This window comes from Drosophila suzukii, assembly GCF_043229965.1.
Source record: "Drosophila suzukii chromosome 2 unlocalized genomic scaffold, CBGP_Dsuzu_IsoJpt1.0 scf_2c, whole genome shotgun sequence".
Classification (NCBI taxonomy): Eukaryota; Metazoa; Arthropoda; class Insecta; order Diptera; family Drosophilidae; genus Drosophila; species Drosophila suzukii.
Genome location: NW_027255896.1, coordinates 872,053 through 944,141, shown reverse-complemented (window position 1 = coordinate 944,141; position 72,089 = coordinate 872,053).

Below are 72,089 nucleotides of genomic sequence, written 5' to 3'. Positions count from 1 at the left end.
AGATCGACTCGGCTAAAGATCCTGATCAAGAATATATATACTTTATGGGGTCGGAAACGCTTCCTTCTGCCTGTTACATACTTTCCGACGAATCTAGTATACCCTTTTACTCTACGAGTAACGGGTATAAAAAGTACGACCGTTTTTATGTCATTGATTTTAGTTTTGCGAAGGTTTACTGAAATGGGCCTTCTTTACATCTTTAAAAGCCCATACTTTGGTCAAATGAACTCGAATATCGATATGGCGTACCTTATGGGCTTGTGGAATGATTTTGTTGTAATCTGTATTAAAATATATAAATTTAAAGGTAGTAAAAAGTAGGACCGTTTTTATGTCATTGATTTTAATTTTGCGAAGGTTTACTGAAATGGTCCTTGTTTCCATCTTTAAAAGCCCATAACTTGGTCAAATGAACTCGGATTTCGATATGGCATACCTCTATGGGCTTGTGAATGGTTATGTTGTTATGTGCATTTAGATATATAACTTTAAAGGTAGTAAAATATATGACCGTTTTTATGTCATTATACCCGTTACTCGTAGAGTAAAAGGGTATACTAGATTCGTCGGAAAGTATGTAACAGGCAGAAGGAAGCGTTGCCGACCCCATAAAGTATATATATTCTTGATCAGGATCACTAGCCGAGTCGATCTAGCCATGTCCGTCTGTCCGTCTGTCCGGACGAACGCTGAGATCTCGGAAACTATGGGAGCTAGGCTATTGAGATTTGGCGTGCAGATTTCTGAGCTTCCTACGCAGCGCAAGTTTGTTTCAGTAGACTGCCACGCCCACTCTAACGCCCACAAACCGCCCAAAACTGTGGCTCCTACAGTTTTGATGCTAGATAAAAAATTTTAACTGAAACGTAATGTTCTCATCAATACCTATCGATTGACCCAAAAAAAAGTTTGCCACGCCCACTTTAACGCCCACAAACCGCAAAACCCTGTGACGCCCACAATTTTTATGCTAGATAAAAATTTTTAACTGAAATGTATTGGTCTGGTCAATACCTATCGATTGATCCAAAAAATTTGCGACGCCCACTCTAACGCCCATAACGCTTAAATCTGTATACCGGCGGTAGGTGGCGCATTTTAATCTCGCTTTGCTGCTTGCATATCTCCATTTAGCTGAGTTACGGGTATCTGATATTCGAGGTACTCGACTATAGCGTTCTCCCTTGTTGATTTTAATTTTGCGAAGGCTTGCTGAAATGGGCCTTCTTTCCATCTTTATAAGCCCATAACTTGGTCAAATGAACTCGGATCTCGATATGGCATACTTTTATTGGCTTGTGGAATGATTATGCTTTTATCTGCCTTAAAATATATAACTTTTAAGGTAGTAAAAAATATGACCATTTTTATGTCATTGATTTTTTTTTTGCTAAAGCTTACAGAAATGGCCTTCCTTACATCTTTAAAAGCCCATAACTTGGTCAAATGAACTCGAATCTCGATATGGCGTACCTTTATGTGCTTGTGGAATGATTTTGTTGTAATCTGTATTAAAATATATAACTTTCTTTCCATCTGTAAAAGCCCACAACTTGGTCAAATGAACTCGGATTTCGATATGGTATACCTTTATGGGCTTGGGAATGGTTATGTTGTTATCTGCATTAACATATATAACTATAGAGGTAGTAAAAAATATGACCGTTTTTATGACATTGATTTTTAATTTGCAAAGGTTTACTGAAATGGGCCTTCTTTCCATCTATAAAAGCCCACAACTTGGTCAAATGAACTCGGATTTCGATATGGCATACCTTTACGGACTTGTGAAATGATTATGTTGTTACCTGTATAAAAATATATAACTTTAAAGGAAGTAACAAATATGACCGTTTTTATGTCATTGATTTTAATTTTGCGAAGGCTTGCTGAAATGGGCCTTTTTTTCAGCTTTATAAGTGCATAACTTGGTCAAATGAACTCGGATTTCGATATGGCATACCCCTATGGGCTTGTGGAATGATTTTGTTTTAATCTGTATTAAAATATATAACTTTAAGGGTAGTAAAAAATATGACCGTTTTTATGTCATTGATTTTTAATTTGCAAAGGTTTACTGAAATGGGCCTTTTTTCCATCTTTGAAAGCCCATAACTTGGTCAAATGAACTCGGATTTCGATATGGCATACCTCGATGGGCTTGTGAATGATTATGTTGTTATGTGCTTTAAGATATATAACTTTAAAGGTAGTAAAATATATGACCGTTTTTATGTCATTGATTTTAATTTTGCAAAGGCTTGCTGAAATGGGCCTTCTTTCCATCTTTATAAGCCCATAACTTGGTCAAATGAACTCGGATTTCGATATGGCATACCTTTATGGGCATGTGATTATGTTGTTATCTGCATTAAAATTTATAACTTTAAAGGTTAACGGTCATATGACCGTTTTTATGTCATTAATTTTAATTTTGCGAAGGTTTACAGAAATGGGCCTTCTTTACATCTTTAAAAGCCCATAACTTGGTCAAATGAACTCCGATTTCGATATGGCATACCTTTATGGGCTTGTGGAATGATTTTGTTTTAATCTGTATTAAAATATATAACTTTAAGGGTAGTAAAAAATAAGACCGTTTTTATGTCATGGATTTTAGTTTTGCGAAGGTTTACTGAAATGGGCCTTTTTTCCATCTTTAAAAGCCCATAACTTGGTCAAATGAACTCGGATTTCGATATGGTATACCTTTATGGGCTTGTGGAATGATTATGTTGTTATCTGCATTAAAATATATAACTTTAAAGGTAGTAAAAAATATGACCCTTTTTATGTCATTGGTTTTTGTTTTGCAAAGGTTTACAGAAGTGGCCTTCTGTACATCTTTAAAAGCCCATTACTTGGTCGAATGAATTTGGATTTCGATATGGCATACCTTTATTGGCTTGTGGAATGATTATGTTGTTATCTGCATTAAAAGATATAACTTTCAGGGTAGTAGGAAATATAACCGTTATGTCATTGATTTTTGTTTTGCGAAGGTTTACAGAAATGGCATTCCTTACATCTTTAAAAGCCCATAACTTGGTCAAATGAACTCGGATTTCGATATGGCATACCTTTACGGACTCGTGACATGATTATGTTGTTATCTGTACAAAAATATATAACTTTAAAGGTAGTAACAAGGAAGAACGCTATAGCCGAGTACCTCGACTGTCAGATACCCGTTACTCAGCTAAATAGAGATATGCAAGTAGCAAAGCGAGATTAAAATGCGCCACCTACCGGCGGTATACAGATTTAAGCGTTATGGGCGTTAGAGTGGGCGTGGTAAATTTTTTTTGCGTCAATCGATAGGTATTGATGAGAACAATAAATTTCAGTTAAAATTTTTTATCTAGCATCAAAACTGTAGGAGCCACAGTTTTGGGCGGTTTGTGGGCGTTAGAGTGGGCGTGACACTGTACTGAAACAAACTTGCGCTGCGCAGGAATCTCAGGAATCTGCGTGCCTAATCCCAGTATTGTAACTCTCATAGTTTCCGAGATCTCAGCGTTCATACGGACAGACGGATATGGCTAGATCGACTCGGCTAAAGATCCTGATCAAGAATATATATACTTTATGGGGTCGGAAACGCTTCCTTCTGCCTGTTACATACTTTCCGACGAATCTAGTATACCCTTTTACTCTACGAGTAACGGGTATAAAAAGTACGACCGTTTTTATGTCATTGATTTTAGTTTTGCGAAGGTTTACTGAAATGGGCCTTCTTTACATCTTTAAAAGCCCATACTTTGGTCAAATGAACTCGAATCTCGATATGGCGAACCTTTATGGGCTTGTGGAATGATTTTGTTGTAATCTGTATTAAAATATATAAATTTAAAGGTAGTAAAAAGTATGACCGTTTTTATGTCATTGATTTTAGTTTTGCGAAGGTTTACTGAAATGGGCCTTCTTTACATCTTTAAAAGCCCATAGCTTGGTCAAATGAACTCCGATTTCGATATGGCATACCTTTATGGGCTTGTGGAATGATTTTATTGTAGTCTGTATTAAAATATATAACTTTAAAGGCAGTAAAAAATATGACCGTTATTATGTCATTGATTTTAATTTTGCGATGGTTTACTGAAATGCGCCTTCTTTCCATCTATAAAAGCCCACAACTTGGTCAAATGAACTCGGATTTCGATATGGTATACCTTTATGGGCTTGTGAAATGATTATGTTGTTATCTGCATAAAAATATATAACTTTAAAGGTAGTAACAAATATGACCGTTTTTATGTCATTGATTATAATTTTGCGAAGGTTTACAGAAATGGGTCTTCTCTACATCTATAAAAGCCCACAACTTGGTCAAATGAACTCGGATTTCGATATGGCATACCTTTATGGGCTTGGGAATGATTATGTTGTTATCTGCATTAATATATATAACTATAGAGGTAGTAAAAAATATGACCGTTTTTATGACATTGATTTTTAATTTGCAAAGGTTTGCGAAGGTTTACTGAAATGGGCCTTTTTTCCATCTTTAAAAGCACATAACTTGGTCAAATGAACTCGGATTTCGATATGGTATACCTTTATGGGCTTGTGGAATGATTATGTTGTTATCTGCATTAAAATATATAACTTTAAATATATAACTTTTATGTCATTGGTTTTTGTTTTGCGAAGGTTTACAGAAGTGGCCTTCTGTACATCTTTAAAAGCCCATTACTTGGTCGAATGAATTTGGATTTCGATATGGCATACCTTTATGTGCTTGTGAATGATTATGTTGTTATCTGCATTAAAAGATATAACTTTCAGGGTAGTAGGAAATATGACCGTTATGTCATTGATTTTTGTTTTGCGAAGGTTTACAGAAATGGCCTTCCTTACATCTTTAAAAGCCCATAACTTGGTCAAATGAACTCGGATTTCGATATGGCATACCTTTACGGACTCGTGAAATGATTTTATTGTAGTCTGTATTAAAATTTATAACTTTAAAGGTAGTAAAAAATATGACCGTTATTATGTCATTGATTTTAATTTTGCGAAGGTTTACTGAAATGGGCCTTCTTTCCATCTTTAAAAGCCCACAACTTGGTCAAATGAACTCGGATTTCGATATGGTATACCTTTATGGGCTTGTGGAATGATTATGTTGTTATCTGCATTAATATATATAACTATAAAGATAGTAAAAAATATGACCGTTTTTATGCCATTGATTTTAATTTTGCGAAGGTTTACTGAAAAGGGCCTTCTTTCCATCTGTAAAAGCCCATAACTTGGTCAAATGAACTCGGATTTCGATATGGTATACCTTTATGTGCTTGTGGAATGATTTTGTTGTAATCTGCATTAAAATATATAACTTTAAAGGTAGTAACAAATATGACCGTTTTTATGTCATTGATTATAATTTTGCGAAGGTTTACAGAAATGGGCCTTCTTTCCATTTATAAAAGCCCACAACTTGGTCAAATGAACTCGGATTTCGATATGGTATACCTTTATGGGCTTGGGAATGGTTATGTTGTTATCTGCATTAAGATATATAACTTTAAAGGTAGTAAAATATATGACCGTTTTTATGTCATTGATTTTAATTTTGCGAAGGCTTGCTGAAATGGGCCTTTTTTCCATCATTAAAAGCCCATAACTTGGTCAAATGAACTCGGATTTCGATATGGCATACCCCTATGGGCTTGTGGAATGATTTTGTTTTAATCTGTATTAAAATATATAATTTTAAGGGTAGTAAAAAATATGTCCGTTTTTATGTCATTGATTTTAATTTTGCGAAGGTTTACTGAAATGGGCCTTTTTTCCATCTTTAAAAGCCCATAACTTGGTCAAATGAACTTGGATTTCGATATGGCATACCTCTATGGGCTTGTGAATTATTATGTTGTTATGTGCATTAAGATATATAACTTTAAAGGTAGTAAAATATATGACCGTTTTTATGTCATTGATTTTAATTTTGCGAAGGCTTGCTGAAATGGGCCTTCTTTCCATCTTTATAAGCCCATAACTTGGTCAAATGAACTCGGATTTCGATATGGCATACCTTTATGGGCTTGTGATTATGTTGTTATCTGCATTAAAATATATAACTTTAAAGGTTAACGGTCATATGACCGTTTTTATGTCATTGATTTTAATTTTGCGAAGGTTTACAGAAATGGGCCTTCTTTACATCTTTAAAAGCCCATAACTTGGTCAAATGAACTCCGATTTCGATATGGCATCCTTTATGGGCTTGTGGAATGATTTTGTTTTAATCTGTATTAAAATATATAACTTTAAGGGTAGTAAAAAATAAGACCGTTTTTATGTCATTGATTTTAGTTTTGCGAAGGTTTACTGAAATGGGCCTTTTTTCCATCATTAAAAGCCCATAACTTGGTCAAATGAACTCGGATTTCGATATGGTATACCTTTATGGGCTTGTGGAATGATTATGTTGTTATCTGCATTAAAATATATAACTTTAAAGGTAGTACAAAATATGCCCGTTTTTATGAAATGGGCCTTCTTTACATCTTTAAAAGCCAATAACTTGGTCAAATGAACTCGGATTTCGATATGGCATACCTCTATGGGCTTGTGGAATGATTACGTTGTTATCTGCATTCAAATATATAACTTTAAAGGTAGTACAAAATATGACCGTTTATATGTCATTGATTTTAATTTTGCGAAGGTTTACTGAAATGGGCCTTTTTTCCATCTTTAAAAGCCCATAACTTGGTCAAATGAACTCGGATTTCGATATGGCATACCTCTATGGGCTTGTGAATGATTATGTTGTTATGTGCATTAGGATATATAACTTTAAAGGTAGTAAAATATATGACCGTTTATGTCATTGATCTTAATTTTGCGAAGGCTTGCTGAAATGGGCCTTCTTTCCATTTTTATAAGCCCATAACTTGGTCAAATGAACTCGGATTTCGATATGGCATACCTTTATGGGCTTGTGATTATGTTGTTATCTGAATTAAAATATATAACTTTAAAGGTAGTAAAAAATATGACCGTTTTTATGTCATTGATTTTAATTTCGCGAAGGCTTACAGAAATGGGCCTTCTTTACATCTTTAAAAGCCCATAACTTGGTCAAATGAACTCCGATTTCGATAGGGCAGACCTTTATGGGTTTGTGGAATGATTTTGTTTTAAACTGTATTAAAATATATAACGTTAAGGGTAGTAAAAAATAAGACCGTTTTTATGTCATTGATTTTAGTTTTGCGAAGGTTTACTGAAATGGGCCTTTTTTCCATCTTTAAAAGCCCATAACTTGGTCAAATGAACTCCGATTTCGATATGGTATACCTTTATGGGCTTGTGGAATGATTATGTTTTTATGTGCATTAAAATATATAACTTTAAAGGTAGTAAAAAATATGTCCCTTTTTATGTCATTGATTTTTATTTTGCGAAGGTTTACAGAAATGGCCTTCTTTACATCTTTAAAAGCCCATAACTTGGTCAAATGACTTCGGATTTCGATATGGCATACCTTTATGGACTTGTCAATGATTATTTTGTTATCTACATTAAAATATATAACTTTAAGAGTAGTAAAAAATATGATCGTTTTTATATCATTGATTTTAGTTTTGCGAAGGTTTACTGAAATGGGCCTTTTTTCCATCTTTAAAAGCCCATAAATTGGTCAAATGAACTCGGATTTCGATATGGCATACCTTTATGGGCTTGTGAATGATTATGTTGTTATCTGCATTTATATATATAACTATAAAGGTAGTAAAAAATATGACCGTTTTTATGTCGTTGATTTTTTTTTTTGCGAAAGCTTACAGAAATGCCCTTCCTTACATCTTTAAAAGCCCATAGCTTGGTCAAATGAACTCGGATTTCGATATGGCATACCTTTTTGGGCTTCTGAATGATTATAATAACTTTTAGGGTAGTAAAAAATATGACCGATTTTATGTCATGGATTTTAATTTTGCGAAGGTTTACAGAAATGGGCCTTCTTTACATCTTTAAAAGTCCATAACTTGGTCAAAAGGACTCGGATTTCGATACGGCATACCTCTATGGGCTTGTGGGATGATTATGTTGTTATGTGCATTAAGATATATAACTTTAAAGGTAGTAAAATATATGACCGGTTTTATGTCATTGATTTTAATTTTGCGTAGGCTTGCTAAATGGGCCTTCTTTCCATCTTTATAAGTCCATAACTTGGTCAAATGAACTCGGGCTTGTGAAATGATTATGTTGTTATCTGCATTAAAATATATAACTTTAAGGGTAGTAAAAAATATTACCTTTTTTATGTCAGTGATTTTAATTTTGCGAAGGTTTACTGAAATGGGCCTTCTTTACATCTTTAAAAGCCCATAACTTGGTCAAATGAACTCGGATTTCGATATGGCATACCTCTATGGGCTTGTGGAATGATTACTTTGTTATCTGCATTCAAATATATAACTTTAAAGGTAGTACAAAATATGACCGTTTTTATGTCATTAATTTAATTTTGCGAAGGTATACTGAAATGGGCCTTCTTTCCATCTATAAAAGCCCATAACTTGGTCAAATGAACTCGGATGTCGATATGGCATACCTTTATGGGCTTGTGAAATGATTATGTTGTTATCTGCATAAAAATGTATAACTTTAAGGGTTACACAAAATATGACCGTTTTTATGTCAATGATTTTAATTTTGCGAAGGTTTACTGAAATGGGCCTTCTTTCCATCTTTATAAGCCCATAACTTGGTCAAATGAACTCGGATCTCGATATGGCATACCTTTATGGGCTTGTGAAATGATTATGTTGATATATGCATAAAAATATATAACTTTAAGGGTTGCAACAAATGTGACCGTTTTTATGTCATTGATTTTAATTTTGCGAAGGTTTACTGAAATGGGCCTTCTTTCTATCTTTAAAAGCCCATAACTTGGTCAAAAGAACTCGGATTTCGATATGGCATACCTCTATGGGCTTGTGGAATGATTATGTTGTTATCTGCATTCAAATATATAACTTTAAAGGTTGTAAAATATATGACCGTTTTTATGTCATTGATTTTAATTTTGCGAAGGCTTGCTGAAATGGGCCTTCTTTCCATCTTTATAAGCCCATAACTTGGTCAAATGAACTCGGATCTCGATATGGCATACCTTTATGGGCTTGTGAAATGATTATGTTGATATCTGCATAAAAATATATAACTTTAAGGGTTGCAAAAAATGTGACCATTTTTATGTCTTTGACTTTAATTTTGCGAAGGTTTACTGAAATGGGCCTTCTTTCCATCTTTAAAAGCCCATAACTTGGTCAAATGAACTCGGATTTCGATATGGCATACCTCTATGGGCTTGTGGAATGATTATGTTGTTATGTGCATTAAAATATATAACTTTAAAGGTAGTAAAAAATATGACCCTTTTTATGTCATTGATTTTTATTTTGCGAAGGTTTACAGGAATGGCCTTCTTTACATCTGTAAAAGCCCATAACTTGGTCAAATGAACTCGGATCTCGATATGGCGTACCTTTATGGGCTTGTGGAATGATTTTGTTGTAATCTGTATTAAAATATATAACTTTAAAGGTAGTAAAAGTATGACCGTTTTTATGTCATTGATTTTAATTTTGCGAAGGATTACTGAAATGGGCCTTTTTTACATCTTTAAAAGCCTATAACTTGGTGAAATGAACTCCGATTTCGACATGGCATATTTTTATGGGCTTGTGGAATGATTTTGTTGTAATCTGTATTAGAATATATGACTTTAAAGGTAGTAAAAAATATGACATTTTTTATGTCATTGATTTTAATTTTGCGAAGGTTTACTGAAATGTGCCTTCTTTCCATCTTTAAAAGCCCATAACTTGGTCAAATGAACTCGGATTTCGATATGGTATACCTTTATGTGCTTGTGGAATGATTATGTTGTTATCTGCATAAATATATATAACTTTAAAGGTAGTAAAAAATATGACCGTTTTTATGTCATTGATTTTAATTTTGCGAAGGTTTACTGAAATGTGCCTTCTTTCCATCTTTAAAAGCCCATAACTTCGTCAATTGAACTCAGGTTTCTATATGGCATACTTTTACTGGCTTGTGGAATGATTATGTTGTTATCTGCATTAAAACATATAACTTTAGGGGTAGTAAAAAATATGACCGTTTTTATGTCATTGATTTTAATTTTGCGAAGGTTTACTGGAATGGGCCTTCTTTTCATCTTTAAAAGCCCATAACTTGGTCAAATGAAATCGGATTTCGATATGGTATAACTTTCTGGGCTTGTGAAATTGTTATGTTGTTATCTGCATTTATATATATAACTTTAAAGGTAGTAAAAAATATGACCGTTTTTATGTCATTGATTTTAATTTTGCGAAGGTTTACTGAAATGTGCCTTCTTTCCATCTTTAAAAGCCCATAACTTGGTCAATTGAACTCAGATTTCGATATGGCATACTTTTATTGGCTTGTGGAATGATTATGTTGTTATCTGCATTAAAACATATAACTTTAGGGGTAGTAAAAAATACGACCGATTTTATGTCATTGATTTTAATTTTGCGAAGGTTTACAGAAATGGGCCTTGTTTACATCTTTAAAAGTCCATAACTTGGTCAAAAGGACTCGGATTTCGATATAGCATACCTCTATGGGCTTGTGGAATGATTATGTTGTTATGTGCATTAAGATATATAACTTTAAAGGTAGTAAAATATATGACCGTTTTTATGTCATTGATTTTAATTTTGCTTGCTGAAATGGGCCTTCTTTCCATCTTTATAAGCCCATAACTTGGTCAAATGAACTCGGATTTCGATATGGCATACCTTTATGGGCTTGTGAAATGATTATGTTGTTATGCATAAAAATATATAACTTTAAGGGTTACAAAAAATATGACCGTTTTTATGTCATTGATTTTAATTTTGCGAAGGTTTACTGAAATGGGCCTTCTTTCCATCTTTAAAAGCCCATTACTTGGTCAAATGAACTCGGATTTCGATATGGCATACCTCTACGGGCTTGTGGAATGATTACGTTGTTATCTGCATTCAAATATATAACTTTAAAGGTAGTAAAATATATGACCGTTTTTTTGTCATTGATTTTAATTTTGCGAAGGCTTGCTGAAATGGGCCTTCTTTCCATCTTTATAAGCCCATAACTTGGTCAAATGAACTCGGATTCGATATGGCATACCTTTATGGGCTTGTGAAATGATTATGTTGTTATCTGCATAAAAATATATAACTTTAAGGGTTGCAAAAATGTGACCGTTTTTATGTCATTGATTTTAATTTTGCGAAGGTTTACTGAAATGTGCCTTCTTTCCATCTTTAAAAGCCCATAACTTGGTCAAATGAACTCGGATTTCGATATGGCATACCTCTACGGGCTTGTGGAATGATTATGTTGTTATGTGCATTAAAATATATAACTTTAAAGGTAGTAAAATATATGACCGTTTTTATGTCATTGATTTTAATTTTGGGAAGGCTTACTGAAATGGGCCTTCTTTCCATCTTTCCCATAACATGGTCAAATGAACTCGGGTTTCAATATGGCATACCTTTATGGGCTTGTGAAATGATTATGTTGTTATCTGCATTAAAATATATAACTTTAAAGGTAGTAAAGAATATGACCCTTTTTATGTCATTGATTTTTATTTTGCGAAGGTTTACAGGAATGGCCTTCTTTACATCTTTAAAAGCCCATAACTTGGTCAAATGAACTCGGATTTTGATATGGCATATCTTTATGGGCTTGTGAATGATTATGTTGTTATCTGCATTAAAAGATATAACTTTAAGGGTAGTAAAAAATATGACCGTTTTTATGTCATTGTTTTAATTTTGCGAAGGTTTACTGAAATGGGCCTTCTTTCCATCTTTAAAAGCCTATAACTTGGTCAAATGAACTCCGATTTCGATATGGCATACCTTTATGGGCTTGTGGAATGATTTTGTTGTATGCTGTATTAGAATAAATAACTTTAAAGGTAGTAAAATGTATGACAGTTTTTATGTCATTGATTTTAATTTTGCGAAGGTTTACTGAAATGTGCCTTCTTTCCATCTTTAAAAGCCCACAACTTGGTCAAATGAACTCGGATTTCGATATGGTATACCTTCATGTGCTTGTGGAATGATTATGTTGTTATCTGCATTAATATATATATTTATAAAGGTAGTAAAAAATATGACCGTTTTTATGACATTGATTTTAATTTTGCGAAGGTTTACTGAAATGGGCCATCTTTAAATCTTTAAAAGCCCATAACTTGGTCAAATGAACTCGGATTTCGATATGGCATACTTTAATTGGCTTGTGGAATGATTATGTTGGTATCTGCATTAAAATATATAACTTTAAGGGTAGTAAAAAATATGACCGTTTTTATGTCATTGATTTTAATTTTGCGAAGGTTTACTGAAATGGGCCTTCTTTCCATCTTTAAAAGCCCATAACTTGGTCAAATGAACTCGGATTTCGATATGGTATACCTTTCTGGGCTTGTGGAATTGTTATGTTGTTATCTGCATAAATATATATAACTTTAAAGGTAGTAAAAAATATGACCGTTTTTATGTCATTGATTTTAATTTTGAGAAGGTTTACAGTAATGGGCCTTCTTTACATCTTTAAAAGCCAATGACTTGGTCAAATGAACTCGGATTTCGATATGGCATACTTTTATTGGCTTGTAGAATAATTATGTTTTTATCTGCATTAAAATATATAACTTAACAGTTAGTAAAAAATATGACCATTTTTATGTCATTGATTTTTATTGTGCGAAGGTTTACAGAAATGGCCTTCTTTTTATCTTTAAAAGCCCATAACTTGGTCAAATGAACTCGGATTTCGATATGGCATACTTTATGGGCTTGTGAATGGTTATGTTGTTATCTGCATTAAAATATATAACTTTAAGGGTAGAAAAAAATATAACCGTTTTTATGTCATTGATTTTAATTTTGCGAAGGTTTACTGAAAGGGGCCATCTTTCCATCTTTAAAAGCCCATAACTTGGTCAAATGAACTCGGATCTCGATATAGCGTACCTTTATGGGCTTGTGGAATAATTTTGTTGTAATCTGTATTAAAATATATAACTTTAAAGGTAGTAACAAATATGACCGTTTTTATGTCATTGATTTTAATTTTGAGAAGGTTTACAGAAATGGGCCTTCTTTACATCTTTAAAAGCCAATGACTTGGTCAAATGAACTCGGATTTCGATATGGCATACCTCTATGGGCTTGTGGAATGAATATGTTGTTATGTTAAGATATATAACTTTAAAGGTAGTAAAATATATATCCGTTTTTATGTCATTGATTTTTATTTTGCGAAGGTTTACAGAAATGGCCTTCCTTACATCTTTAAAAGCCCATAACTTGGTCAAATGAACTCGGATTTCGATATGGCATACCTTTATGGGCTTGTAAATGATTATGTTGTTATCTGCAATAAAAGATATAACTTAAAGGGTAGTTAAAAATATGACCGTTTTTATGTCATTGATTTTAATTTTGCGAAGGTTTACTGAAATGGGCCATCTTTCCATTTTTAAAAGCCCATAACTTGGTCAAATGAACTCCGATTTCGATATGGCATACTTTTATTGGCTTGTGGAATGATTATGTTGGTATCTGCATTAAAATATATAACTTTAAGGGTAGTAAAAAATATGACCGTTTTTATGTCATTGATTTTAATTTTGCGAAGGTTTACCGAAATGGGCCTTCTTTCCATTTTTAAAAGCCCATAACTTGGTCAAATGAACTCCGATTTCGATATGGCATACTTTTATTGGCTTGTGGAATTATTATGTTGTTATCTGCATTTATATATATAACTGTAAAGGTAGTAAAAAATATGACCGTTTTTATGTCATTGATTTCTATTTTGCGAAGGTTTACAGAAATGGCCTTCTTTACATCTTTAAAAGCCCATAACTTGGTCAAATGAACTCGGATTTCGATATGGCATACCTTTATGGGCTTGTGAATGATTATGTTGTTATCTGCATTTATATATATAACTATAAAGGTAGTAAAAAATATGACCGTTTTTATATCATTGATTTGAATTTTGCGAAGGTTTACTGCAATGGGCCTTCTTTCCATCTTTAAAAGCCCATAACTTGGTCAAATGAACTCGGATTTCGATATGGCATACTTTTATTGGCTTGTGGAATGATTATGTTTTGATCTGCATTAAAATAAATAACTTAAATGGTAGTAAAAAATATGACCATTTTTATGTCATTGATTTTTTTTTTGCGAAAGTTTACAGAAATGGTCTTCCTTACATCTTTAAAAGCCCATAACTTGGTCAAATGAACTCGGATTTCGATATGGTATACCTTTATGGGCTTGTGGAATGATTATGTTGTTATCTGCATTAATATATATAACTATAAAGGTAGTAAAAAATATGACCGTTTTTATGTCATTGATTTTAATTTTGTGAAGGCCCTTTAAAAGCCCATAGCTTGGGCAAATGAACTCGGATTTCGATATGGCATACTTTTATTGGCTTGTGGAATAATTATGTTTTTATCTGCATTAAAATATATAACTTAAAAGGTAGTAAAAAATATGACCATTTTTATGTCATTGATTTACTTTTGCGAAACTTTATAGAAATGGCCTTCCTTACATCTCTAAAAGCCCATAACTTGGTCAAATGAAGTCGGATTTCGATATGGTATACCTTTACGGGCTTGTGAAACGATTATGTTGTTATCTGCATTAAAATATATAACTTTAAAGGTAGTAAAAAATATGACCGATTTTATGTCATTGATTTTAATTTTGCGAAGGTTTACTGAAATGGGCCATCTTTAAAAGCCCATAACTTGGTCAAATGAACTCGAATCTCGATATGGCGTACCTTTATGGGCTTGTGGAATGATTTTGTTGTAATCTTTATTAAAATACATAACTTTAAAGGTAGTAAAAAAAAAGACCGTTTTTATGTCATTGATTTTAGTTTTGCGAAGGTTTACTGAAATGGGCCTTCTTTCCATCTATAAAAGCCCATAACTTGGTCAAATGAACTCGGATTTCGATATGGTATACCTTTCTGGGCTTGTGGAATTGTTATGTTGTTGTCTGCATTTTTATATATAACTATAAAGGTAGTAAAAAATATGACCGTTTTTATGTCATTGATTTTAATTTTGCGAAGCTTTACAGAAATGGGCCTAATTGACATCTTTAAAAGTCCATAACTTGGTCAAAAGAACTCGGATTTCGATATGGCATACCTCTATGGGCTTGTGGAATGATTATGTTGTTATGTGCATTAAAAAATATAACTTTAAAGGTAGTAAAATATATGACCGTTTTTATGTCATTGATTTTAATTTTGCGAAGGTTTACTGAAAGGGGCCATCTTTAAAAGCCCATAACTTGGTCAAATGAACTCGGATCTCGATATAGCGTACCTTTATGAGCTTGTGGAATGATTTTGTTGTAATCTGCATTAAAATATATAACTTTAAAGGTAGTAAAAAATATGACCGTTTTTATGTCATTGATTTTAATTTTGCGAAGGTTTACTGAAATGGGCCATCTTTCCATCTTTAAAAGCCCATAACTTGGTCAAATGAGCTCGAATCTCGATATGGCGTACCTTTATGGGCTTGTGGAATGATTTTGTTGTAATCTGTATTAAAATATATAACTTTAATGGTAGTAAAAAGTATGACCGTTTTTATGTCATTGATTTTAGTTTTGCGAAGGTTTACTGAAATGGGCCTTCTTTACATCTTTAAAGGCCCATAACTTGGTCAAATGAACTCTGATTTCGATATGATATACCTTTATGGGCTTGTGGAATGATTATGTTGTTATGTGCATTAAGATATATAACTTTAAAAGTAGTAAAATATATGAACGTTTTTATGTCATTGATTTTTATTTTACGAAGGTTTACAGAAATGGCCTTCTTTACATCTTTAAAAGCCCATAACTTGGTCAAATGAACTCGAATTTCGATATGGCATACCTTTATGGGCTTGTGAATGATTATGTTGTTATCTGCAATAAAAGATATAACTTTAAGGGTAGTAAAAAATATGACCGTTTTTATGTCATTGACTTTAATTTTGCGAAGGTTTACTGAAATGGGCCATCTTTCCATCTTTAAAAGCCCATAACTTGGTCAAATGAGCGTGGATCTCGATATAGCATACTTTTATTGGCTTGTGGAATGATTATGTTGGTATCTGCATTAAAATATATAACTTTAAGGGTAGTAAAAAATATGACCGTTTTTATGTCATTGATTTTAATTTTGCGAAGGTTTACTGAAATGTGCCTTCTTTCCATCTTTAAAAGCCCACAACTTGGTCAAATGAACTCGGATTTCGATATGGTATACCTTCATGTGCTTGTGGAATGATTATGTTGTTATCTGCATTAATATATATAACTATAAAGGTAGTAAAAAATATGACCGTTTTTATGACATTGATTTTAATTTTGAGAGGGTTTACTGAAATGGGCCATCTTTCCATCTTTAAAAGCCCATAACATGGTCAAATGAACTCGGATTTCGATATGGCATACTTTAATTGGCTTGTGGAATGATTATGTTGGTATCTGCATTAAAATATATAACTTTAAGGGTAGTAAAAAATATGACCGTTTTCATGTCATTGATTTTAATTTTGCGAAGGTTTACTGAAATGGGCCTTCTTTCCATCTTTAAAAGCCCATAACTTGGTCAAATGAACTCGGATTTCGATATGGTATACCTTTCTGGGCTTGTGGAATTGTTATGTTGTTATCTGCATTTATATATATAACTATAAAGGTAGTAAAAAATATGACCGTTTTTATGTCATTGATTTTAATTTTGCGAAGGTTTACTGAAATGGGCCTTCTTTCCATCTTTAAAAGCCCATAACTTGGGCAAATGAACTCGGATTTCGATATGGCATACTTTTATTGGCTTGTAGAATAATTATGTTTTTATCTGCATTAAAATATATAACTTAACAGTTAGTAAAAAATATGACCATTTTTATGTCATTGATTTTTATTTTGCGAAGGTTTACAGGAAATGGCCTTCTTTTTATCTTTAAAAGCCCATAACTTGGTCAAATGAACTCGGATTTCGATATGGCATACTTTATGGGCTTGTGAATGGTTATGTTGTTATCTGCATTAAAATATATAACTTTAAGGGTAGTAAAAAATAAACCCGTTTTTATGTCATTGATTTTAATTTTGCGAAGGTGTACTGAAAGGGGCCATCTTTCCATCTTTAAAAGCCCATAACTTGGTCAAATGAACTCGGATCTCGATATAGCGTACCTTTATGGGCTTGTGGAATGATTTTGTTGTAATCTGTATTAAAATATATAACTTTAAAGGTAGTAACAAATATGACCGTTTTTATGTCATTGATTTTAATTTTGAGAAGGTTTACAGAAATGGGCCTTCTTTACATCTTTAAAAGCCAATGACTTGGTCAAATGAACTCGGATTTCGATATGGCATACCTCTATGGGCTTGTGGAATGAATATGTTGTTATGTTAAGATATATAACTTTAAAGGTAGTAAAATATATATCCGTTTTTATGTCATTGATTTTTATTTTGCGAAGGTTTACAGAAATGGCCTTCCTTACATCTTTAAAAGCCCATAACTTGGTCAAATGAACTCGGATTTCGATATGGCATACCTTTATGGGCTTGTAAATGATTATGTTGTTATCTGCAATAAAAGATATAACTTAAAGGGTAGTAAAAAATATGACCGTTTTTATGTCATTGATTTTAATTTTGCGAAGGTTTACTGAAATGGGCCATCTTTCCATTTTTAAAAGCCCATAACTTGGTCAAATGAACTCCGATTTCGATATGGCATACTTTTATTGGCTTGTGGAATGATTATGTTGGTATGTGCATTAAAATATATAACTTTAAGGGTAGTAAAAAATATGACCGTTTTTATGTCATTGATTTTAATTTTGCGAAGGTTTACCGAAATGGGCATTCTTTCCATTTTTAAAAGCCCATAACTTGGTCAAATGAACTCCGATTTCGATATGGCATACTTTTATTGGCTTGTGGAATTATTATGTTGTTATCTGCATTTATATATATAACTATAAAGGTAGTAAAAAATATGACCGTTTTTATGTCATTGATTTTAATTTTGCGAAGGTTTACTGAAATGGGCCTTCTTTCCATCTTTAAAAGCCCATAACTTGGTCAAATGAACTCCGATTTCGATATGGCATACTTTTATTGGCTTGTGGAATGATTATGTTGGTATCTGCATTAAAATATATAACTTTAAGGGTAGTAAAAAATATGACCGTTTTTATGTCATTGATTTAAATTTTGCGAAGGTTTACCGAAATGGGCCTTCTTTCCATTTTTAAAAGCCCATAACTTGGTCAAATGAACTCGGATTTCGATATGCCATACTTTTATTGGCTTGTGGAATGATTATGTTTTTATCTGCATTAAAATATATAGCTTTTAAGGTAGTAAAAAATATGACCATTTTTATGTCATTGATTTTTTTTTTTTGCGAAAGTTTACAGAAATGGCCTTCCTTACATCTTTAAAAGCCCATAACTTTGTCAAATGAACTCGGATCTCGATATGGCATACTTTTATGGGCTTGTGGAATGATTTTGTTGTACTGTATTATACTATATAACTTTAAAGGTAGTAAAAAATATGACCGTTTTTATGTCATTGATTTTAATTTTTCGAAGGTTTACTGAAATGGGCCATCTTTCCATCTTTAAAAGCCCATAACTTGGTCAAATGAACTCGAATCTCGATATGGCATACTTTTATTGGCTTGTGGAATAATTATGTTTTTATCTGCATTAAAATATATAACTTAAAAGGTAGTAAAAAATATAACCATTTTTATGTCATTGATTTTTATTTTGCGAAGGTTTACAGAAATGGCCTTCCTTACATCTTTAAAAGCCCATAACTTGGTCAAATGAACTCGGATTTCCATATGGCATACTTTATGGGCTTGTGAATGGTTATGTTGTTATCTGCATTAAGATATTTAAAGGTAGTAAAATATATGACCGTTTTTATGTCATTGATTTTAATTTTGCGAAGGTTTACTGAAAGGGCCATCTTTCCATCTTTAAAAGCCCATAACTTGGTCAAATGAACTCGGATCTCGATATAGCGTACCTTTATGGGATTGTGGAATGATTTTGTTGTAATCTGTATTAAAATATATAACTTTAAAGGTATTAACAAATATGACCGTTTTTATGTCATTGATTTTAATTTTGCGAAGGTTTACAGAAATGGGCCTTCTTTACATCTTTAAAAGCCAATACCTTGGTCAAATGAACTCGGATTTCGATATGGCATACCTCTATGGGCTTGTGGAATGATTATGTTGTTATGTGCATTAAGATATATAACTTTAAAGCAGTGGTCGGCAGCGGCCTATCTAGTGAGCATAGGGAAGTGTTCTGCCCATCCTCTGCTCGCTCACGTATAACGTACATGTTCGTGTGACTTCGGCATGGGTCTTCGGGTCATTTTTTCTCAACTTCGGCTCGCTTTTTTGTTGCTGCGGCAGAGGATCTCAGTGCAAAGCAGAGAAACGTCTCGCTACAGCACGCCGCGCGCAAACTTCGTGTTTGTTACACTCACACTAATGCAAGGCAAACTTGTGATGGTATGTGTGTGCCGACCACTGCTTTAAAGGTAGTAAAATATATGACCGTTTTTATGTCATTGATTTCTATTTTGCGAAGGTTTACAGAAATGGCCTTCTTTACATCTTTAAAAGCCTATAACTTGGTCAAATGAACTCGGATTTCGATATGGCATACCTTTATGGGCTTGTGAATGATTATGTTGTTATCTGCATTTATATATATAACTATAAAGGTAGTAAAAAATATGACCGTTTTTATATCATTGATTTGAATTTTGCGAAGGTTTACTGAAATGGGCCTTCTTTCCATCTTTAAAAGCCCATAACTTGGTCAAATGAACTCGGATTTCGATATGGCATACTTTTATTGGCTTGTGGAATGATTATGTTTTGATCTGCATTAAAATAAATAACTTAAAAGGTAGTAAAAAATATGACCATTTTTATGTCATTGATTTTTTTTTTGCGAAAGTTTACAGAAATGGTCTTCCTTACATCTTTAAAAGCCCATAACTTGGTCAAATGAACTCGGATTTCGATATGGCATACTTTTATTGGCTTGTGAATGATTATGTTGTTATCTGCATTTATATATATAACTATAAAGGTAGTAAAAAATATGACCGTTTTTATGTCATTGATTTTAATTTTGTGAAGGCCCTTTAAAAGCCCATAGCTTGGGCAAATGAACTCGGATTTCGATATGGCATACTTTTATTGGCTTGTGGAATAATTATGTTTTTATCTGCATTAAAATATATAACTTAAAAGGTAGTAAAAAATATGACCGATTTTATGTCATTGATTTTAATTTTGCGAAGGTTTACTGAAATGGGCCATCTTTAAAAGCCCATAACTTGGTCAAATGAACTCGAATCTCGATATGGCGTACCTTTATGGGCTTGTGGAATGATTTTGTTGTAATCTTTATTAAAATACATAACTTTAAAGGTAGTAAAAAAAATGACCGTTTTTATGTCATTGATTTTAGTTTTGCGAAGGTTTACTGAAATGGGCCTTCTTTCCATCTATAAAAGCCCATAACTTGGTCAAATGAACTCGGATTTCGATATGGTATACCTTTCTGGGCTTGTGGAATTGTTATGTTGTTGTCTGCATTTTTATATATAACTATAAAGGTAGTAAAAAATATGACCGTTTTTATGTCATTGATTTTAATTTTGCGAAGCTTTACAGAAATGGGCCTAATTGACATCTTTAAAAGCCCATAACTTGGTCAAATGAACTCGGATCTCGATATAGCGTACCTTTATGGGCTTGTGAAATGATTTTGTTGTAATCTGCATTAAAATATATAACTTTAAAGGTAGTAAAAAATATGACCGTTTTTATGTCATTGATTTTAATTTTGCGAAGGTTTACTGAAATGGGCCATCTTTCCATCTTTAAAAGCCCATAACTTGGTCAAATGAGCTCGAATCTCGATATGGCGTACCTTTATGGGCTTGTGGAATGATTTTGTTGTAATCTGTATTAAAATATATAACTTTAATGGTAGTAAAAAGTATGACCGTTTTTATGTCATTGATTTTAGTTTTGCGAAGGTTTACTGAAATGGGCCTTCTTTACATCTTTAAAGGCCCATAACTTGGTCAAATGAACTCTGATTTCGATATGATATACCTTTATGGGCTTGTGGAATGATTATGTTGTTATGTGCATTAAGATATATAACTTTAAAAGTAGTAAAATATATGACCGTTTTTATGTCATTGATTTTTATTTTACGAAGGTTTACAGAAATGGCCTTCTTTACATCTTTAAAAGCCCATAACTTGGTCAAATGAACTCGAATTTCGATATGGCATACCTTTATGGGCTTGTGGATGATTATGTTGTTATCTGCAATAAAAGATATAACTTTAAGGGTAGTAAAAAATATGACCGTTTTTATGTCATTGACTTTAATTTTGCGAAGGTTTACTGAAATGGGCCATCTTTCCATCTTTAAAAGCCCATAACTTGGTCAAATGAGTTCGGATCTCGATATAGCGTACCTTTATGGGCTTGTGGAATTATTATGTTGTTATCTGCATTTATATATATAACTATAAAGGTAGTAAAAAATATGACCGTTTTTATGTCATTGATTTTAATTTTGTGAAGGTTTACTGAAATGGGCCATCTTTCCATCTTTAAAAGCCCATAACTTGGTCAAATGAGCTCGGATCTCGATATGGTATACCTTTCTGGGCTTGTGGAATTGTTATGTTGTTATCTGCATTTATATATATACCTATAAAGGTAGTAAAAATATGAGCGTTTTTATGTCATTGATTTTAATTTTTTGAAGGTTTACTGAAATGGGCCTTCTTTCCATCTTTAAAAGCCCATAACTTGGGCAAATGAACTCGGATTTCGATATGGCATACTTTTATTGGCTTGTGGAATGATTATGTTTTTATCTGCACAAAAATATGTAACTTAAAAGGTAGTAAAAAATATGACCATTTTTATGTCATTGATTTTTTTTTTGCGAAAGTTTACAGAAATGGCCTTCCTTACATCTTTAAAAGCCCAAAACTTGGTCAAATGAACTCGTATTTCGATATGGTATACCTTTATGGGCTTGTGAAATGATTATGTAATTATCTGCATTAATATATATAACTATAAAGGTAGTAAAAAATATGACCGTTTTAATGTCATTGATTTTAATTTTGCGTAGGTTTACTGAAATGGGCCTTCTTTCCATCTATAAAAGCCCATAACTTGGTCGAATGAACTCGAATCTCGATATGGCGTACCTTTATGGGCTTGTGGAATGATTTTGTTGTAATCTGTATTAAAATATATAACTTTAATGGTAGTAAAAAGTATGACCGTTTTTATGTCATTGATTTTAGTTTTGCGAAGGTTTACTGAAATGGGCCTTCTTTACATCTTTAAAGGCCCATAACTTGGTCAAATGAACTCTGATTTCGATATGGCATACCTTTATGGGCTTGTGGAATGAGTTTGTTGTAATCTGTATTAAAATATATAACTTTAAAGGTACTAAAAAATATGACCGTTTTTATGTCATTGATTTTAATTTTGCGAAGGTTTACTGAAATGGGCCTTCTTTCCATCTTTAAAAGCCCACAACTTGGTCAAATGAACTCGGATCTCGATATGGCATACCTTTATGGGCTTGTGAATGATTTTGTTGTAATCTGTATTAAAATATATAACTTTAATGGTAGTAAAAAGTATGACCGTTTTTATGTCATTGATTTTAGTTTTGCGAAGGTTTACTGAAATGGGCCTTCTTTACATCTTTAAAGGCCCATAACTTGGTCAAATGAACTCTGATTTCGATATGGCATACCTTTATGGGCTTGTGGAATGAGTTTGTTGTAATCTGTATTAAAATATATAACTTTAAAGGTAGTAAAAAATGTGACCGTTATTATGTCATTGATTTTAATTTTGCGAAGGTTTACTGAAATGGGCCTTCTTTCCATCTTTAAAAGCCCACAACTTGGTCAAATGAACTCGGATCTCGATATGGCATACCTTTATGGGCTTGTGAATGATTATGTTTTTATCTGCACTAAAATATGCATTTATATATATAACTATAAAGGTAGTAACAAATATGACCGTTTTTATGTCATTGATTTTAATTTTGCGAAGGTTTACTGAAATAGGCCTTCTTTCCATCTTTAAAAGCCCATAACTTGGTCAAATGAACTCGGATTTCGATATGGCATGCTTTTATTGGCTTGTGGAATGATTATGTTTTTATCTGCACTAAAATATATAACTTAAAAGGAAGTAAAAAATATGACCATTTTTATGTCATTGATTTTTTTTGCGAAAGTTTACAGAAATGGCCTTCCTTACATCTTTAAAAGCCCATAGCTTGGTCAAATGAACTCGTATTTCGATATGGTATACCTTTATGGGCTTGTGGAATGATAATGTTGTTATCTGCATTAATATATATAACTATAAAGGTAGTAAAAAATATGACCGTTTTAATGTCATTGATTTTAATTTTGCGAAGGTTTACTGAAATGGGCCATCTTTCCATCTTTAAAAGCCCATAACTTGGTCAAATGAACTCGAATCTCGATATGGCGTACCTTTATGGGCTTGTGGAGTGATTTTGTTGTAATCTGTATTAAAATTAAAATATATAACTTTAAAGGTACTAAAAAGTATGACCATTTTTATGTCGTTGATTTTTTTTTTGCGAAAGTTTACAGAAATGGCCTTCCTTACATCTTTAAAAGCCCATAACTTGGTCAAATGAACTCGGATTTCGATATGCTATACCTTTACGGGCTTGTGAAATGATTATGTTGTTATCTGCATTAAAATATATAACTTTAAAGGTAGTAAAAAATATGACCGTTTTTATGTCATTGATTTTAATTTTGCAAAGGCTTACTGAAATGGGCCTTCTTTCCATCTTTAAAAGCCCACAACTTGGTCAAATGAACTCGGATTTCGATATGGTATACCTTTATGGGCTTGTGGAATGATTATGTTGTTATCTGCATTAATATATATAACTATAAAGGTAGTAAAAAATATGACCGTTTTTATGTCATTGATTTTAATTTTGCGAAGGTTTACTGAAATGGGCCTTCTTTACAACTTTAAAAGCCCATAACTTGGTCAAATGAACTCGGATTTCGATATGGTTTACCTTTCTGGGCTTGTGGAATTGATATGTTGTTATCTGCATTTATATATATAACTATAAAGGTAGTAAAAAATATGACCGTTTTTATGTCATTGATTTTAATTTTGTGAAGGTTTACTGAAATGGGCCTTCTTTCCATCTTTAAAAGCCCATAACTTGGGCAAATGAACTCGGATTTCGATATGGCATACTTTTATTGGCTTGTGGAATAATTATGTTTTTATCTGCATTAAAATATATAACTTAAAAGGTAGTAAAAAATATGACCGTTATTATGTCATTGATTTTAATTTTGCGAAGGTTTACAGAAATGGCCTTCCTTACATCTTTAAAAGCCCATAACTTGGTCAAATGAACTCGGATTTCGATATGGCATACTTTATGGGCTTGTGAATGGTTATGTTGTTATCTGCATTAAGATATATAACTTTAAGGGTAGTTAAAATGACCGTTTTTATGTCATTGATTTTAATTTTGCGAAGCTTTACAGAATTGGGCCTAATTGACATCTTTAAAAGTCCATAACGTACCTTTATGGGGTTGTGGAATGATTTTGTTGTAATGAATGAACGAATGAACTCGGATTTCGATATGGTATACCTTTCTGGGCCTGTGGAATTGTTATATTGTTATCTGCATTTATATATATAACTATAAAGGTAGTAAAAATATGACCGTTTTTATGTCATTGATTTTAATTTTGTGAAGGTTTACTGAAATGGGCCTTCTTTCCATATTTAAAAGCCCATAACTTGGGCAAATGAACTCGGATTTCGATATGGCATACTTTTATTGGCTTGTGGAATAATTATGTTTTTATCTGCATTAATATATATAACTTAAAAGGTAGTAAAAAATATGACCATTTTTATGTCATTGATTTTTTTTTGCGAAAGTTTACAGAAATGGCCTTCCTTACATCTTTAAAAGCCCATAACTTGGTCAAATGAACTCGGATTTCGATATGCTATACCTTTACGGGCTATAACTATAAAGGTAGTAAAAAATATGACCGTTTTTATGTCATTGATTTTAATTTTGCGAAGGTTTACTGAAATAGGCCTTCTTTCCATCTTTAAAAGCCCATAACTTGGTCAAATGAACTCGGATTTCGATATGGCATACTTTTATTGGCTTGAGGAATGATTATGTTTTTATCTGCACTAAAATATATAACTTAAAAGGTAGTAAAAAATATGACCGTTTTTATGTCATTGATTTTAATTTTGCGAAGGTTTACTGAAATGGCCCTTTTTTCCATCTTTAAAAGCCCATAACTTTGTCAAATGAACTCGGATTTCGATATGGCATACCTTTACGGGCTTGTGAAATGATTATTTTGTTATCTGCATTAAAATATTTAACTTTAAAGGTAGTACAAAATATGCCCGTTTTTATGAAATGGGCCTTCTTTACATCTTTAAAAGCCAATAACTTGGTCAAATGAACTCGGATTTCGATATGGCATACCTCTATGGGCTTGTGGAATGATTACGTTGTTATATGCATTCAAATATATAACTTTAAAGGTAGTAAAAAATATGACCGTTTTTATGTCATTGATTTTAATTTCGCGAAGGCTTACAGAAATGGGCCTTCTTTACATCTTTAAAAGCCCATAACCTGGTCAAATGAACTCAGATTTCGATATGGCATACCTTTATGGGCTTGTGGAATGATTTTGTTGTAATCTGTATTAAAATATATAACTTTAAAGGTAGTAAAAAATAAGACCGTTTTTATGTCATTGATTTTAGTTTTGCGAAGGTTTACTGAAATGGGCCTTTTTTCCATCTTTAAAAGCCCATAACTTGGTCAAATGAACTCGGATTTCGATATGGTATACCTTTATGGGCTTGTGGAATGATTATGTTGTTATGTGCATTAAAATATATAACTTTAAAGGTAGTAAAAAATATGTCCCTTTTTATGTCATTGATTTTTATTTGCGAAGGTTTACAGAAATGGCCTTCTTTACATCTTTAAAAGCCCATAACTTGGTCAAATGACTTCGGATTTCGATATGGCATACCTTTATGGACTTGTCAATGATGATTTTGTTATCTACATTAAAATATATAACTTTAAAGGTAGTAAAAAATATGACCGTTATTATGTCATTAATTTTAATTTTGCAAAGGTTTACTGAAATGGGCCTTCTTTCCATCTTTAAAAGCCCACAACTTGGTCAAATGAACTCGGATTTCGATATGGTATACCTTTATGGGCTTGTGGAATGATTATGTTGTTATCTGCATTAATATATATAACTATAAAAGTAGTAAAAAATATGACCGATTTTATGTCATGGATTTTAATTTTGCGAAGGTTTACAGAAATGGGCCTTCTTTACATCTTTAAAAGTCCATAACTTGGTCAAAAGGACTCGGATTTCGATACGGCATACCTCTATGGGCTTGTGGGATGATTATGTTGTTATGTGCATTAAGATATATAACTTTAAAGGTAGTAAAATATATGACCGGTTTTATGTCATTGATTTTAATTTTGCGAAGGCTTGCTGAAATGGGCCTTCTTTCCATCTTTATAAGTCCATAACTTGGTCAAATGAACTCGGGCTTGTGAAATGATTATGTTGTTATCTGCATTAAAATATATAACTTTAAGGGTAGTTAAAAATATTACCTTTTTTATGTCAGTGATTTTAATTTTGCGAAGGTTTACTGAAATGGGCCTTCTTTACATCTTTAAAAGCCTATAACTTGGTCAAATGAACTCGGATTTCGATATGGCATACCTCTATGGGCTTGTGGAATGATTACGTTGTTATCTGCATTCAAATATATAACTTTAAAGGTAGTACAAAATATGACCGTTTTTATGTCATTGATTTTAATTTTGCGAAGGCTTGCTGAAATGGGCCTTCTTTCCATCTTTATAAGCCCATAACTTGGTCAAATGAACTCGGATCTCGATATGGCATACCTTTATGGGCTTGTGAAATGATTATGTTGATATCTGCATAAAAATATATAACTTTAAGGGTTGCAAAAAATGTGACCGTTTTTATGTCATTGATTTTAATTTTGCGAAGGTTTACTGAAATGGGCCTTCTTTCCATCTTTATAAGCCCATAACTTGGTCAAATGAACTCGGATCTCGATATGGCATACCTTTATGGGCTTGTGAAATGATTATGTTGATATCTGCATAAAAATATATAACTTTAAGGGTTGCAAAAAATGTGACCGTTTTTATGTCATTGATTTTAATTTTGCGAAGGTTTACTGAAATGGGCCTCCTTTCCATCTTTAAAAGCCCATAACTTGGTCAAATGAACTCGGATTTCGATATGGCATACCTCTATGGGCTTGTGGAATGATTATGTTGTTATCTGCATTCAAATATATAACTTTAAAGGTTGTAAAATATATGACCGTTTTTATGTCATTGATTTTAATTTTGCGAAGGCTTGCTGAAATGGGCCTTCTTTCCATCTTTATAAGCCCATAAATTGGTCAAATGAACTCGGATCTCGATATGGCATACCTTTATGGGCTTGTGAAATGATTATGTTGATATCTGCATAAAAATATATAACTTTAAGGGTTGCAAAAAATGTGACCGTTTTTATGTCATTGATTTTAATTTTGCGAAGGTTTACTGAAATGGGCCTTCTTTCCATCTTTAAAAGCCCATAACTTGGTCAAATGAACTCGGATTTCGATATGGTATACCTTTATGTGCTTGTGGAATGATTATGTTGTTATCTGCATAAATATATATAACTTTAAAGGTAGTAAAAAATATGACCGTTTTTATGTCATTGATTTTAATTTTGCGAAGGTTTACTGAAATGTGCCTTCTTTCCATCTTTAAAAGCCCATAACTTGGTCAATTGAACTCAGGTTTTGATATGGCATACTTTTACTGGCTTGTGGAATGATTATGTTGTTATCTGCATTAAAACATATAACTTTAGGGGTAGTAAAAAATACGACCGATTTTATGTCATTGATTTTAATTTTGCGAAGGTTTACAGGAATGGCCTTCTTTACATCTGTAAAAGGACATAACTTGGTCAAATGAACTCGGATCTCGATATGGCGTACCTTTATGGGCTTGTGGAATGATTTTGTTGTAGTCTGTATTAAAATATATAACTTTAAAGGTAGTAAAAGTATGACCGTTTTTATGTCATTGATTTTAATTTTGCGAAGGATTACTGAAATGGGCCTTTTTTACATCTTTAAAAGCCTATAACTTGGTGAAATGAACTCCGATTTCGACATGGCATACCTTTATGGGCTTGTGGAATGATTTTGTTGTAATCTGTATTAGAATATATAACTTTAAAGGTCGTAAAAAATATGACATTTTTTATGTCATTGATTTTAGTTTTGCGAAGGTTTACTGAAATGTGCCTTCTTTCCATCTTTAAAAGCCCATAACTTGGTCAAATGAACTCGGATTTCGATATGGTATACCTTTATGTGCTTGTGGAATGATTATGTTGTTATCTGCATAAATATATATAACTTTAAAGGTAGTAAAAAATATGACCGTTTTTATGTCATTGATTTTAATTTTGCGAAGGTTTACTGAAATGTGCCTTCTTTCCATCTTTAAAAGCCCATAACTTGGTCAATTGAACTCAGGTTTTGATATGGCATACTTTTACTGGCTTGTGGAATGATTATGTTGTTATCTGCATTAAAACATATAACTTTAGGGGTAGTAAAAAATATGACCGTTTTTATGTCATTGATTTTAATTTTGCGAAGGTTTACTGGAATGGGCCTTCTTTTCATCTTTAAAAGCCCATAACTTGGTCAAATGAAATCGGATTTCGATATGGTATACCTTTCTGGGCTTGTGAAATTGTTATGTTGTTATCTGCATTTATATATATAACTTTAAAGGTAGTAAAAAATATGACCGTTTTTATGTCATTGATTTTAATTTTGCGAAGGTTTACTGAAATGTGCCTTCTTTCCATCTTTAAAATCCCATAACTTGGTCAATTGAACTCAGATTTCGATATGGCATACTTTTATTGGCTTGTGGAATGATTATGTTGTTATCTGCATTAAAACATATAACTTTAGGGGTAGTAAAAAATACGACCGATTTTATGTCATTGATTTTAATTTTGCGAAGGTTTACAGAAATGGGCCTTCTTTACATCTTTAAAAGTCCATAACTTGGTCAAAAGGACTCGGATTTCGATATAGCATACCTCTATGGGCTTGTGGAATGATTATGTTGTTATGTGCATTAAGGTATATAACTTTAAAGGTAGTAAAATATATGACCGTTTTTATGTCATTGATTTTAATTTTGCGAAGGTTTACTGAAATGGGCCTTCTTTCCATCTATAAAAGCCTATCACTTGGTCAAATGAACTCGGATTTCGATATGGCATACCTTTATGGGCTTGTGAAATGATTATGTTGTTATGCATAAAAATATGTAACTTTAAGGGTTACAAAAAATATGACCGTTTTTATGTCATTGATTTTAATTTTGCGAAGGTTTACTGAAATGGGCCTTCTTTACATCTTTAAAAGCCCATAACTTGGTCAAATGAACTCGGATTTCGATATGGCATACCTCTATGGGTTTGTTGAATGATTACGTTGTTATCTGCATTCAAATATATAACTTTAAAGGTAGTAAAATATATGACAGTTTTTATGTCATTGATTTTAATTTTGCGAAGGTTTACTGAAATGTGCCTTCTTTCCATCTTTAAAAGCCCACAACTTGGTCAAATGAACTCGGATTTCGATATGGCATACCTTTATGGGCTTGTGAAATGATTATGTTGATATCTGCATAAAAATATATAACTTTAAGGGTTGCAAAAAATGTGACCGTTTTTATGTCATTGATTTTAATTTTGCGAAGGTTTACTGAAATGGGCCTTCTTTCCATCTTTAAAAGCCCATAACTTGGTCAAATGAACTCGGATTTCGATATGGCATACCTCTATGGGCTTGTGGAATGATTATGTTGTTATCTGCATTAAAATATATAACTTTAAAGGTTGTAAAATATATGACCGTTTTTATGTCATTGATTTTAATTTTGCGAAGGCTTGCTGAAATGGGCCTTCTTTCCATCTTTATAAGCCCATAACTTGGTCAAATGAACTCGGATCTCGATATGGCATACCTTTATGGGCTTGTGAAATGATTATGTTGATATCTGCATAAAAATATATAACTTTAAGGGTTGCAAAAAATGTGACCGTTTTTATGTCATTGATTTTAATTTTGCGAAGGTTTACTGAAATGGGCCTTCTTTCCATCTTTAAAAGCCCATAACTTGGTCAAATGAACTCGGATTTCGATATGGCATACCTCTATGGGCTTGTGGAATGATTATGTTGTTCTGTGCCTTAAAATATATAACTTTAAAGGTAGTAAAAAATATGACCCTTTTTATGTCATTGATTTTTATTTTGCGAAGGTTTACAGGAATGGCCTTCTTTACATCTGTAAAAGGACATAACTTGGTCAAATGAACTCGGATCTCGATATGGCGTACCTTTATGGGCTTGTGGAATGATTTTGTTGTAGTCTGTATTAAAATATATAACTTTAAAGGTAGTAAAAGTATGACCGTTTTTATGTCATTGATTTTAATTTTGCGAAGGATTACTGAAATGGACCTTCTTTTCATCTTTAAAAGCCCATAACTTGGTCAAATGAAATCGGATTTCGATATGGTATACCTTTCTGGGCTTGTGAAATTGTTATGTTGTTATCTGCATTTATATATATAACTTTAAAGGTAGTAAAAAATATGACCGTTTTTATGTCATTGATTTTAATTTTGCGAAGGTTTACTGAAATGTGCCTTCTTTCCATCTTTAAAAGCCCATAACTTGGTCAATTGAACTCAGATTTCGATATGGCATACTTTTATTGGCTTGTGGAATGATTATGTTGTTATCTGCATAAAAACATATAACTTTAGGGGTAGTAAAAAATACGACCGATTTTATGTCATTGATTTTTATTTTGCGAAGGTTTACAGGAATGGCCTTCTTTACATCTGTAAAAGGACATAACTTGGTCAAATGAACTCGGATCTCGATATGGCGTACCTTTATGGGCTTGTGGAATGATTTTGTTGTAATCTGTATTAAAATATATAACTTTAAAGGTAGTAAAAGTATGACCGTTCTTATGTCATTGATTTTAATTTTGCGAAGGATTACTGAAATGGGCCTTTTTTACATCTTTAAAAGCCCATAACTTGGTCAAATGAACTCGGATTTCGATATGGTATACCTTTATGTGCTTGTGGAATGATTATGTTGTTATCTGCATAAATATATATAACTTTAAAGGTAGTAAAAAATATGACCGTTTTTATGTCATTGATTTTAATTTTGCGAAGGTTTACTGAAATGTGCCTTCTTTCCATCTTTAAAATCCCATAACTTGGTCAATTGAACTCAGGTTTCGATATGGCATACTTTTACTGGCTTGTGGAATGATTATGTTGTTATCTGCATTAAAACGTATAACTTTAGGGGTAGTAAAAAATATGACCGTTTTTATGTCATTGATTTTAATTTTGCGAAGGTTTACTGGAATGGGCCTTCTTTTCATCTTTAAAAGCCCATAACTTGGTCAAATGAAATCGGATTTCGATATGGTATACCTTTCTGGGCTTGTGAAATTGTTATGTTGTTATCTGCATTTATATATATAACTTTAAAGGTAGTAAAAAATATGACCGTTTTTATGTCATTGATTTTAATTTTGCGAAGGTTTACTGAAATGTGCCTTCTTTCCATCTTTAAAAGCCCATAACTTGGTCAAATGAACTCGGATTTCGATATGGTATACCTTTATGTGCTTGTGGAATGATTATGTTGTTATCTGCATAAATATATATAACTTTAAAGGTAGTAAAAAATATGACCGTTTTTATGTCATTGATTTTAATTTTGCGAAGGTTTACTGAAATGTGCCTTCTTTACATCTTTAAAAGTCCATAACTTGGTCAAAAGGACTCGGATTTCGATATAGCATACCTCTATGGGCTTGTGGAATGATTATGTTGTTATGTGCATTAAGATTTATAACTTTAAAGGTAGTAAAATATATGACCGTTTTTATGTCATTGATTTTAATTTTGCTTGCTGAAATGGGCCTTCTTTCCATCTTTATAAGCCCATAACTTGGTCAAATGAACTCGGATTTCGATATGGCATACCTTTATGGGCTTGTGGAATGATTACGTTGTTATCTGCATTTAAATATATAACTTTAAATGTAGTACAAAATATGCCCGTTTTTATGTCGTTAATTTAATTTTGCGAAGGCTTACTGAAATGGGCCTTCTTTGCATCTATAAAAGCCTATCACTTGGTCAAATGAACTCGGATTTCGATATGGCATACCTTTATGGGCTTGTGAAATGATTATGTTGTTATCTGCATAAAAATATATAACTTTAAGAGTTGCAAAAAATGTGACCGTTTTTATGTCATTGATTTTAATTTTGCGAAGGTTTACTGAAATGTGCCTTCTTTCCATCTTTAAAAGCCCATAACTTGGTCAAATGAACTCGGATTTCGATATGGCATACCTCTATGGGCTTGTGGAATGATTATGTTGTTATGTGCATTAAAATATATAACTTTAAAGGTAGTAAAATATATGACCGTTTTTATGTCATTGATTTTAATTTTGGGAAGGCTTACTGAAATGGGCCTTCTTTCCATTTTTGTAAGCCCCATAACATGGTCAAATGAACTCGGATTTCAATATGGCATACCTTTATGGGCTTGTGAAATGATTATGTTGTTATCTGCATAAAAATATATAACTTTAAGAGTTGCAAAAAATGTGACCGTTTTTATGTCATTGATTTTAATTTTGCGAAGGTTTACTGAAATGTGCCTTCTTTCCATTTTTAAAAGCCCATAGCTTGGTCAAATGAACTCGGATTTCGATATGGCATACCTCTACGGGCTTGTGGAATGATTACGTTGTTATCTGCATTCAAATATATAACTTTAAAGGTAGTAAAATATATGACCGTTTTTTTGTCATTGATTTTAATTTTGCGAAGGCTTGCTGAAATGGGCCTTCTTTCCATCTTTATAAGCCCATAACTTGGTCAAATAAACTCGGATTCGATATGGCATACCTTTATGGGCTTGTGAAATGATTATGTTGTTATCTGCAATAAAAGATATAACTTAAAGGGTAGTAAAAAATATGACCGTTTTTATGTCATTGATTTTAATTTTGCGAAGGTTTACTAAAAGTGGCCATCTTTCCATCTTTAAAAGCCCATAACTTGGTCAAATGAACTCGGATCTCGATATGGCATACCTTTATGGGCTTGTGAAATGATTATGTTGATATCTGCATAAAAATATATAACTTTAAGGGTTGCAAAAAATGTGACCGTTTTTATGTCATTGATTTTAATTTTGCGAAGGTTTACTGAAATGGGCCTTCTTTCCATCTTTAAAAGCCCATAACTTGGTCAAATGAACTCGGATTTCGATATGGCATACCTCTATGGGCTTGTGGAATGATTATGTTGTTCTGTGCCTTAAAATATATAACTTTAAAGGTAGTAAAAAATATGACCCTTTTTATGTCATTGATTTTTATTTTGCGAAGGTTTACAGGAATGGCCTTCTTTACATCTGTAAAAGGACATAACTTGGTCAAATGAACTCGGATCTCGATATGGCGTACCTTTATGGGCTTGTGGAATGATTTTGTTGTAGTCTGTATTAAAATATATAACTTTAAAGGTAGTAAAAGTATGACCGTTTTTATGTCATTGATTTTAATTTTGCGAAGGATTACTGAAATGGGCCTTTTTTACATCTTTAAAAGCCTATAACTTGGTGAAATGAACTCCGATTTCGACATGGCATACCTTTATGGGCTTGTGGAATGATTTTGTTGTAATCTGTATTAGAATGTATAACTTTAAAGGTAGTAAAAAATATGACATTTTTTATGTCATTGATTTTAGTTTTGCGAAGGTTTACTGAAATGTGCCTTCTTTCCATCTTTAAAAGCCCATAACTTGGTCAAATGAAATCGGATTTCGATATGGTATACCTTTCTGGGCTTGTGAAATTGTTATGTTGTTATCTGCATTTATATATATAACTTTAAAGGTAGTAAAAAATATGACCGTTTTTATGTCATTGATTTTAATTTTGCGAAGGTTTACTGAAATGTGCCTTCTTTCCATCTTTAAAAGCCCATAACTTGGTCAATTGAACTCAGATTTCGATATGGCATACTTTTATTGGCTTGTGGAATGATTATGTTGTTATCTGCATAAAAACATATAACTTTAGGGGTAGTAAAAAATACGACCGATTTTATGTCATTGATTTTTATTTTGCGAAGGTTTACAGGAATGGCCTTCTTTACATCTGTAAAAGGACATAACTTGGTCAAATGAACTCGGATCTCGATATGGCGTACCTTTATGGGCTTGTGGAATGATTTTGTTGTAATCTGTATTAAAATATATAACTTTAAAGGTAGTAAAAGTATGACCGTTTTTATGTCATTGATTTTAATTTTGCGAAGGATTACTGAAATGGGCCTTTTTTACATCTTTAAAAGCCCATAACTTGGTCAAATGAACTCGGATTTCGATATGGTATACCTTTATGTGCTTGTGGAATGATTATGTTGTTATCTGCATAAATATATATAACTTTAAAGGTAGTAAAAAATATGACCGTTTTTATGTCATTGATTTTAATTTTGCGAAGGTTTACTGAAATGTGCCTTCTTTCCATCTTTAAAATCCCATAACTTGGTCAATTGAACTCAGGTTTCGATATGGCATACTTTTACTGGCTTGTGGAATGATTATGTTGTTATCTGCATTAAAACGGATAACTTTAGGGGTAGTAAAAAATATGACCGTTTTTATGTCATTGATTTTAATTTTGCGAAGGTTTACTGGAATGGGCCTTCTTTTCATCTTTAAAAGCCCATAACTTGGTCAAATGAAATCGGATTTCGATATGGTATACCTTTCTGGGCTTGTGAAATTGTTATGTTGTTATCTGCATTTATATATATAACTTTAAAGGTAGTAAAAAATATGACCGTTTTTATGTCATTGATTTTAATTTTGCGAAGGTTTACTGAAATGTGCCTTCTTTCCATCTTTAAAAGCCCATAACTTGGTCAAATGAACTCGGATTTCGATATGGTATACCTTTATGTGCTTGTGGAATGATTATGTTGTTATCTGCATAAATATATATAACTTTAAAGGTAGTAAAAAATATGACCGTTTTTATGTCATTGATTTTAATTTTGCGAAGGTTTACTGAAATGTGCCTTCTTTACATCTTTAAAAGTCCATAACTTGGTCAAAAGGACTCGGATTTCGATATAGCATACCTCTATGGGCTTGTGGAATGATTATGTTGTTATGTGCATTAAGATATATAACTTTAAAGGTAGTAAAATATATGACCGTTTTTATGTCATTGATTTTAATTTTGCTTGCTGAAATGGGCCTTCTTTCCATCTTTATAAGCCCATAACTTGGTCAAATGAACTCGGATTTCGATATGGCATACCTTTATGGGCTTGTGGAATGATTACGTTGTTATCTGCATTTAAATATATAACTTTAAATGTAGTACAAAATATGCCCGTTTTTATGTCGTTAATTTAATTTTGCGAAGGCTTACTGAAATGGGCCTTCTTTGCATCTATAAAAGCCTATCACTTGGTCAAATGAACTCGGATTTCGATATGGCATACCTTTATGGGCTTGTGAAATGATTATGTTGTTATCTGCATAAAAATATATAACTTTAAGAGTTGCAAAAAATGTGACCGTTTTTATGTCATTGATTTTAATTTTGCGAAGGTTTACTGAAATGTGCCTTCTTTCCATCTTTAAAAGCCCATAACTTGGTCAAATGAACTCGGATTTCGATATGGCATACCTCTATGGGCTTGTGGAATGATTATGTTGTTATGTGCATTAAAATATATAACTTTAAAGGTAGTAAAATATATGACCGTTTTTATGTCATTGATTTGAATTTTGGGAAGGCTTACTGAAATGGGCCTTCTTTCCATTTTTGTAAGCCCCATAACATGGTCAAATGAACTCGGATTTCAATATGGCATACCTTTATGGGCTTGTGAAATGATTATGTTGTTATCTGCATAAAAATATATAACTTTAAGAGTTGCAAAAAATGTGACCGTTTTTATGTCATTGATTTTAATTTTGCGAAGGTTTACTGAAATGTGCCTTCTTTCCATTTTTAAAAGCCCATAGCTTGGTCAAATGAACTCGGATTTCGATATGGCATACCTCTACGGGCTTGTGGAATGATTACGTTGTTATCTGCATTCAAATATATAACTTTAAAGGTAGTAAAATATATGACCGTTTTTTTGTCATTGATTTTAATTTTGCGAAGGCTTGCTGAAATGGGCCTTCTTTCCATCTTTATAAGCCCATAACTTGGTCAAATAAACTCGGATTCGATATGGCATACCTTTATGGGCTTGTGAAATGATTATGTTGTTATCTGCATAAAAATATATAACTTTAAGAGTTGCAAAAAATGTGACCGTTTTTATGTCATTGATTTTAATTTTGCGAAGGTTTACTGAAATGTGCCTTCTTTCCATCTTTAAAAGCCCATAACTTGGTCAAATGAACTCGGATTTCAATATGGCATACCTTTATGGGCTTGTGAAATGATTATGTTGTTATCTGCATTAAAAGATATAACTTTAAGGGTAGTAAAAAATATGACCGTTTTTATGTCATTGTTTTAATTTTGCGAAGGTTTACTGAAATGTGCCTTCTTTCCATTTTTAAAAGCCCATAGCTTGGTCAAATGAACTCGGATTTCGATATGGCATACTTTAATTGGCTTGTAGAATGATTATGTTGGTATCTGCATTAAAATATATAACTTTAAGGGTAGTAAAAAATATGACCGTTTTTATGTCATTGATTTTAATTTTGCGAAGGTTTACTGAAATGGGCCTTCTTTCCATCTTTAAAGGCCCATAACTTGGTCAAATGAACTCGGATTTCGATATGGTATACCTTTCTGGGCTTGTGGAATTGTTATGTTGTTATCTGCATTTATATATATAACTATAAAGGTAGTAAAAAATATGACCGTTTTTATGTCATTGATTTTAATTTTGCGAAGGTTTACTGAAATGGGCCTTCTTTCCATCTTTAAAAGCCCATAACTTGGGCAAATGAACTCGGATTTCGATATGGCATACTTTTATTGGCTTGTAGAATAATTATGTTTTTATCTGCATTAAAATATATAACTTAACAGTTAGTAAAAAATATGACCATTTTTATGTCATTGATTTTTATTTTGCGAAGGTTTACAGAAATGGCCTTCTTTTTTATACCCGTTACTCGTAGAGTAAAAGGGTATACTAGATTTGTCGGAAAGTATGTAACAGGCAGAAGGAAGCGTTTCCGACCCCACAAAGTATATATATTCTTGATCAGGATCACTAGCCGAGTCGATCTAGCCATGTCCGTCTGTCCGTCTGTCCGGATGAACGCTGAGATCTCGGAAACTATGGGAGCTAGGCTATTGAGATTTGGCGTGCAGATTCCTGAGCTTCTTACGCAGCGCAAGTTTGTTTCAGCACAGTGCCACGCCCACTCTAACGCCCACAAACCGCCCAAAACTGTGGCTCCTACAGTTTTGATGCTAGAATAAAAATTTTAACTGAAATGTATTGTTCTCATCAATACCTATCGAAAAGTTTGCCACGCCCACTTTAACGCCCATAACGCTTAAATCTGTATACCGCCGGTAGGTGGCGCATTTTAATCTCTCTTTGCTGCTTGCATATCTCCATATAGCTGAGTAACGGGTATCTGATAGTCGAGGTACTCGACTATAGCGTTCTTCCTTGTTTTATCTTTAAAAGCCCATAACTTGGTCAAATGAACTCGGATTTCGATATGGCATACCTTTATGGGCTTGTAAATGATTATGTTGTTATCTGCAATAAAAGATATAACTTAAAGGGTAGTAAAAAATATGACCGTTTTTATGTCATTGATTTTAATTTTGCGAAGGTTTACTGAAATGGGCCTTCTTTCCATCTTTAAAAGCCCATAACTTGGTCAAATGAACTCCGATTTCGATATGGCATACTTTTATTGGCTTGTGGAATGATTATGTTGGTATCTGCATTAAAATATATAACTTTAAGGGTAGTATATGACCGTTTTTATGTCATTGATTTTAATTTTGCGAAGGTTTACCGAAATGGGCCTTCTTTCCATTTTTAAAAGCCCATAACTTGGTCAAATGAACTCGGATTTCGATATGCCATACTTTTATTGGCTTGTGGAATGATTATGTTTTTATCTGCATTAAAATATATAGCTTTTAAGGTAGTAAAAAATATGACCATTTTTATGTCATTGATTTTTTTTTTTTGCGAAAGTTTACAGAAATGGCCTTCCTTACATCCTTAAAAGCCCATAACTTTGTCAAATGAACTCGGATCTCGATATAGCGTACCTTTATGGGCTTGTGGAATGATTTTGTTGTACTGTATTAAAATATATAAATTTAAGGGTAGTAAAAAATATGACCGTTTTTATGTCATTGATTTTAATTTTGCGAAGGTTTACTGAAAGTGGCCATCTTTCCATCTTTAAAAGCCCATAACTTGGTCAAATGAACTCGGATCTCGATATAGCGTACATTTATGGGATTGTGGAATGATTTTGTTGTAATCTGTATTAAAAAACATAACTTTAAAGGTATTAACAAATATGACCGTTTTTATGTCATTGATTTTAATTTTGCGAAGGTTTACAGAAATGGGCCTTCTTTACATCTTTAAAAGCCAATACCTTGGTCAAATGAACTCGGATTTCGATATGGCATACCTCTATGGGCTTGTGGAATGATTATGTTGTTATGTGCATTAAGATATATAACTTTAAAGGTAATAAAATATATGACCGTTTTTATGTCATTGATTTCTATTTTGCGAAGGTTTACAGAAATGGCCTTCTTTACATCTTTAAAAGCCCATAACTTGGTCAAATGAACTCGGATTTCGATATGGCATACCTTTATGGGCTTGTGAATGATTATGTTGTTATCTGCATTTATATATATAACTATAAAGGTAGTAAAAAATATGACCGTTTTTATATCATTGATTTGAATTTTGCGAAGGTTTACTGAAATGGGCCTTCTTTCCATCTTTAAAAGCCCATAACTTGGTCAAATGAACTCGGATTTCGATATGGCATACTTTTATTGGCTTGTGGAATGATTACGTTTTGATCTGCATTAAAATAAATAACTTAAAAGGTAGTAAAAAATATGACCATTTTTATGTCATTGATTTTTTTTTTGCGAAAGTTTACAGAAATGGTCTTCCTTACATCTTTAAATGCCCATAACTTGGTCAAATGAACTCGGATTTCGATATGGTATACCTTTATGGGCTTGTGGAATGATTATGTTGTTATCTGCATTAATATATATAACTATAGGGGTAGTAAAAAATATGACCGTTTTTATGTCATTGATTTTAATTTTGTGAAGGCCCTTTAAAAGCCCATAGCTTGGGCAAATGAACTCGGATTTCGATATGGCATACTTTTATTGGCTTGTGGAATAATTATGTTTTTATCTGCATTAAAATATATAACTTAAAAGGTAGTAAAAAATATGACCATTTTTATGTCATTGATTTATTTTTGCGAAACTTTATAGAAATGGCCTTCCTTACATCTTTAAAAGCCCATAACTTGGTCAAATGAAGTCGGATTTCGATATGGTATACCTTTACGGGCTTGTGAAACGATTATGTTGTTATCTGCATTAAAATATATAACTTTAAAGGTAGTAAAAAATATGACCGTTTTTATGTCATTGATTTTAATTTTGCGAAGGTTTACTGAAATGGGCCATCTTTCCATCTTTAAAAGCCCATAACTTGGTCAAATGAGCTCGAATCTCGATATGGCGTACCTTTATGGGCTTGTGGCTTGATTTTGTTGTAATCTGTATTAAAATATATAACTTTAATGGTAGTAAAAAGTATGACCGGTTTGTCATTGATTTTAGTTTTGCGAAGGTTTACTGAAATGGGCCTTCTTTACATCTTTAAAGGCCCATAACTTGGTCAAATGAACTCTGATTTCGATATGATATACCTTTATGGGCTTGTGGAATGATTATGTTGTTATGTGCATTAAGATATATAACTTTAAAAGTAGTAAAATATATGACCGTTTTTATGTCATTGATTTTTATTTTACAAAGGTTTACAGAAATGGCCTTCTTTACATCTTTAAAAGCCCATAACTTGGTCAAATGAACTCGAATTTCGATATGGCATACCTTTATGGGCTTGTGAATGATTATGTTGTTATCTGCAATAAAAGATATAACTTTAAGGGTAGTAAAAAATATGACCGTTTTTATGTCATTGACTTTAATTTTGCGAAGGTTTACTGAAATGGGCCATCTTTCCATCTTTAAAAGCCCATAACTTGGTCAAATGAGCTCGGATCTCGATATAGCGTACCTTTATGGGCTTGTGGAATGATTTTGTTGTACTGTATTAAAATATATAAATTTAAGGGTAGTAAAAAATATGACCGTTTTTATGTCATTGATTTTAATTTTGCGAAGGTTTACTGAAAGGCGCCATCTTTCCATCTTTAAAAGCCCATAACTTGGTCAAATGAACTCGGATCTCGATATAGCGTACATTTATGGGATTGTGGAATGATTTTGTTGTAATCTGCATTAAAATATATAACTTTAAAGGTAGTAAAAAATATGACCGTTTTTATGTCATTGATTTTAATTTCTTCTTTACATCTTTAAAAACCAATACCTTGGTCAAATGAACTCGGATTTCGATATGGCATACCTCTATGGGCTTGTGGAATGATTATGTTGTTATGTGCATTAAGATATATAACTTTAAAGGTAGTAAAATATATGACCGTTTTTATATCATTGATTTTAATTTTGCGAAGGTTTACTGAAATGGGCCTTCTTTCCATCTTTAAAAGCCCATAACTTGGTCATATGAACTCGGATTTCGATATGGCATACCTTTATTGGCTTGTGGAATGATTATTTTTTGATCTGCATTAAAATAAATAACTTAAAAGGTAGTAAAAAATATGACCATTTTTATGTCATTGATTTTTTTTTTGCGAAAGTTTACAGAAATGGTCTTCCTTACATCTTTAAAAGCCCATAACTTGGTCAAATGAACTCGGATTTCGATATGGTATACCTTTATGGGCTTGTGGAATGATTATGTTGTTATCTGCATTTATATATATAATTATAAAGGTAGTAAAAAATATGACCGTTTTTATATCATTGATTTGAATTTTGCGAAGGTTTACTGAAATGGGCCTTCTTTCCATCTTTAAAAGCCCATAACTTGGTCAAATGAACTCGGATTTCGATATGGCATACCTTTATTGGCTTGTGGAATGATTATTTTTTGATCTGCATTAAAATAAATAACTTAAAAGGTAGTAAAAAATATGACCATTTTTATGTCATTGATTTTTTTTTTGCGAAAGTTTACAGAAATGGTCTTCCTTACATCTTTAAAAGCCCATAACTTGGTCAAATGAACTCGGATTTCGATATGGTATACCTTTATGGGCTTGTGGAATGATTATGTTGTTATCTGCATTAATATATATAACTATAAAGGTAGTAAAAAATATGACCGTTTTTATGTCATTGATTTTAATTTTGTGAAGGCCCTTTAAAAGCCCATAGCTTGGGCAAATGAACTCGGATTTCGATATGGCATACTTTTATTTGCTTGTGTAATAATTATGTTTTTATCTGCATTAAAATATATAACTTAAAAGGTAGTAAAAAATATGACCATTTTTATGTCATTGATTTATTTTTGCGAAACTTTATAGAAATGGCCTTCCTTACATCTTTAAAAGCCCATAACTTGGTCAAATGAAGTCGGATTTCGATATGGTATACCTTTACGGGCTTGTGAAACGATTATGTTGTTATCTGCATTAAAATATATAACTTTAAAGGTAGTAAAAAATATGACCGATTTTATGTCATTGATTTTAATTTTGCGAAGGTTTACTGAAATGGGCCATCTTTCCATCTTTAAAAGCCCATAACTTGGTCAAATGAGCTCGAATCTCGATATGGCGTACCTTTATGGGCTTGTGGAATGATTTTGTTGTAATCTGTTTTAAAATATATAACTTTAATGGTAGTAAAAAGTATGACCGTTTTTATGTCATTGATTTTAGTTTTGCGAAGGTTTACTGAAATGGGCCTTCTTTACATCTTTAAAGGCCCATAACTTGGTCAAATGAACTCTGATTTCGATATGATATACCTTTATGGGCTTGTGGAATGATTATGTTTCTCTGTGCATTAAGATATATAACTTTAAAAGTAGTAAAATATATGACCGTTTTTATGTCATTGATTTTTATTTTACGAAGGTTTACAGAAATGGCCTTCTTTACATCTTTAAAAGCCCATAACTTGGTCAAATGAACTCGAATTTCGATATGGCATACCTTTATGGGCTTGTGAATGATTATGTTGTTATCTGCAATAAAAGATATAACTTTAAGGGTAGTAAAAAATATGACCGTTTTTATGTCATTGACTTTAATTTTGCGAAGGTTTACTGAAATGGGCCATCTTTCCATCTTTAAAAGCCCATAACTTGGTCAAATGAGCTCGGATCTCGATATAGCGTACCTTTATGGGCTTGTGGAATTATTATGTTGTTATCTGCATTTATATATATAACTATAAAGGTAGTAAAAAATATGACCGTTTTTATGTCATTGATTTTAATTTTGTGAAGGTTTACTGAAATGGGCCATCTTTCCATCTTTAAAAGCCCATAACTTGGTCAAATGAGCTCGGATCTCGATATAGCGTACCTTTATGGGCTTGTGGGATTGTTATGTTGTTATCTGCATTTATATTTATAACTATAAAGGTAGTAAAAAATATGACCGTTTTTATGTCATTGATTTTAATTTTGTGAAGGTTTACTGAAATGGGCCATCTTTCCATCTTTAAAAGCCCATAACTTGGACAAATGAGCTCGGATCTCGATATAGCGCACATTTATGGGCTTGTGGAATGATTTTGTTGTAATCTGTATTAAAATATATAACTTTAAAGGTATTAACAAATATGACCGATTTTATGTCATTGATTTTAATTTTGAGAAGGTTTACAGAAATGGCCCTTCTTTACATCTTTAAAAGCCAATAACTTGGTCAAATGAACTCGGATTTCGATATGGCATACCTCTATGGGCTTGTGGAATGATTATGTTGTTATGTGCATTAAGATATTTAACTTTAAAGGTAGTAAAATATATGACCGTTCTTATGTCATTGATTTTTATTTTACGAAGGTTTACAGAAATGGCCCTCTTTACATCTTTAAAAGCCCATAACTTGGTCAAATAAACTCGAATTTCGATATGGCATACCTTTATGGGCTTGTGAATGATTATGTTCTTATCTGCAATAAAACATATAACTTTAAGGGTAGTAAAAAATACGACCGTTTTTATGTCATTGATTTTAATTTTGTGAAGGTTTATTGAAATGGGCCATCTTTCCATCTTTAAAAGCCCATAACTTGGTCAAATGAGCTCGGATCTCGATACAGCGTACCTTTATGGGCTTGTGGGATTGGTATGTTGTTATCTGCATTTATATTTATAACTATAAAGGTAGTAAAAAATATGACCGTTTTTATGTCATTGATTTATATTTTGTGAAGGTTTACTGAAATGGGCCATCTTTCCATCTTTAAAAGCCCATAACTTGGACAAATGAGCTCGGATCTCGATATAGCGCACCTTTATGGGCTTGTAGAATGATTTTGTTGTAATCTGTATTAAAATATATAACTTTAAAGGTATTAACAAATACGACCGTTTTTATGTCATTGATTTTAATTTTGCGAAGGTTTACTGAAATGGGCCATCTTCCCATCTTTGAAAGCCCATAACTTGGTCAAATGAACTCGGATTTCGATATGGTATACCTTTATGGGCTTGTGGAATTATTATGTTGTTATCTGCCTTTATATATATAACTATAAAGGTAGTAAAAAATATGACCGTTTTCAAGTCATTGATTTTAATTTTGCGAAGGTTTACTGAAATAGGCCTTCTTTCCATCTTTAAAAGCCCATAATTTGGTCAAATGAACTCGGATTTCGATATGGCATACTTTTATTGGCTTGTGGAATGATTATGTTTTTATCTGCACTAAAATATGTAACTTAAAAGGTAGTTAAAAATATGACCATTTTTATGTCATTGATTTTTTTTTGCGAAAGTTTACAGAAATGGCCTTCCTTACATCTTTAAAAGCCCATAACTTGGTCAAATGAACTCGTATTTCGATATGGTATACCTTTATGGGCTTGTGAAATGATTATGTAATTATCTGCATTAATATATATAACTATAAAGGTAGTAACAAATATGACCGTTTTAATGTCATTGATTTTAATTTTGCGTAGGTTATAAAAGTACATAACTTGGTCGAATGAACTCGGATTTCGATATGGTATACCTTTCTGGGCTTGTGGAATTGCTATGTTGTTATCTGCATTTATATATATACCTATAAAGGTAGTAAAAATATGAGCGTTTTTATGTCATTGATTTTAATTTTGTGAAGGCTTACTGAAATGGGCCTTCTTTCCATCTTTAAAAGCCCATAACTTGGGCAAATGAACTCGGATTTCGATATGGCATACTTTTATTGGCTTGTGGAATAATTATGTTTTTATCTGCATTAAAATATATAACTTAAAAGGTGGTAAAAAATATGACCATTTTTATGTCACTGATTTTTTTTTTGCGAAAGTTTACAGAAATGGCCTTCCTTACATCTTTAAAAGCCCATAACTTGGTCAAATGAACTCGGATTTCGATATGCTATACCTTTACGGGCTTGTAAAATGATTATGTTGCTATCTGCATTAAAATATATAACTTTAAAGGTACTAAAAAAATATGACCGTTTTTATGTCATTTATTTTAATTTTGAGAAGGTTTACTGAAATGGGCCATCTTTCCATCTTTAAAAGCCCATAACTTGGTCAAATGAACTCGAATCTCGATATGGCGTACCTTTATGGGCTTGTGGAATGATTTTGTTGTAATCTGTATAAAAATATATAACTTTAAAGGTACTAACAAATATGACCGTTTTTATGTCATTGATTTTAATTTTGCGAAGGTTTACTGAAATGGGCCATCTTTCCATCTTTAAAAGCCCATAACTTGGTCAAATGAACTCGAATCTCGATATGGCGTACCTTTATGGGCTTGTGGAATGATTTTGTTGTAATCTGTATTAAAATATTTAACTTTAATGGTAGTAAAAAGTATGACCGTTTTTATGTCATTGATTTTAGTTTTGCGAAGGTTTACTGAAATGGGCCTTCTTTACATTGTAGCGGCGACTGAAGCAACGAAATTTTTCCTTTTAGTTCGGCCAAGAAAAATATTTTTTTGTTTAGGTTCTTTTTGAGCTTAGCTTAGTTTCAAACCACAAATATTAGTAAGCCCGGTTTAGTATTTTTTTTGAGATGACAACTGAGCGTGGCGATAGTAATCAGCTGTACTAGGGTAGCGCTGTTAAGCTTGCTTTCAAACTACAGATGTTAGTAAGCCCAGCTTACTTAGTATTTTTTTTGGGAATACCAACTGTCCACGGCTGGCATGATCAGCTGCACCAGGGGAGCTCTGGAAAGCTAAATTACCAACATGGCGTGATTACCGGCTGCGATGCATTTCCGCTGGCAGCCTAGACCAACATTACCCGGTTCCGTTCTATTTCTTTTCAATCGAGCAGTCGCGGAGTGCACATGCACTAAAAAAATTAAATTCCCAGTCCCAAATAAGTTCGAATCTTTAACTCGGGTACGCGTGCATCTTGCAAGTATTGCAATTCGATAGTGGAAAATTTAAATAAAGACACCCGCCAAAGCTTAGATCGAGTAAGTTTCCCGGCGAATTGGTTTTCTTTCTGTGTCTAACCCCCGCCCGTGTCTCAGGCAGCTGAAGAGGAAAAACTTAGAGTCGTCCCGGCTACGAAAGTGTTCCGGCCAGCAGGCCAGCAGCAAGTTATAGTATTTTTGTGGTTGGATTGGCGAGATTTCTACCGGCAACGGCCCGGGAAAAAATCCCAAAACCCCCAAGACGTTTTCGGGGCACAATCGTAAGGTAGATATTCTCGAGAATAGTGGTTTTTTTTAGGTATTTACTGTAACCGTTCCCCAATCGTCAGGTTGTGCCCAGTTAGCAGTATGTAAGGTCGTCGAGACGAGGAGCATGTAAACCAGGTATCACCAACGGAAGCGTACATAACCTGGTACCACCGAAATCCGGCGCCTGCACCGTGGAGCACCCCCATAAACGTCATGTGTACCTAACCCTGCACCAACGAACAAGCATGCGCAGCTAACCCTTTTGCACATGCGCGCATTTACGAGCCGCTTCTTATGCACATGGACGTGTAAGCTTTTGGCGCACACTTACGCAGCTACACCGCGGGAAATCTCTAGGCCGCACATACACATCAGCAGCAGCCTTACCCCAATGCACATAGGCGCAAATTTTAACGGGGTTTAACCCTCTGCTATTTCTTTGTATTATCTCTGGCAATCAACCCAATCACTTGCCCCAATTGCGAGCATATTTAACCTGCAACCACAGTGAACCCCATGGGGTAAAATATCTAGGGAAATTTTGAAATATAATGGAGCGAATCTTAATTAGTTTATTGTAGATACTACCTAAACTTAAATAACAATTTTGTGCCTCTAAAGAATCGGGACATAATGGCAAGAAAGTTTCTTTTTAAATTGTTTTCAAAATATATTCTTAGTTCACTTTAACCCTATGGTGCAAAACGCCATAATCTTTTTCCAGCACACCTGCGTCGGGAGATCGATCTTTCGCCGATGGAAAAGTTGCCGTGAGTTTGAAAACTAAATGTTTATTTTCTATATCCACATTTATCTTTTGAAAACTAAACCAAACTTTTATTTGAACGTCCAAAAATAATAATAAACGAATCCCGAATCTAATGAAGCATTAAATTAACGAAAATATTATCCAACAAATATTAAGTACTTAAAGAGAATTAACTTGAATTTTAATTTTAAATTTTATCAAAAAATATTTTATTAATCCTAATTAAATTAAACCAAACAAATTAAATTAATATCTCACCCTGAAACGAATTGAAATTCTAAACTTTGAAACAACCGCCTCTATCTTACAAAACCCGTATACATATGCTCTCTTAATTAAGATTATATACCATTGTTTAAACATTATTACTATTTTTATACCTATTACTTTATCATGAATTACTATTACTGAACTACTGTTAATTATGTTTTCTTTCCTTGAATTTATTATAAAAATGGAAGCTTAAATTCCAAAATTTACTGAACTCCGCTGATGTTTTCTCGGTCGTAGGGTACAAAAGGGGTCACCAGAGTCATGCTCTTGCGGCAGGTGATCATAGGTAGGGTGGGCAACATGCGAGCACAATAACATCCGTGTCTTCGCTGCGTTAAGATTTCTCTCTTTCTTTTCTTTTCTTGAGTCTTTAAATTCTTTCCGAATTTATTTATATTTCTTCCGGTTTAGTTAACTAACTTATAATTTTGTCGCAAGCACGCTCAATTCTTGGTCTGTTAATAAAAATGTGTAGATGGTGTCAGGGTCAGTATAAAGCAAGAACAACACCCCCAAAGCCGACGAGTTAGTGCCGGACCCTAAAGCGTGCCCCGCAAGTACAGATCCTTCGATTCAAAACACTTCATTCGAACGTTACACGCTACAGTTATAATTCATTATTATTAATAAGAAAAAGTGGCGCCCAACGTGGGGCCTTACTGAGTAATTTTTATTCATTAAGACTCACTGGTAGATAAATTCAATTTCTTAAAAACTTTCTTTCTTATTTTTTTTCTAAAAATTCTCTTTTTATTTTTTTTATTTCTTGGAAATCATGCTTTGTGAATATAAGTATTCAAAGCTGTCCGGAATTATAAGCTAACTAAAGAATTTTCCTAAAATTAGCAGAGATGTGGAATGATTTTGTTGTAATCTGTATAAAAATATATAACTTTAAAGGTACTAACAAATATGACCGTTTTTATGTCATTGATTTTAATTTTGCGAAGGTTTACTGAAATGGGCCATCTTTCCATCTTTAAAAGCCCATAACTTGGTCAAATGAACTCGAATCTCGATATGGCGTACCTTTATGGGCTTGTGGAATGATTTTGTTGTAATCTGTATTAAAATATATAACTTTAATGGTAGTAAAAAGTATGACCGTTTTTATGTCATTGATTTTAGTTTTGCGAAGGTTTACTGAAATGGGCCTTCTTTACATTGTAGCGGCGACTGAAGCAACGAAATTTTTCCTTTTAGTTCGGCCAAGAAAAATATTTTTTTGTTTAGGTTCTTTTTGAGCTTAGCTTAGTTTCAAACCACAAATATTAGTAAGCCCGGTTTAGTATTTTTTTTGAGATGACAACTGAGCGTGGCGATAGTAATCAGCTGTACTAGGGTAGCGCTGTTAAGCTTGCTTTCAAACTACAGATGTTAGTAAGCCCAGCTTACTTAGTATTTTTTTTGGGAATACCAACTGTCCACGGCTGGCATGATCAGCTGCACCAGGGGAGCTCTGGAAAGCTAAATTACCAACATGGCGTGATTACCGGCTGCGATGCATTTCCGCTGGCAGCCTAGACCAACATTACCCGGTTCCGTTCTATTTCTTTTCAATCGAGCAGTCGCGGAGTGCACATGCACTAAAAAAATTAAATTCCCAGTCCCAAATAAGTTCGAATCTTTAACTCGGGTACGCGTGCATCTTGCAAGTATTGCAATTCGATAGTGGAAAATTTAAATAAAGACACCCGCCAAAGCTTAGATCGAGTAAGTTTCCCGGCGAATTGGTTTTCTTTCTGTGTCTAACCCCCGCCCGTGTCTCAGGCAGCTGAAGAGGAAAAACTTAGAGTCGTCCCGGCTACGAAAGTGTTCCGGCCAGCAGGCCAGCAGCAAGTTATAGTATTTTTGTGGTTGGATTGGCGAGATTTCTACCGGCAACGGCCCGGGAAAAAATCCCAAAACCCCCAAGACGTTTTCGGGGCACAATCGTAAGGTAGATATTCTCGAGAATAGTGGTTTTTTTTAGGTATTTACTGTAACCGTTCCCCAATCGTCAGGTTGTGCCCAGTTAGCAGTATGTAAGGTCGTCGAGACGAGGAGCATGTAAACCAGGTATCACCAACGGAAGCGTACATAACCTGGTACCACCGAAATCCGGCGCCTGCACCGTGGAGCACCCCCATAAACGTCATGTGTACCTAACCCTGCACCAACGAACAAGCATGCGCAGCTAACCCTTTTGCACATGCGCGCATTTACGAGCCGCTTCTTATGCACATGGACGTGTAAGCTTTTGGCGCACACTTACGCAGCTACACCGCGGGAAATCTCTAGGCCGCACATACACATCAGCAGCAGCCTTACCCCAATGCACATAGGCGCAAATTTTAACGGGGTTTAACCCTCTGCTATTTCTTTGTATTATCTCTGGCAATCAACCCAATCACTTGCCCCAATTGCGAGCATATTTAACCTGCAACCACAGTGAACCCCATGGGGTAAAATATCTAGGGAAATTTTGAAATATAATGGAGCGAATCTTAATTAGTTTATTGTAGATACTACCTAAACTTAAATAACAATTTTGTGCCTCTAAAGAATCGGGACATAATGGCAAGAAAGTTTCTTTTTAAATTGTTTTCAAAATATATTCTTAGTTCACTTTAACCCTATGGTGCAAAACGCCATAATCTTTTTCCAGCACACCTGCGTCGGGAGATCGATCTTTCGCCGATGGAAAAGTTGCCGTGAGTTTGAAAACTAAATGTTTATTTTCTATATCCACATTTATCTTTTGAAAACTAAACCAAACTTTTATTTGAACGTCCAAAAATAATAATAAACGAATCCCGAATCTAATGAAGCATTAAATTAACGAAAATATTATCCAACAAATATTAAGTACTTAAAGAGAATTAACTTGAATTTTAATTTTAAATTTTATCAAAAAATATTTTATTAATCCTAATTAAATTAAACCAAACAAATTAAATTAATATCTCACCCTGAAACGAATTGAAATTCTAAACTTTGAAACAACCGCCTCTATCTTACAAAACCCGTATACATATGCTCTCTTAATTAAGATTATATACCATTGTTTAAACATTATTACTATTTTTATACCTATTACTTTATCATGAATTACTATTACTGAACTACTGTTAATTATGTTTTCTTTCCTTGAATTTATTATAAAAATGGAAGCTTAAATTCCAAAATTTACTGAACTCCGCTGATGTTTTCTCGGTCGTAGGGTACAAAAGGGGTCACCAGAGTCATGCTCTTGCGGCAGGTGATCATAGGTAGGGTGGGCAACATGCGAGCACAATAACATCCGTGTCTTCGCTGCGTTAAGATTTCTCTCTTTCTTTTCTTTTCTTGAGTCTTTAAATTCTTTCCGAATTTATTTATATTTCTTCCGGTTTAGTTAACTAACTTATAATTTTGTCGCAAGCACGCTCAATTCTTGGTCTGTTAATAAAAATGTGTAGATGGTGTCAGGGTCAGTATAAAGCAAGAACAACACCCCCAAAGCCGACGAGTTAGTGCCGGACCCTAAAGCGTGCCCCGCAAGTACAGATCCTTCGATTCAAAACACTTCATTCGAACGTTACACGCTACAGTTATAATTCATTATTATTAATAAGAAAAAGTGGCGCCCAACGTGGGGCCTTACTGAGTAATTTTTATTCATTAAGACTCACTGGTAGATAAATTCAATTTCTTAAAAACTTTCTTTCTTATTTTTTTTCTAAAAATTCTCTTTTTATTTTTTTTATTTCTTGGAAATCATGCTTTGTGAATATAAGTATTCAAAGCTGTCCGGAATTATAAGCTAACTAAAGAATTTTCCTAAAATTAGCAGAGATGATGATGTGTCTATTAGTCTGAGGAAAACAGAAAATCCAAAAATCAACTTAGGTCTTCTGTCCCAGCTTAAAATACCAAGTCGTTGAACTAACTATGCTCTGTAAATTAAAGATAGACATTAATTTAACTGTTCGGAAAATACTGGCATCACTTGAAAGCAGTGCCGTATCCACAAATAGTTAGTGGCAATCTTTTATTTATCATTTTCCTGAAGTATTATATTCCCTTTTGGTGAAGGCTGGAATACATGCGAATATGTTTTGAACAGATCGCTGTCCGCTGTTCGAAATAAGAAAGTGACTACTTCCCTCCTTTTGTATTTTTAGAAAAGGTTTTTTTTTTTATAAAGCCTAAACAATCTTTTATTTCTGTAATTTCAATAATTTCCGAGAAACTTAAAATAAATAAAACACCCTCGACTCGTAGGACATCTAGCAAGGAGTTCAGTTAATATCTTTTGCCGTATATATATTTTTTTTGGGGCTTAAAATTTTGTTTATAGAAACAACTAATATCGTTTCCGTATATACATTTTTCTTTTTTTGTTTAAGAATTTTTGTTTATAGAAACATAAACCCTCTTACTTGGTTAAAACTTTGGTTGTAGTTGGTTAACGTTGGCGCAAGAATTTTTTTTGAAAATTGTCCTGAGAATATTTTTATTGGTGTGCATTATGGGTGTGGACCGATCGCCGAATAAGGGGACAGAAGGTGGCCCAGCTACAATTTGTCCGATATGTAAATCCGATATTACCGTCGCCGAAATTTTCATAGCCTCGTGTCACCATGAATTTCACAGGAAGTGCATAGAAGCGCATTTTAAGAAAAGCGCACAATGTCCAGTATGCAAATCAGCTTGTAGGCCTGCAGTCGGTAAGCCACTTGATAGTTCAGGGCTACAAACTCGCAGTCGATCAAAAAGTAAGCAGCCTTTAGAGAGTAGTGATAAATCAGCAACGGATGAGGGACCTTCCACATCAGGAGTTAATACAAATTCCAGTAATAATGCGGCGGGCTTCATAACCGCTAACGCTATGACTTTACTTGCCATGGAGCGGAGACTACTCACTACCCTTTCGGAAAAAGTGACAGAATTGATTCAAAGTTCATTGACAGACAGTATAACAAGTGCTTTGGCGTCGCAAATTAGTAGCAATGGTAGCATTCAACAACCTGCTGCTCGAGGCATAGAAAGTATGGATAGTCAGTCCGATTTAACGAATGAACCACTGGAAAATTCCCGGCTTCTTACGGTCTCTCCAGGTTATCAAAGATGCACCACGTCTGATTTGCTGAACCGGCCGGATAAAGTTGTGCATATACTTAATGGATGGAAAATTAAATATTCTGGAGTAGGGGTGTCTGTCGACAATTTTATATACAGAGTAGAGACACTCACAAAGGAAACGTTAGAAGGAAATTTCACGGTACTTTGTAAAAATGCAAGCGTGCTTTTTGAAGGGAAAGCCAACGAGTTTTATTGGCGATATCACAAAGCACACGGCGAAGTTGTCTGGGATGCATTTTGTGCAGCCTTACGTCAACAGTTTAGACCAAGTAGGGATGATGGGGATATAGAGGAACTGATAAGGAACACTAAGCAAAAGCCGAATGAAACTTTCGATTGCTTTTATGAGACTATATCAGGACTAGTTGATCAGCTAGAAGTTCCATGGACGCCGCATAAATTAGTACGGGTCCTCAAGAACAACCTACGTCCCGAAATTAGACATGAACTTTTAAATATGGAGATTAGATCAGTTTCGGAACTAAGAGAGATTTGTCGTCGACGTGAAGACTTTTTGGCCGATATTAAACGATATTCAGGATACGCTCGAGGGTCTCTGTTCAAGCGGGAAGTCTCCGAGCTCAATAAAGAACAAGAAAACATGGAAACAGAAATAGAATCCGAAAATGAGGTAGATATCGAGGCTTTTTCTCTGTTATGTTGGAACTGTCGCAAGGAAGGGCACCGATATCAGGACTGTGTATCTGAGAGACGAATCTTTTGTTACGGCTGTGGAACAGCCAACACATACAAACCGAATTGTAGTAAGTGTTCAAAAAACTACAAAACCGGCATGTCGAAGTCGCCATTCAGACAGAAGGCTTCGATCACCGTTCGAAGTCAAGCAACAATGACCGACAAATATGTAGATGACGCAGCCACAGTTGTGTCACTCACCCTCCCTGACGAACAAAAATTATCTGCTAGTCCTTTGCTACACAGCAAAATCCCAGAATTAAAAACCGTGGCTATCACGACCGTTGACCACACACCTGAGTTGGAACAGCTTAAATCTCGTAGTTCGAAGCGAATAAAAGAATTTTGGAAGAATGTTAGGAAATGTAAACTCGGTGTAGCGTACCTCGGCTCTCTTATCGAAAGGCCTAAGGATCCTCGCCCATTCTTGCAAATTCGTCTTCTCAATCGTACCGTTTATGGATTATTAGATTCTGGCGCAGCGATTAGTTGTGTTGGAGGACAGTTAGCTAGTGAAGTATTAGACAAGTACGATTACAAAACGATAACAGCTAATGCAGCTACTGCAGATGGAAGATCTCAACAGATAGTAGGACGATTAAAATTGGATGTTGAGTATAATAACGTCAAAAATCCATTGACGATTTACATAATACCCTCACTGAAGCAAGATTTGTATTTGGGAATAGATTTCTGGAGGTTGTTCGATCTGCTTCCAAAATGTTTAAATATTTCCGAGCTAGAATCTGTCGATAGTAACGGAAAGGTCGAAACCGATCAACATGATTTGTCCGAGGCTGAGAGAGCCAAACTAATAAACGTAATCAGTTGTTTTCCCTCGTTTACTCAAGAAGGTCTCGGCAAGACCAATTTAATTGAGCATTCGATCGATGTGGGTATGGCTAAACCAATAAAACAACGTCATTTCCCTGTTTCTCCCGCAGGCTATGTACGCCGAGATCGATAGAATGATACAATTGGGGGTGATAGAGGAGTCAGAAAGTGCTTGGTCTTCTCCAATCGTAATGGTAACAAAACCTGGAAAAGTTAGAATTTGTCTGGATTGTCGTAAGGTAAACAGTTTCACCGAAAAGGATGCATACCCACTTCCCCAAATTAGTGGCATTTTGAGCCGTTTGCCAAAGGCAGAGTACATATCTAGTCTTGATCTTAAGGATGCTTATTGGCAGGTGCCTTTAGATGTTGCATCTCGAGACAAGACGGCCTTCACAGTACCTGGTAGACCCCTCTATCAATTTAAAGTCATGCCGTTCGGGCTGTGCAATGCCACGAGCACAATGTCGCGGTTGATGGACAAGGTCGTCCCGGCTCATCTCAGGAACGAGGTGTTCATTTACTTCGACGACTTATTGGTAATTTCTGCAAGCTTTGAAAGGCATCTAGATGTACTTAGAGAGGTAGCTCTTCACATAAGGCGTGCCGGTTTGACAATCAATATTGGCAAAAGTCACTTCTACATGCTGCGTGTGCGCTATTTAGGCCATATAATAGGTGACGGTGGAATACGCACCGATCCTGAAAAGGTGACTGCCATCACGAATTTTCCGCTACCCAGGACCTTGCGCAGCTTGAGAAGTTTTATGGGTTTGTGTGGGTGGTACCGCAAGTTTGTTCCAAATTTTGCATCGCTATCCGCTCCTCTGACTGATTTGATGACTACGAAAAGGAGGTTTAGTTTGACTGATGAGGCAATTAAAGCTTTTGAACAGTTAAAACGGTGTCTTAGTGAGGCTCCGGTTTTATGTAGCCCCGATTTTTCTAAACCCTTTGCGATACATTGCGATGCAAGTAAAACCGGTGTAGGTGCAGTTTTAGTACAAGTCTCTGAGGAAGGAGACGAGCGTCCGATTGCGTTCATTTCGAAGAAATTGAACAAGGCTCAGCGTAACTATACGGTCACTGAACAAGAATGCCTAGCAGCGATTGTAGCTCTTAAAAATTTTAGGGCCTATGTGGAAGGACATAAATTTAAAATCATAACCGACCACGCATCTTTGAAGTGGTTAATGTCTAATCATGACCTAATTCTCGCTTAGCTCGATGGGCATTAGCGTTGCAGAGGTATAGTTTCGATATTGAGCATCGTAAGGGATCCCTTAACATAGTTCCCGATTCACTGTCTCGCGTTAACGAGGATACAGTAGCCGCCTTAGACTTGCGTGAAGGGTTGCTCGTTGATCTTAGTTCGGAACATTTTAAGTCCGCTGGGTATGTTGATCTTGTAGAGAAAGTAGCGGCAAGCCAAGCTAGTTTTCCCGATCTTAAGACCGACAGCGGTTACGTTTATCGCAAAGCCGAACACTTGACAGGAGAGCAAGTTCACGATGAGTATGCGTGGAAACTGTGGATACCCAGAGAATTAGTGCCCGAAATCCTTTCGCGAGCGCACGATAGCCCTTTGTCGTCACACTGTGGCATGCACAAAACGATTGAGAGAGTTAGGCGATACTATTTCTGGCCTGGCCTTGTGTCGGATATAAAGACTTATATAAATGCCTGTGAAGTGTGTAAAACCACAAAAGCTCCAAATTTCGTACTACGTCCTCCCTTAGGAAAAGCCCCTGAAAGTCAGCGATTTTTCCAACGTCTTTTTATTGACTTCCTTGGACCTTATCCTAGGTCAAGAAGAGGGAACATTGGTATTTTTATCGTTTTAGATCATTTTTCCAAGTATGTGTTTCTAAAAGCAGTTCGCAAGATTGATACTAGTGTCGTTATAAAATACCTTGAAGGGGAGTTGTTTATGGCGCATGGAGCTCCAGAAACGGTGTTGTCCGACAACGGCTCGCAATTTCGCTCTCATGCTTTTCAGAAGCTTATGCAACAGTATGGGGTTACGCACACACTGACTGCAGTGCATTCACCCCAGGCTAACGCGTCTGAGCGCGTAAATCGTTCTGTAATCTCTGCAATTAGGGCTTATTTGCGTCCTGATCAGAAGGACTGGGACGAGTATCTCGGTAGGATATGTTGTGCTTTGAGATCATCGGTTCATGCTAGTATAGGTACCTCTCCATACTACATGGTTTTCGGCCAGCACATGATTACCTCCGGTTCAACTTATTCGTTGTTAAGGAAAAGCACGATGAGAATGAAAAGCGGTATAATCTTCGATCTCGAATCGTGTCCTTTGCCGAAGGGCAAGAAGTATTTCGCCGAAATTTTAAACAAAGCTGTTTTCAGACAGGCTATAATGCCAAGTTCGGTCCTTCTTTTGTGAAAGCGAGGGTTCGGAAGAAGCTGGGAAATGCTTATTACGAACTAGAAGACTTACAAGGACGTTTATTAGGCACATATCATGCGAAAAATATCCGCCAGTAACGTGCCTTCAGTCGTTATCAGTCTAGGGCATCATACCCTAGCCTGATTTTTCGGGGGGGCTTTGTAGCGGCGACTGAAGCAACGAAATTTTTCCTTTTAGTTCGGCCAAGAAAAATATTTTTTTGTTTAGGTTTTTTTTGAGCTTAGCTTAGTTTCAAACCACAAATATTAGTAAGCCCGGTTTAGTATTTTTTTTGAGATGACAACTGAACGTGGCGATAGTAATCAGCTGTACTAGGGTAGCGCTGTTAAGCTTGCTTTCAAACCACAGATGTTAGTAAGCCCAGCTTACTTAGTATTTTTTTTGGGAATACCAACTGTCCACGGCTGGCATGATCAGCTGCACCAGGGGAGCTCTGGAAAGCTCAATTACCAACATGGCGTGATTACCGGCTGCGATGCATTTCCGCTGGCAGCCTAGACCAACATTACCCGGTTCCGTTCTATTTCTTTTCAATCGAGCAGTCGCGGAGTGCACATGCACTAAAAAAATTAAATTCCCAGTCCCAAATAAGTTCGAATCTTTAACTCGGGTACGCGTGCATATTGCAAGTATTGCAATTCGATAGTGGAAAATTTAAATAAAGACACCCGCCAAAGCTTAGATCGAGTAAGTTTCCCGGCGAATTGGTTTTCTTTCTGTGTCTAACCCCCGCCCGTGTCTCAGGCAGCTGAAGAGGAAAAACTTAGAGTCGTCCCGGCTACGAAAGTGTTCCGGCCAGCAGGCCAGCAGCAAGTTATAGTATTTTTGTGGTTGGATTGGCGAGATTTCTACCGGCAACGGCCCGGGAAAAAATCCCAAAACCCCCAAGACGTTTTCGGGGCACAATCGTAAGGTAGATATTCTCGAGAATAGTGGTTTTTTTTAGGTATTTACTGTAACCGTTCCCCAATCGTCAGGTTGTGCCCAGTTAGCAGTATGTAAGGTCGTCGAGACGAGGAGCATGTAAGCCAGGTATCACCAACGGAAACCCACGTGCACGTACCGAGGAGCACCCCCTAGCTACAAGCGTACATAACCTGGTACCACCGAAATCCGGCGCCTGCACCGTGGAGCACCCCCATAAACGTCATGTGTACCTAACCCTGCACCAACGAACAAGCATGCGCAGCTAACCCTTTTGCACATGCGCGCATTTACGAGCCGCTTCTTATGCACATGGACGTGTAAGCTTTTGGCGCACACTTACGCAGCTACACCGCGGGAAATCTCTAGGCCGCACATACACATCAGCAGCAGCCTTACCCCAATGCACATAGGCGCAAATTTTAACGGGGTTTAACCCTCTGCTATTTCTTTGTATTATCTCTGGCAATCAACCCAATCACTTGCCCCAATTGCGAGCATATTTAACCTGCAACCACAGTGAACCCCATGGGGGAAAATATCTAGGGAAATTTTGAAATATAATGGAGCGAATCTTAATTAGTTTATTGTAGATACTACCTAAACTTAAATAACAATTTTGTGCCTCTAAAGAATTGGGACATAATGGCAAGAAAGTTTCTTTTTAAATTGTTTTCAAAATATATTCTTAGTTCACTTTAACCCTATGGTGCAAAACGCCATAATCTTTTTCCAGCACACCTGCGTCGGGAGATCGATCTTTCGCCGATGGAAAAGTTGCCGTGAGTTTGAAAACTAAATGTTTATTTTCTATATCCACATTTATCTTTTGAAAACTAAACCAAACTTTTATTTGAACGTCCAAAAATAATAATAAACGAATCCCGAATCTAATGAAGCATTAAATTAACGAAAATATTATCCAACAAATATTAAGTACTTAAAGAGAATTAACTTGAATTTTAATTTTAAATTTTATCAAAAAATATTTTATTAATCCTAATTAAATTAAACCAAACAAATTAAATTAATATCTCACCCTGAAACGAATTGAAATTCTAAACTTTGAAACAACCGCCTCTAACTTACAAAACCCGTATACATATGCTCTCTTAATTAAGATTATATACCATTGTTTAAACATTATTACTATTTTTATACCTATTACTTTATCATGAATTACTATTACTGAACTACTGTTAATTATGTTTTCTTTCCTTGAATTTATTATAAAAATGGAAGCTTAAATTCCAAAATTTACTGAACTCCGCTGATGTTTTCTCGGTCGTAGGGTACAAAAGGGGTCACCAGAGTCATGCTCTTGCGGCAGGTGATCATAGGTAGGGTGGGCAACATGCGAGCACAATAACATCCGTGTCTTCGCTGCGTTAAGATTTCTCTCTTTCTTTTCTTTTCTTGAGTCTTTAAATTCTTTCCGAATTTATTTATATTTCTTCCGGTTTAGTTAACTAACTTATAATTTTGTCGCAAGCACGCTCAATTCTTGGTCTGTTAATAATAATGTGTAGATGGTGTCAGGGTCAGTATAAAGCAAGAACAACACCCCCAAAGCCGACGAGTTAGTGCCGGACCCTAAAGCGTGCCCCGCAAGTACAGATGCTTCGATTCAAAACACTTCATTCGAACGTTACACGCTACAACATCTTTAAAGGCCCATAACTTGGTCAAAGGAACTCTGATTTCGATATGGCATACCTTTATGGGCTTGTGGAATGAGTTTGTTGTAATCTGTATTAAAATATATAACTTTAAAGGTACTAAAAAATATGACCGTTTTTATGTCATTGATTTTAATTTTGCGAAGGTTTACTGAAATGGGCCTTCTTTCCATCTTTAAAAGCCCACAACTTGGTCAAATGAACTCGGATCTCGATATGGCATACCTTTATGGGCTTGTGAATGATTTTGTTGTAATCTGTATTAAAATATATAACTTTAATGGTAGTAAAAAGTATGACCGTTTTTATGTCATTGATTTTAGTTTTGCGAAGGTTTACTGAAATGGGCCTTCTTTACATCTTTAAAGGCCCATAACTTGGTCAAATGAACTCTGATTTCGATATGGCATACCTTTATGGGCTTGTGAAATGAGTTTGTTGTAATCTGTATTAAAATATATAACTTTAAAGGTAGTAAAAAATGTGACCGTTATTATGTCATTGTTTTAATTTTGCGAAGGTTTACTGAAATGGGCCTTCTTTCCATCTTTAAAAGCCCACAACTTGGTCAAATGAACTCGGATCTCGATATGGCATACCTTTATGGGCATGTGAATGATTATGTTTTTATCTGCACTAAAATATGCATTTATATATATAACTTTAAAGGTAGTAACAGATATGACCGTTTTTATGTCATTGATTTTAATTTTGCGAAGGTTTACTGAAAAAGGCCTTCTTTCCATCTTTAAAAGCCCATAACTTGGTCAAATAAACTCGGATTTCGATATGGCATGCTTTTATTGGCTTGTGGAATGATTATGTTTTTATCTGCACTAAAATATATTACTTAAAAGGAAGTAAAAAATATGACCATTTTTATGTCATTGATTTTTTTTTGCGAAAGTTTACAGAAATGGCCTTCCTTACATCTTTAAAAGCCCATAACTTGGTCAAATGAACTCGTATTTCGATATGGTATACGTTTATGGGCTTGTGGAATGATTATGTTGTTATCTGCATTAATATATATAACTATAAAGGTAGTAAAAAATATGACCGTTTTAATGTCATTGATTTTAATTTTGCGAAGGTTTACTGAAATGGGCCATCTTTCCATCTTTAAAAGCCCATAACTTGGTCAAATGAACTCGAATCTCGATATGGCGCACCTTTATGGGCTTGTGGAGTGATTTTGTTGTAATCTGTATTAAAATTAAAATATATAACTTTAAAGGTACTAAAAAGTATGACCATTTTTATGTCGTTGATTTTTTTTTTTTGCGAAAAGCCCATAACTTGGTCAAATGAACTCGTATTTCGATATGGTATACCTTTATGGGCTTGTGGAATGATTATGTTGTTATCTGCATTAATATATATAACTATAAAGGTAGTAAAAAATATGACCGTTTTAATGTCATTGATTTTAATTTTGCGAAGGTTTACTGAAATGGGCCATCTTTCCATCTTTAAAAGCCAATAACTTGGTCAAATGAACTCGAATCTCGATATGGCGTACCTTTATGGGCTTGTGGAGTGATTTTGTTGTAATCTGTATTAAAATTAAAATATATAACTTTAAAGGTTCTAAAAAGTATGACCATTTTTATGTCGTTGATTTTTTTTTTGCGAAAGTTTACAGAAATGGCCTTCCTTACATCTTTAAAAGCCCATAACTTGGTGAAATGAACTCGGATTTCGATATGGCATACTTTATGGGCTTGTGAATGGTTATGTTGTTATTTGCATTAAGATATATAACTTTAAGGGTAGTAAAAATGACCGTTTTTATGTCATTGATTTTAATTTTGCGAAGCTTTACAGAATTGGGCCTAATTGACATCTTTAAAAGTCCATAACGTACCTTTATGGGGTTGTGGAATGATTTTGTTGTAATGAATGAACGAATGAACTCGGATTTCGATATGGTATACCTTTCTGGGCCTGTGGAATTGTTATGTTGTTATCTGCATTTATATATATAACTTTAAAGGTAGTACAAAATATGACCGTTTTTATGTCATTCATTTTAATTTTGAGAAGGTTTACTGAAATGGGCCATCTTTCCATCTTTAAAAGCCCATAACTTGGTCAAATGAACTCGAATCTCGATATGGCGTACATTTATGGGCTTGTGGAATGATTTTGTTGTAATCTGTATTAAAATATATAACTTTAAAGGTACTAAAAAATATGACCGTTTTTATGTCATTGATTTTAATTTTGCGAAGGTTTACTGAAATGGGCCATCTTTCCATCTTTAAAAGCCCATAACTTGGTCAAATGAACTCGAATCTCGATATGGCGTACCTTTATGGGCTTGTGGAATGATTTTGTTGTAATCTGTATTAAAATATATAACTTTAATGGTAGTAAAAAGTATGACCGTTTTTATGTCATTGATTTCAGTTTTGCGAAGGTTTACTGAAATGGGCCTTCTTTACATCTTTAAAGGCCCATAACTTGGTCAAATGAACTCTGATTTCGATATGGCATACCTTTATGGGCTTGTGGAATGAGTTTGTTGTAATCTGTATTAAAATATATAACTTTAAAGGTACTAAAAAATATGACCGTTTTTATGTCATTGATTTTAATTTTGCGAAGGTTTACTGAAATGGGCCTTCTTTCCATCTTTAAAAGCCCACAACTTGGTCAAATGAACTCGGATCTCGATATGGCATACCTTTATGGGCTTGTGAATGATTTTGTTGTAATCTGTATTAAAATATATAACTTTAATGGTAGTAAAAAGTATAACCGTTTTTATGTCATTGATTTTAGTTTTGCGAAGGCTTACTGAAATGGGCCTTCTTTACATCTTTAAAGGCCCATAACTTGGTCAAATGAACTCTGATTTCGATATGGCATACCTTTATGGGCTTGTGGAATGAGTTTGTTGTAATCTGTATTAAAATATATAACTTTAAAGGTAGTAAAAAATGTGACCGTTATTATGTCATTGATTTTAATTTTGCGAAGGTTTACTGAAATGGGCCTTCTTTCCATCTTTAAAAGCCCAAAACTTGGTCAAATGAACTCGGATCTCGATATGGCATACCTTTATGGGCATGTGAATGATTATGTTTTTATCTGCACTAAAATATGCATTTATATATATAACTATAAAGGTAGTAACAAATATGACCGTTTTTATGTGATTGATTTTAATTTTGCGAAGGTTTACTGAAATAGGCCTTCTTTCCATCTTTAAAAGCCCATAACTTGGGCAAATGAACTCGGATTTCGATATGGCATACTTTTATTGGCTTGTGGAATAATTATGTTTTTATCTGCATTAAAATATATAACTTAAAAGGTAGTAAAAAATATGACCATTTTTATGTCATTGATTTTTATTTTGCGAAGGTTTACAGAAATGGCCTTCCTTACATCTTTAAAAGCCCATAACTTGGTCAAATGAACTCGGATTTCGATATGGCATACTTTATGGGCTTGTGAATGGTTATGTTGTTATTTGCATTAAGATATATAACTTTAAGGGTAGTAAAAATGACCGTTTTTATGTCATTGATTTTAATTTTGTGAAGCTTTACAGAATTGGGCCTAATTGACATCTTTAAAAGTCCATAACGTACCTTTATGGGGTTGTGGAATGATTTTGTTGTAATGAATGAACGAATGAACTCGGATTTCGATATGGTATACCTTTCTGGGCCTGTGGAATTGTTATGTTGTTATCTGCATTTATATATATAACTTTAAAGGTAGTAAAAAATATGACCGTTTTTATGTCATTCGTTTTAATTTTGAGAAGGTTTACTGAAATGGGCCATCTTTCCATCTTTAAAAGCCCATAACTTTATGGGCTTGTAAAATGATTTTGTTGTAATCTGTATTAAAATATATAACTTTAAAGGTACTAAAAAATATGACCGTTTTTATGTCATTGATTTTAATTTTGCGAAGGTTTACTGAAATGGGCCATCTTTCCATCTTTAAAAGCCCATAACTTGGTCAAATGAACTCGAATCTCGATATGGCGTACCTTTATGAGCTTGTGGAATGATTTTGTTGTAGTCTGTATTAAAATATATAACTTTAATGGTAGTAAAAAGTATGACCGTTTTCATGTCATTGATTTTAGTTTTGCGAAGGTTTACTGGGCCTTCTTTACATCTTTAAAGGCCCATAACTTGGTCAAATGAACTCTGATTTCGATATGGCATACCTTTATGGGCTTGTGGAATGAGTTTGTTGTAATCTGTATTAAAATATATAACTTTAAAGGTAGTAAAAAATGTGACCGTTATTATGTCATTGATTTTAATTTTGCGAAGGTTTACTGAAATGGGCCTTCTTTCCATCTTTAAAAGCCCACAACTTGGTCAAATGAACTCGGATCTCGATATGGCATACCTTTATGGGCATGTGAATGATTATGTTTTTATCTGCACTAAAATATGCATTTATATATATAACTATAAAGGAAGTAACAAATATGACCGTTTTTATGTGATTGATTTTAATTTTGCGAAGGTTTACTGAAATAGGCCTTCTTTCCATCTTTAAAAGCCCATAACTTGGTCAAATGAACTCGGATTTCGATATGGCATGCTTTTATTGGCTTGTGGAATGATTATGTTTTTATCTGCACTATAATATATAACTTAAAAGGAAGTAAAAAATATGACCATTTTTATGTCATTGATTTTTTTTTGCGAAAGTTTACAGAAATGGCCTTCCTTACATCTTTAAAAGCCCATAACTTGGTCAAATGAACTCGTATTTCGATATGGTATACCTTTATGGGCTTGTGGAATGATTATGTTGTTATCTGCATTAATATATACAACTATAAAGGTAGTAAAAAATATGACCGTTTTAATGTCATTGATTTTAATTTTGCGAAGGTTTACTGAAATGGGCCATCTTTCCATCTTTAAAAGCCCATAACTTGGTCAAATGAACTCGAATCTCGATATGGCGTACCTTTATGGGCTTGTGGAGTGATTTTGTTGTAATCTGTATTAAAATTAAAATATATAACTTTAAAGGTACTAAAAAGTATGACCATTTTTATGTCGTTGATATTTTTTTTGCGAAAGTTTACAGAAATGGCCTTCCTTACATCTTTAAAAGCCCATAACTTGGTCAAATGAACTCGGATTTCGATATGCTATGCCTTTACGGGCTTGTGAAATGATTATGTTGTTATCTGCATTAAAATATATAACTTTAAAGGTAGTAAAAAATATGACCGTTTTTATGTCATTGATTTTAATATTGAGAAGGTTTACTGAAATGGGCCATCTTTCCATCTTTAAACGCCCATAACTTGGTCAAATGAACTCGAATCTCGATATGGCGTACCTTTTTGGGCTTGTGGAATGATTTTGTTGTAATCTGTATTAAAATATATAACTTTAAAGGTACTAAAAAGTATGACCGTTTTTATGTCATTGATTTTAATTTTAAGAAGGTTTACTGAAATGGGCCTTCTTTACATCTTTAAAAGCCCATAACTTGGTCAAATGAACTCAGATTTCGATATGGCATACCTTTATGGGCTTGTGGAATGATTTTGTTGTAATCTGTATTAAAATATATAACTTTAAAGGTAGTAAAAAATATGACCGTTATTATGTCATTGATTTTAATTTTGCGAAGGTTTACTGAAATGGGCCTTCTTTACATCTTTAAAAGCCCATAACTTGGTCAAATGAACTCGGATTTCGATATGGTTTACCTTTCTGGGCTTGTGGAATTGATATGTTGTTATCTGCATTTATATATATAACTATAAAGGTAGTAAAAAATATGACCGTTTTTATGTCATTGATTTTAATTTTGTGAAGGTTTACTGAAATGGGCCTTCTTTCCATCTTTAAAAGCCCATAACTTGGGCAAATGAACTCGGATTTCGATATGGCATACTTTTATTGGCTTGTGGAATAATTATGTTTTTATCTGCATTAAAATATATAACTTAAAAGGTAGTAAAAAATATGACCATTTTTATGTCATTGATTTTTATTTTGCGAAGGTTTACAGAAATGGCCTTCCTTACATCTTTAAAAGCCCATAACTTGGTCAAATGAACTCGGATTTCGATATGGCATACTTTATGGGCTTGTGAATGGTTATGTTGTTATCTGCATTAAGATATATAACTTTAAGGGAAGTAAAAATGACCGTTTTTATGTCATTGATTTTAATTTTGCGAAGCTTTACAGAATTGGGCCTAATTGACATCTTTAAAAGTCCATAACGTACCTTTATGGGGTTGTGGAATGATTTTGTTGTAATGAATGAACGAATGAACTCGGATTTCGATATGGTATACCTATCTGGGCCTGTGGAATTGTTATGTTGTTATCTGCATTTATATATATAACTATAAAGGTAGTAAAAATATGACCGTTTTTATGTCATTGATTTTAATTTTGTGAAGGTTTACTGAAATGGGCCTTCTTTCCATATTTAAAAGCCCATAACTTGGGCAAATGAACTCGGATTTCGATATGGCATACTTTTATTGGCTTGTGGAATAATTATGTTTTTATCTGCATGAATATATATAACTTAAAAGGTAGTAAAAAATATGACCATTTTTATGTCATTGATTTTTTTTTCGAAAGTTTACAGAAATGGCCTTCCTTACATCTTTAAAAGCCCATAACTTGGTCAAATGAACTCGGATTTCGATATGCTATACCTTTACGGGCTATAACTATAAAGGTAGTAAAAAATATGACCGTTTTTATGTCATTGATTTTAATTTTGCGAAGGTTTACTGAAATAGGCCTTCTTTCCATCTTTAAAAGCCCATAACTTGGTCAAATGAACTCGGATTTCGATATGGCATACTTTTATTGGCTTGTGGAATGATTGTGTTTTTATCTGCACTAAAATATATAACTTAAAAGGTAGTAAAAAATATGACCATTTATATGTCATTGATTTTTTTTTTGCGAAAGTTTACAGAAATGGCCTTCCTTACATCTTTAAAAGCCCATAACTTGGTCAAATGAACTCGTATTTCGATATGGTATACCTTTATGGGCTTGTGAAATGATTATGTTGTTATCTGCATTAATATATATAACTATAAAGGTAGTAAAAAATATGACCGTTTTAATGTCATTGATTTTAATTTTGCGAAGGTTTACTGAAATGGGCCTTCTTTCCATCTATAAAAGCCCATAACTTGGTCGAATGAACTCGGATTTCGATATGGTATACCTTTCTGGGCTTGTGGAATTGTTATGTTGTTATCTGCATTTATATATATAACTATTAAAGTAGTAAAAATATGACCGTTTTTATGTCATTGATTTTAATTTTGTGAAGGTTTACTGAAATGGGCCTTCTTTCCATCTTTAAAATCCCATAACTTGGGCAAATGAACTCGGATTTCGATATGGCATACTTTTATTGGCTTGTGGAATAATTATGTTTTTATCTGCATTAAAATATATAACTTAAAAGGTAGTAAAAAATATGACCATTTTTATGTCATTGATTTTTTTTTTGCGAAAGTTTACAGAAATGGCCTTCCTTACATCGTTAAAAGCCCATAACTTGGTCAAATGAACTCGGATTTCGATATGGCATACTTTATGGGCTTGTGAATGGTTATGTTGTTATCTGCATTAAGATATATAACTTTAAGGGTAGTAAAAAATATGACCGTTTTTATGTCATTGATTTTAATTTTGCGAAGCTTTACCTAATTGGGCCTAATTGACATCTTTAAAAGTCCATAACGTACCTTTATGGGGTTGTGGAATGATTTTGTTGTAATGAATGAACGAATGAACTCGGATTTCGATATGGTATACCTTTCTGGGCCTGTGGAATTGTTATGTTGTTATCTGCATTTATATATATAACTATAAAGGTATTAAAAATATGACCGTTTTTATGTCATTGATTTTAATTTTGTGAAGGTTTACTGAAATGGGCCTTCTTTCCATATTTAAAAGCCCATAACTTGGGCAAATGAACTCGGATTTCGATATGGCATACTTTTATTGGCTTGTGGAATAATTATGTTTTTATCTGCATTAAAATATATAACTTAAAAGGTAGTAAAAAATATGACCATTTTTATGTCATTGATTTTTTTTTTGCGAAAGTTTACAGAAATGGCCTTCCTTACATCTTTAAAAGCCCATAACTTGGTCAAATGAACTCGGATTTCGATATGCTATACCTTTACGGGCTTGTGAAATGATTATGTTGTTATCTGCATTAAAATATATAATTTTAAAGGTAGTAAAAAATATGACCGTTTTTATGTCATTGATTTTAATTTTAAGAAGGTTTACTGAAATGGGCCATCTTTCCATCTTTAAAAGCCCATAACTTGGTCAAATGAACTCGAATCTCGATATGGCGTACCTTTATGGGCTTGTGGAATGATTTTTTTGTAATCTGTATTAAAATATATAACTTTAAAGGTACTAAAAAGTATGACCGTTTTTATGTCATTGATTTTAGTTTTGCGAAGGTTTACTGAAATGGGCCTTCTTTACATCTTTAAAAGCCCATAACTTGGTCAAATGAACTCAGATTTCGATATGGCATACCTTTATGGGCTTGTGGAATGATTTTGTTGTAATCTGTATTAAAATATATAGCTTTAAAGGTAGTAAAAAATATGACCGTTAATATGTCATTGATTTTAATTTTGCAAAGGTTTACTGAAATGGGCCTTCTTTCCATCTTTAAAAGCCCACAACTTGGTCAAATGAACTCGGATTTCGATATGGTATACCTTTATGGGCTTGTGGAATGATTATGTTGTTATCTGCATTAATATATATAACTATAAAGGTAGTAAAAAATATGACCGTTTTTATGTCATTGATTTTAATTTTGCGAAGGTTTACTGAAATGGGCCTTCTTTACATCTTTAAAAGCCCATAACTTGGTCAAATGAACTCGGATTTCGATATGGTTTACCTTTCTGGGCTTGTGGAATTGATATGTTGTTATCTGCATTTATATATATAACTATAAAGGTAGTAAAAAATATGACCGTTTTTATGTCATTGATTTTAATTTTGTGAAGGTTTACTGAAATGGGCCTTCTTTCCATCTTTAAAAGCCCATAACTTGGGCAAATGAACTCGGATTTCGATATGGCATACTTTTATTGGCTTGTGGTAATTATGTTTTTATCTGCATTAAAATATATAACTTAAAAGGTAGTAAAAAATATGACCATTTTTATGTCATTGATTTTTATTTTGCGAAGGTTTACAGAAATGGCCTTCCTTACATCTTTAAAAGCCCATAACTTGGTCAAATGAACTCGGATTTCGATATGGCATACTTTATGGGCTTGTGAGTGGTTATGTTGTTATCTGCATTAAGATATATAACTTTAAGGGTAGTAAAAATATGACCGTTTTTATGTCATTGATTTTAATTTTGCGAAGCTTTACAGAATTGGGCCTAATTGACATCTTTAAAAGTCCATAACGTACCTTTATGGGGTTGTGGAATAATTTTGTTGTAATGAATGAACGAATGAACTCGGATTTCGATATGGTATACCTTTCTGGGCCTGTGGAATTGCTATGTTGTTATCTGCATTTATATATATAACTATAAAGGTAGTAAAAATATGACCGTTTTTATGTCATTGGTTTTAATTTTGTGAAGGTTTACTGAAATGGGCCTTCTTTCCATATTTAAAAGCCCATAACTTGGGCAAATGAACTCGGATTTCGATATGGCATACTTTTATTGGCTTGTGGAATAATTATGTTTTTATCTGCATTAATATATATAACTTAAAAGGTAGTAAAAAATATGACCATTTTTATGTCATTGATTTTTTTTTTGCGAAAGTTTACAGAAATGGCCTTCCTTACATCTTTAAAAGCCCATAGCTTGGTCAAATGAACTCGGATTTCGATATGCTATACCTTTAACTATAAAGGTAGTAAAAAATATGACCGTTTTTATGTCATTGATTTTAATTTTGCGAAGGTTTACTGAAATAGGCCTTCTTTCCATCTTTAAAAGCCCATAACTTGGTCAAATGAACTCGGATTTCGATATGGCATACTTTGATTGGCTTGTGGAATGATTATGTTTTTATCTGCACTAAAATATATAACTTAAAAGGAAGTAAAAAATATGACCATTTTTATGTCATTGATTTTTTTTTGCGAAAGTTTACAGAAATGGCCTTCCTTACATCTTTAAAAGCCCATAACTTGGTCAAATGAACTCGTATTTCGATATGGTATACCTTTATGGGCTTGTGGAATGATTATGTTGTTATCTGCATTAATATATACAACTATAAAGGTAGTAAAAAATATGACCGTTTTAATGTCATTGATTTTAATTTTGCGAAGGTTTACTGAAATGGGCCATCTTTCCATCTTTAAAAGCCCATAACTTGGTCAAATGAACTCGAATCTCGATATGGCGTACCTTTATGGGCTTGTGGAGTGATTTTGTTGTAATCTGTATTAAAATTAAAATATATAACTTTAAAGGTACTAAAAAGTATGACCATTTTTATGTCGTTGATTTTTTTTTTGCGAAAGTTTACAGAAATGGCCTTCCTTACATCTTTAAAAGCCCATAACTTGGTCAAATGAACTCGGATTTCGATATGCTATACCTTTACGGGCTTGTGAAATGATTATGTTGTTATCTGCATTAAAATATATAACTTTAAAGGTAGTAAAAAATATGACCGTTTTTATGTCATTGATTTTAATTTTGAGAAGGTTTACTGAAATGGGCCATCTTTCCATCTTTAAACGCCCATAACTTGGTCAAATGAACTCGAATCTCGATATGGCGTACCTTTTTGGGCTTGTGGAATGATTTTGTTGTAATCTGTATTAAAATATATAACTTTAAAGGTACTAAAAAGTATGACCGTTTTTATGTCATTGATTTTAATTTTAAGAAGGTTTACTGAAATGGGCCTTCTTTACATCTTTAAAAGCCCATAACCTGGTCAAATGAACTCAGATTTCGATATGGCATACCTTTATGGGCTTGTGGAATGATTTTGTTGTAATCTGTATTAAAATATATAACTTTAAAGGTAGTAAAAAATATGACCGTTATTATGTCATTGATTTTAATTTTGCGAAGGTTTACTGAAATGGGCCTTCTTTACATCTTTAAAAGCCCATAACTTGGTCAAATGAACTCAGATTTCGATATGGCATACCTTTATGGGCTTGTGGAATGATTATGTTGTTATCTGCATTAATATATATAACTATAAAGGTAGTAAAAAATATGACCGTTTTTATGTCATTGATTTTAATTTTGTGAAGGTTTACTGAAATGGGCCTTCTTTACATCTTTAAAAGCCCATAACTTGGTCAAATGAACTCGGATTTCGATATGGTTTACCTTTCTGGGTTTGTGGAATTGATATGTTGTTATCTGCATTTATATATATAACTATAAAGGTAGTAAAAAATATGACCGTTTTTATGTCATTGATTTTAATTTTGTGAAGGTTTACTGAAATGGGCCTTCTTTACATCTTTAAAAGCCCATAACTTGGTCAAATGAACTCGGATTTCGATATGGTTTACCTTTCTGGGCTTGTGGAATTGATATGTTGTTATCTGCATTTATATATATAACTATAAAGGTAGTAAAAAATATGACCGTTTTTATGTCATTGATTTTAATTTTGTGAAGGTTTACTGAAATGGGCCTTCTTTCCATCTTTAAAAGCCCATAACTTGGGCAAATGAACTCGGATTTCGATATGGCATACTTTTATTGGCTTGTGGTAATTATGTTTTTATCTGCATTAAAATATATAACTTAAAAGGTAGTAAAAAATATGACCATTTTTATGTCATTGATTTTTATTTTGCGAAGGTTTACAGAAATGGCCTTCCTTACATCTTTAAAAGCCCATAACTTGGTCAAATGAACTCGGATTTCGATATGGTTTACCTTTCTGGGCTTGTGGAATTGATATGTTGTTATCTGCATTTATATATATAACTATAAAGGTAGTAAAAAATATGACCGTTTTTATGTCATTGATTTTAATTTTGTGAAGGTTTACTGAAATGGGCCTTCTTTCCATCTTTAAAAGCCCATAACTTGGGCAAATGAACTCGGATTTCGATATGGCATACTTTTATTGGCTTGTGGTAATTATGTTTTTATCTGCATTAAAATATATAACTTAAAAGGTAGTAAAAAATATGACCGTTTTTATGTCATTGATTTTAATTTTAAGAAGGTTTACTGAAATGGGCCATCTTTCCATCTTTAAAAGCCCATAACTTGGTCAAATGAACTCGAATCTCGATATGGCGTACCTTTATGGGCTTGTGGAATGATATTTTGTAATCTGTATTAAAATATATAACTTTAAAGGTACTAAAAAGTATGACCGTTTTTATGTCATTGATTTTAGTTTTGCGAAGGTTTACTGAAATGGGCCTTCTTTACATCTTTAAAAGCCCATAACTTGGTCAAATGAACTCAGATTTCGATATGGCATACCTTTATGGGCTTGTGGAATGATTTTGTTGTAATCTGTATTAAAATATATAGCTTTAAAGGTAGTAAAAAATATGACCGTTAATATGTCATTGATTTTAATTTTGCAAAGGTTTACTGAAATGGGCCTTCTTTCCATCTTTAAAAGCCCACAACTTGGTCAAATGAACTCGGATTTCGATATGGTATACCTTTATGGGCTTGTGGAATGATTATGTTGTTATCTGCATTAATATATATAACTATAAAGGTAGTAAAAAATATGACCGTTTTTATGTCATTGATTTTAATTT